The 72,089-nt window shown below is 42.2% G+C and overlaps 1 long non-coding RNA gene across 1 annotated transcript; it reads right to left on the bottom strand.

Annotated features, from left to right (window-relative positions):
• Positions 1-27,820: 27,820 nt before the first annotated feature.
• Positions 27,821-42,948, bottom strand: LOC136561706 (uncharacterized). The gene is made up of 3 exons (XR_010784389.1): positions 42,710-42,948; positions 37,946-38,055; positions 27,821-30,354 (listed from the first exon to the last, which is right to left on the bottom strand). It is a non-coding gene; the product is annotated as an uncharacterized lncRNA (long non-coding RNA).
• Between the last annotated feature and the right edge of the window lie 29,141 nt (positions 42,949-72,089).

The raw sequence follows: 72,089 nt of genomic DNA, 5'->3' as shown, positions 1-72,089 counted from the left end.
TTACACTGATTGATGAAATAGCATGACAATTTTGTGTTCTTCACTTAATTATCTGAAAGTCTCCAAAAGCAATTCTTACATCATGAGACACACTTGGAATAACTACCTTATCTGTACAAATCATCAGGAAAAATGTTACTGCATCCACTCTCAAAGTAAGAAAAAAGCTAGACTCAAGTGTGCTCTCTGCTCTAAATAATGAAGTGGAACCAGCAGAACTGAGAGACTGGCAGGGCAGATGTTTCTCAGCATTGTTAGTGCAGCCAATAGGCTGCAGATTTCCCAGCTATCTTGGTCCTTCAGCTGCTTTCAGCAGCTTCACACTCACATTCCATTAAAGGGGGACAGTTAATTCTGTGAACTGTGTTGCTCTGAACATCACAGAAAACATAAAACTAACAGAAACACAGCCAGCTTCTAACTGAAGCCTTTTCCTTCATGAATATAACAACTTTTACTGGTGACAGAAATTCTGCATTGAGTAATGGCAGATTCTTGCTCTGCTGAAACTTCCTGCAAAACTACGCAGCAAAGTCAAAGCTGATGTTAGTCATATCTTTGCAGGAATCACTGAAGCTGAACAGGAGTATAAAACAAGGTGGAATTTGATTAGATACAAACACATTTTCTTTTTACACAGACAAATCCTGCTTGAACTTACATCAGCACAACCCAGCAAATGTAACCACAGAAGCATGTGGCTCTGGTGGCACACATAATGAGATTTATTCAGAAAGCTGCCCGTAACTGAACAGGCTTGTCACGAGAGGCACAAACTCCACATATTCAAGACCTACAGTTATGTGTAACATTACACCCCGATTTGTTTTCTGAGCAGAGATGTATTCTCCACGGGATAATCCAGTCCTGCAATTTAATTCTCTTAACAACATATGCAAGGCACATTTAGAAGGATTAACTCCCTGTGCAATAATAAGGATCGGATCCCTTTTTCAACCAAAGTATGGCATGCACACGCACTACTAAACTTTTACCATTAAATTACTTGCACCACATCTAATGACTCCATCTAAAAAGCCATTCTTAGAGGCTCCAAAAAAATCTCTGTAGTACTCACAGGCCAGGAAGCACCCCAGATGAAGGGTTATTCTGCTGCAGCAGTGTTAGAGCTGTTGACTACTCTGCACCATGCTCTCCTGGGATGAATCCTGTCTAGTAAAAGCCAGCCCTTATCACCAATCCAGTTGACCTCACTTCATTACTTGGAAAAACAGGTTCTCTGGTAGCAAACAGTTCTTATCTGTGCAGACTGTTAAGGGTGAAGAACCATTCACTTCTTGCAACATAGCTGGATATGCCTGTTTAGAAGTATAAACCAACTTCAGGGACCCAGTAAGAGCTCGTAGGAGGACCCAAAGTTTCTTCGAGTTTGCTGGAGTGACAGCAGATTTCCCTCTCCCCCAGTGGCTGGCTGTTCTGCCTCTACTTCTAATGCAACACACTGAAAAGGAGAGAACTAGAGCAGAACCCAGCTTCAGACACCTCACAGCAGCCAAGAATGCTACAACTTCTTTTAAACCTAACAGCTCCTCTAACCCCTTTAACTCAGTAACAAAGAGCCACAGATATTTATTTGAAGAATTGTCTTCTAAAGCTCCTGCTTAAATAAAAAGGGGTAAGAACAAAGAAGCCAGCATATTATGGTGTCTAAACACTGAATTCCTAGATTGTATCCCATCAAGGATAGTTCTGGGTAGAGTTACATACATTGTGTTTACCAAATCAACATGGCACGATTTAAAGTAGGCATTACAATTTCACTGCCATTTATCATCCCAAATGCAGAATGGCAAATAGAAGTGCAACAGCAAATCTGCATCACAGCAAGAACCTTAGCCTGGGTGGAAAGGCTAAGGTTTTTTGGCTCTGGCTGAAAAATCTTTATTTGGGATATCTGCCTTAAAGAAAAATTCTTTATCAATCTAAAACCAACGGTAGAAAGATAGAGGGGACAAGGTGTAGAGGACAGCCACAACAAGTGGCACCCCCTCCTGAGTCCATGGCCAGGAGAGCCAGAGGGGCCTAATGTTGGAGTCCCACAGCAACCAAAGGCTTGGGTTTCTTAAAATTTTTAAAGTTGGAAAAGACCTTTAAAATCAGCAAGTCCAACCATCAAACACAAGTCCTGCTTCCACACAAGTATGAAAACAAGTCAATAGCAGGTCTCACGTTATTTCTCAGTTTAGGCAGCATCATTGTTACCTGGGAGCCACTACATTAATTGTGTGTAAACCAAAGCATCCAAGGAGAACCTCAGCCTGGATTTGGAAGCAGGGCATGGGGATAGGAAACAACAAGAGATAGGCACTGCTTGGTGCTGAAGCTTATCTCTTAGCATGACTTGATCTGCACTGCCCAGGTTTTGCTCTAAGCAGCAGAAACATCCAGCCATTCAGTGCCCTCTGAATATTACCAGGGGAAAAGCCTTTCACACTAAACACCTGCTTGGCTGGAGCTGCAATTGGCTTCCCACCCAAGACAGGCATATCTCACACTTGAAAGCAATGAACCCAGCTCACCCATATCCTAAAGCAGTTTTTTAGGTCTCCCGTGAAGTTCACACAAGGAAGATTCCCTGGGCTGGAATCAATGAAAAGATACAACTGATAAGCTGCTTTTTAGAGCCCTCACTTTGGTTCAAAATTCAAGTTACCTTTCTAAGATGTCCATCTTAATACCGGGAGGAGAGCACAAAAGGAGGAGCGAGTTCTCCAAGGGCATGGTGCTGCAGGAGCCCTGCATTAAAGTGCACCATCTAAAGTCAGTTGTGGCTGGTAGAAAACAACCCATGTCACATGGCTCACAGCTCATGGACTTCACTAAGGCTCTCTCACAGCCACAGGGCCTGAGGAACAGATGGCTCAAGCGCAGTGCTGCAGACCTGCAGCTGAGCAGCACACAGTAGCTTTCAGTCCTGGTGTGATCCCTGCACATTGAAAAAATCACCCCTGGTTCCAGCCTGTGTGTTTCAGCTCACTTTCACCGTGAGATGAAGCTGATCTCAGAGCAAATCAGCCATTTCTGTCTAAAGCCAGGAATCCTTTAAAACCCCAAATCCATGTTTTCTTCATAAAACAGATCTCTCTCAGATTCAGGAACAGCACATACAAAGAACTCACAGAAGTCAGCCCAAAAACAGAGGGAAGGGAGCAGAAATTACATTTACAAAGCAGGAAGCAGACGTTTCTGCAAGGGTTCTGCTCAGCCACTGGAGCGCCTCAGGGAGGATTACACAAGAAATAAACTCTCTACTCAAAGTATGTAAACTGATAAAACAGCCTTGCTTTGATGCTTGCTCTGCAAGAAGCATTTCAGCTGAATCAGTAACACTGCTTGTTCTTCACTGCAGTGACACTGCAGCAGCTGCAGAGATATATTCACATTTTAACTGTGGTGTTTATTCCAGGAAGTGCAAAGTTTGTAGTGCTTGATCTCTGAGGGAACATTGCTGCAACCGCTCAGGCTTTTTCATGGGACTTATGATAAAAGATTCAGCCTTCTGTAAAAAAATGGTATGCTGGATTTATGTGCATATTGCTTTTCTCCTGTAAGAAAGCCTGACTTTTTATGGAAACCACAGAGATCCAGGTGGAGAAGCATTCAGGATATGACAACCACCTATTGCAGATTAGATCAGAAAGGGAAGCAGCAGCTTAATATATGGAGAAAGAGTCAAGTTTAGTTTATGGTCTTTTCAGAGCAGCCGAAAAATAACGATTCGTTTTAGAGTCCTACTGCATCGTTGGCAGTCTTGCAATGCCAAAGCTTTTAAATTTGGCAAAATGAAACCTGTAGGGAATATAGAGCTGTGGATGAATATCAAAACAGGGAGGAAAGGCAAGCAGAGGACATGCTGCATTTTTGAGTGCTCTGGGTTTTGAGCAAACTTGGGGTCTGTTATGCTCATCTCCCATCTAGCACTTTTTAAATGAAATGAAAATCCTTTGCTTTGTCCCAAGTTTAGTATATCAGCAGTTATCCCAGAGGCAGGGCAAGCAAAATCTGTTTTTATAATAGAGGATTTCATAAAAAAACCCAAAAAACCCCAACAGTTTTATTTTAAGACAAGAGAGCTCTCAAAACCTCTGTCATGCTCAGCATTTGGATTTGTTCAATCTCAAAAGGGCTGTTGCCAATTACCACAGTGCATATCCAGACAGAAAATACCTCACTTGCTTTTCCTGTGGGCCTTCTGTGTTTTCCCTTTTCTGCCTCACTATTCCATCACTCTCCTGTCCTCAGACTCTGTTTGCTGGAGGCTGCAAGACCCCTTTTGTCATTTGGCACTTGACACTGAGGTGACAGCACCCTGTGATGAACCAGCCCCCCTGCACCCACAGCTCCACTGGGGCAGCCAGCAACTCCCACTACCACACCCTCAGTGACCCCAGTCCTGAGGACTCCTTGTTCACTTGGATCCCTCTGAAATGCTGCCACAGTTTCCATGGCACCATGGAAAAGACACATTTTTTTAAATCCCTATGAGGTGCAAATATTTGAGTGGCTCCTAAAACTAAGCCAGCCTCCTCAGGTGCTCTGAGCCTACAACATTATCCATTTCCCTCTCCATATCTGAAATACTTTTGCAAAAGTTTCTCTGACAATGAACCTGATCTGATCCATCAAGCAGCATCAAGAGATATCAGCTGAAAGGAAAACTGCTTCAAGGACTGAGGGCTAAAGCAAAGCTCTCAGTATAAGGTCCTATTTCCTTGTGTATAAACAAAACCATGACAGGGTGCACAGCATTCGCATTTTGACTTTTGCAGAGGTGTTTCACATTACTATATGCTTACAAAGTCATTAGAAAGAAGATAGAGGCATGGCCCTGTGACATTGTGCAATGCTCTATTTGGGGAGCAGTACATGAACAATTTTAGTTACATCATATTTCAGTTCTTTTCCATAACTTTTGTCTGGGAAAAACACCAAGAAATTTTTTAAAAGTTCTGATTGCTGTGCTAATATGCAGACTTAAATTTCAGATATTTTTTTCCTTCTCCTTACTCCATTATCATAATGTTCCCAACAGACAGCAACAACAATCTTAATCTCTCACTCTCCCTCCCCATAGTTTTGACCTTTACATATTGTAAGGCAAGAGCTATAAACCCCACTTTCACCAACCAATCCCTTACTAGTGATGACACAGGCTTCAAGAACACGTTCTCTTCCTTTACACTGATAGGAAAGAACTGCTGTCAGTGAACTGCTCCTCTTACTGCACAGTGTGACCTGTCTAATCCCTGACAAATTGTTTAGGATGGCTTTTTTATGGCAAGAGGTGGCAGCTTCTTCCTGCTCCATTTGGGCATCTCTGCCTTAGACCTCTCTTTGCTCCAGCACATGGAAATAAGTCACAGCATGATGTGAGCTGTCAAAAGAAGAGGCACTGCTCAGCAGTCTGATGCTGCTCAGTAAGTGCAGAGTCATGGGCTCTCTCCAAAGACGTCTGCCAATTTTCATTACGCAGGGATTGGGTAAGTAAACGTGTAAGAGCTCAGCAAGTCACTAAAAGGACGTGGTCAAACTGGAACTGTGCTGTTGAATCTGGAAAGGACTTTTCTTTCCCCTCTCAGTGAAGCAAGGGTCACCTCCCTTGGGGTAGGATGTAACAAGTACTGCCAAGAGATCCATGGGAATTGCATCACTTGGACGGGTGTACAGCACAGGGAACAGACTCGGGACATCAGTTCTGCATTTCCCTTCTGTGTTTAAGTAATATGGTTACTGCTTACGTTTTAGGGGTTTTTTTCCCAAAGGTTTGTCAGTGCATTTTTCACTGCTGTTAAATAATATTTAAAGGTCAGTTAGATAACATATTTTCTGATATCACTCATACCCAATTTGTCTCTCTAATTCAAGCAGGGATAAGGGTCCACTCCATTCAAACAACCAAAAGCCCATCCCAACAGTAAAGGATTTGCAGCCTGCACAAAGGCAATGGGGGTGGTTATGTCCCATTCATACACAAAATACTCTTCCCTCTTTTGATGCACTGCCTTTCTACAGGACACACAAGTTCCTCTCCTCCAAGGATGCACAGCAATTACATTCCCAAAAAGCAGGTCACTATAGTGTACAGGGTCCCATATCAGCTGCACTAATTCCTTACAACTCATCTTTGTATTGTATTGCAGGTCAGGTCCTGAACTCATGTTTAAGATAAAAAAACAGGGAACCTAAACCACCACCATACTTCCCAAATACTCACAGCCCCTTCTACACCAGGAAAGCAACAGGCAGCTTCTGGCAATGAAGGGTTTCCAAGGAAATGAGACAGAGGAGGAGAAAGTGGCATCCTGCCTTATACAGCTGCCTCCTGATGTTCACAGCAGTTTCCTCTGCTATTAGTACCTTCATGCAAGGAGCAGAAGAAATACACTGGAAGAGTTCTCCAGCAAACTGCTGATATTTTGAAAGGCACAGACCTCAGAAGGATTCTGGGAATTTGGAAGCTTGAGAGAATTTGCTTTCTACACATTGCTTGCACAGCCAGTGAGCCTTCCAAGTCCCATAACAACCCATCCTCCCCAGATAATCTGTTTTCCCAAACATTTAGCCATCTCAAGGCCCTGCTTGGATCTCTGTGAATGTTTATGACACTTCTATGTCACTCCTCCATGGTGCTGCCCGAGTTCTTGCCCAATGTCTGACTCCTGAAAAAACATGGCTGTTTATAAAAGCTTGAAATGATGCACACAGTGACGGGACACAGCAGATTCAGCACACTGTGTCCAAAGCTCTGCTCTTAAAAATAGCCTGGACTGCATCACTGCATTTGTTCCAATCTAGAGAATTCATGTGCTCTCCCTGGTACTACCAGTAAATAATTAACTGTTTAATATAATGAGTGTCAGAATACTTTAATGTTTAATCTGTCTAGAGTTTTTGTTGTACTTTTTAGCTCTTTGCTGCCTCATACCAGCCACTTTATAGCAGACTACTAACAGAAGAATTAAAGGAAAATACTGACTTCCAGTCACCTTTCTGGGTCTTTGCACATTTAGAAGTGACTTCTTCCCACTACCATTTAGAGTCATGTAACAGCTTCAACGAATCTTCAGATCAGCAAATCCATATATTCTCTGACCCCATGCACCTTTAGGGATCCCCAGGTTGGGATAATCCACCAATTCTTGTTTCTCTCACCAAGTACTGCTCTGTCTTTATATTGCAAGAAAAAAAAGCAAACACACTCTTTCTGCCTCTTCAGAAGCACCATGTGGCAATTGTTTGTTTTTCTGGACCATATGGAATTCCTTTCCTTATTTATGTATTTCAGAATGACCTCTTAGTAATAGCTGTTCAATGGTTATGCTCCTAAGACAGCAGCCATGTAATTTCATTTCTAGGTTTGTAGAAAACCAGCACTGACATAGAAAGAGCAGTTACTGAACTGCTGCCATTTATAAAGTGCTGCCTTTCCATAAAGGCTGAGAACCTGGTTATCATCAGAACTGCTCATCAAATCCAGAACACAGCTACAGGGAACAATAATTAATCCAGAACAGTATGGTATTTAAAAATTGACATCTGTGGGGCAAGACCTATGTCCTAGCACACTAATCTTCAGCACACCAGAGTCACTGGAAGCGCTGGAGGATTCAAGAGATTTTGGACCACACCTGAACAGTGCAGTGAGTGGGAGTCCCAGGGAGCTGCTGGAAATGGAGGTCATTAATAACATGCAATGCATTATCACAATGAACCATCAATCTGCAAGTTACCACAGCCTGTGTCACAAGAAAACTTATTTCTGTATCCCTCAAAGAGGTTCATATAACTGGTGCAAAACAGAGTTGTCACACCTTCTTTGTTATTAGCCCCAATAATCCTTCAGGGAGAAGAGAACACTTATCCCCTTGGTAGTTCTCTATGAAAATATATATTTAAACCAAGTTGCAACAGGGTTCAATTAATTGTCAATATTTTGGACAGATGAGAGAAAGATTTGAGTTGTGGACTAGCTACTGGCAAACACACATCATGGGTTGTTTATTTCCTAACTCTTTCCAAGGCACCTTCCATCTTTTTCTGATGCCTTCATCATTATCAATGGTATTGATATCCCACATTCAAATGAGCTGGATCTTGGACTGACCTGGTAGAGCCACTGCTTATCCTTATTGTCCTTATTCCCTAAACCTAACAGCTCTTCTACAGCCTTTCCATGGAAGTCTTCAGAAAAGGCAAACCAAAATTTTTTGACCTTCAGCCAGGGCTGCCTGTGGTGCAGGAGGTGGGGTGACCTATGAGAGATACCCTTAAAAACAACATGAGGCTCCCCGAGACTGACAGAATTACTCTTATAATGGTCAAACCTACAACATCAGGAGATGCCTGCAGAGCATCAGTCTTTCCTTCTGGCACAGGAACCTGAGGTAGGGGAGATTAGGAGGTTAGTCAAAAGCTGTGATTTAGAGGAATATTAACCTTGAGTGCTACACATCAAAGCACAACCAGCAATGAGCATTACAGATTATAAGGTATCCCTTACATCTCATGGCAAGGAAAGAAAACTCACAGTGAATGAGACAGGCCTGCTAGTCCAGAACAGCAATCAGATATCCTGCTCCTAATCTAATCTGTAGAGTCTCTCTTACAATTTGGGACTCCTTGAACAATTTTGTGATGCACTATCCCATCCCCCACATGCCATATATTTTGTTTCTTAGCTGAACGAGGACCACCAGTGCAAACAAAACTCCAATATTTGCAGATTCTGTTACTTCACCCACTTCCTCTATGGATTTGCCATAGAAGGATCAGTTTTATGTGTCCAGAGAGCCCCATAAACCTGCCCTGCCTAAATGGCCAAAGAGCACTCAGACACCTTTGTGCATCCTGGTAGGTAAAGTATTCTGGTACAGATTAGGAGGGAAAAGGGATGCAGATGGGTTCATTAGCAGAGACTCCACCCAGCACTCTCAGACAGGACTTCTAGCCCAGGCTTTGCTGATATTTCTGGGAATCTGACCCATCTTCATGAAACAAAAGGAACATAAAGTCTTAGAGCAGCCTCTGTCAGTGGAAAGAAGGAAGGTGTGGAAGCAGCACAGCCCCAGAGCTGAGCTCAGTCCCTGATGTGAGACACGTACTCTAGGCCAGCTGATGGACTCTACAGTTTGTATCTACATGTGCACAGACACAGAGGCAAAAGCCGTATTTAAAGACATTTTAATTTTCTTAAAAGGCTGCTTTGCAGCCAACTACTTCAGCAAAGTAATTAGCTGGAGATTTTCAGAAAAGGCCAGCTCCCATGAGTGTTTATCTAGTGACTACTTCATGCCTGTGAAAACTTCATATCTCTCAGTGCCTGCAAAACACAATTCTGTATTAGAGTCCTAAACAGGAGCAATTACCCTTGCTTTGACAGTAATACAGCTCTTACAGAAACCTTTGTCTCCTCAATCCAGTTTCCTCTCATGGAGCTATTTCTTTAATACCAGTCTCTCACAATGCTTCCAGAACTTGTGCTGCTATAAAAACCTTACTTCAAACCAGCTGACTCTTACTTTCCTCTGCCTAAAAAAATTGCTTTCTGATATCTGAGGCTTATAATAGATGGGATATGTGCCAGGGTGAACAATAGGAGGAAATGAAAGATGAAATTATTAGGCAGGAGTTAAACAGGAGATGAAATAACTCTGAAGTGTTTTAGACAGAAGAGAGCCTTTATTTTTGAAAAAAGCAGGATTGTGATTCTGGGTGGGGAAAACTCTTGCACATAAAGAGACAATTGCTATCCCCTTTCAATCCTCACTTCATGCCAACACATTTTAAGGATAATTTCTATTCTTGCACACCCACATTGTTTTTATATTGCCTATGATGCAGGAGGGTCCATTATAACAATGCTAGTTAGCAGGAGAGACAAACCATACTTGATAAGGGAAGGCATGGTTTTTGGAACACAACCCAAAGCTGAGAACCACAAACTCCTCTGGTTTAATCCCAGACTAAGCTCCACACAATTCAAGCTGATCAGGTACAACAGAAGGGCTACACAAGCAGCAGCCTTCACTCACCATCCTGCTGAGAAGATGCTGGCAGTGCTACACATGTCCTCACCTCATCCCCAGCTCCCTCAGAGTGAGGGAATTACACCCACCTTCCCTCTTCCTTGTGCTGTTTAAAGCCTATTGATCAGGCTGAGCAGAACAGGTGCTCATTGGGCACTCAGGAGAATCTCCTGTGGCCACTTTTCTTATCAGCACCTGATGGCTTTGGGAGAGGAATTAAGCAGCTTGTCTTCAGCTGAGGAGCCAGGTTGACTCAGGCTGCAAAACCACATATTTTCTGAGCAAACTAAGACAAAAACCACAGTAGTCTGCCCATGGAAGTGATGGAATCACCATGCCTGGAGGGATTTAAAGGATATGTAGCTGTGGCACCTGGGGACATGGTTTAGTGGTGGCTTGGCAGTGCTGGGTTAATGGTTCAACTCGATGATCTTAGGGGTCTTGTCCCACATAAATGATTTTATCCAAGCCAAAAGCTTTCACAGACATTTAGTGTGAGAAACTGCCTCAAAATGAGGCCCAGAAATGGGCCCTTTTCGGTCAGGGAGTTAATTTAAAATATAAACACAAGCCTAACCCTATATATATTGCACTCTAGGTGTGAAACTTGTAATTTTTTAAGCTGAAACGTCAGGTCAGAATGAAGCATTTCTCAAACAGCCAGCACATCAGCTATTTTACTTCCTATGCTATTTTTCATACTGTGCTATTGATTTTGTTTGGGCACTGCAGATTTTTTTTGTGCACTGAATTTTTTAGGGCTGTTTTTTTTCCCTTGTTCAGTAATGATGTTTTCTAAACTTGGACTATAGAACAAATTGCACAGAAGTTGCCCTAGAACAAGTGGTGGTCAGAGTGACCTTCACTTGACACGGAAACAAAAAAGCATTTCCTCTACAACCTGCTACAAAAATAATAAAATATGGCTGTTACTATTTATCTTTTTGGCATGATTGCTGAATGATGAAGGCTATTAAGAAAGTTGAAGTTATTTTTCTTTTACTGAAAGGTGGAATGCCAAAAAAATGTATATTATTTAATGTTTAAAACTTTAAAATTATCCCAAACAGAAACTTTTATCTATGCTGAGATTTGGGAATTGCGGATAACAAGGTGTGCCCTGTTACTGAGTAGTAGGTGTACAGCTACTACGTTAAAAGTGACTCAGCCATGTTGGGATGTTTAGCATCAGCCCTGCCCTTTCTATGAGCTTATAAATCATAATCACTTTTCAGTAACCACCTTATCATTCTTCTGGGGAGGTTTTATATTGCCCTGGCACTGTCTGCTTTATGTACCACAGTGATGGGTCTATTAACTATTCAGTGCCTTCACATTTCCTGCCAGGCACTGTTGGTATCAAGCAGAACCTCTGGGAATTGTTTGGCTTTTGGTGCCTTTGTAAAGCTGCTCAGAGCCCAGTTGCCCTTCACAGACAGGGGATCAGTTTCTTTTACAAAATTTCCATGTAGTATATCCTCAACTGGCTTTTGACCTAATGTTATGTAAATCTTTGCTCCCCTGGAGAAGAGTTGGAGAAATAAGAAAGAAGATATTCCAGACAGGAATGTTGCATGTTAAAAATATATTAAAATGGTTTAAGAGAGGCTATTAAGGATGAATTTGAAATAGGGCATTATTTAGCATTAGGTACTTAGACCATCTCTGATGCCTGTTTAATTTTCCTGTTGATATTCTTGTATTTCTGAGGATTACTCCTGGTTTTATCAGAGATGCAGCTTTAGCTCAGTGTCTCTGAGAAATAAGTCCTGATTCATAAATGGTCAATAAATACAAGAGAAAAACTGGATATGGCCTGAATGATTGGGCCAGTTGTCAGCACTGCAGATATCAGAACAGCCACTTCCAATCTGCCTGAGAATATACACAAGACCAAGCTCAGACACCACAAGTGAGAGCAACAGATAATGATGCAAAATTATCCCAGCAAGGCTTATTTTTCTAGGTTTTGCATGCCCTTCAAACAAACTTCTTCCTGCCTCCAAGGCACCGTTAGGATTAGAAGGAAGAAGTGGATGATGACCAGACAGAATCCTGTATTTGAATGGAATTTCTGCACCATGTATGAAGTGTATGACTATGCAACAGGCTATTGCTTTTAAAGGTTAATCCTTTGTTAATGGGGGTCCTTTTTCGGGCTCATGCTGCCCAGAAAAAGGTACTCGGATGTCCGTAACTCTTTGTTTTTGTTGTCTCATATTGTCCTAATTCAAATTGTCCAAATTATTATTACTCTAATTGTATTACTATTTTTATAACCATTTTATTAGTATTAAACTTTCAAAAATTTTAAAAGCAAGTGATTGGCGTTTTTCACACCAGTCTGTTGAAAATTATCAAAAGATTTTTGTGAGTTTTCTAATTTTGGCATTAATGCTGGCGAATTTTCAGGGTTTACTGTCTAATTTTGGGTCGAGAAATCTGTCCAAACACTGAGGGGACTGGAGCTATTTGGGAATAGTTCTTTTTTGAAATTCTTTTGTGTTGGGATCAAAGGGTTGGCATTTGCAGGGGCAAAATAATTCTCTATCTGTCCTGTATTTATTAAAGCAGCTGTCATATTCCAGCCTCCTCCTCCTCCTCGTCGTCGCACGGTTTGTGTGCATGGATGTGGCTGTGCAGACAAATCGTGACACAAAGTAGTCCCACTGGGTGCTAGGAGTGTGGAAGGCGAAAACGCAGAGGCACATCAGGTATCGGTTGTGCACGGTTACACACTGCGCTGTGGAGGGATCTCTCGGTGCCCAGCAGAAGGAGAGACACGGAAGGATACATGCAAGGCGCTGCAGTTTTCGCCTGCTGTGGTGCCATGTATAGACGCAGTGGCGGCAGAAGTGGCGTGACAGGGCACATGGATGCCGGCTGTGGCTGGACAGCGGCACGCAGCGCCTCGGAACCGGGACCGCGCTGTATCAAAGCTGCGGCGAAAGCAGTGGGGGGTGGCAGTGGGGCCATGGAGATAGAACTGCGCATGCGTGCGGCTGATCCCAGAAGCAGCGCTGTGGTTCGATGAGTCGGCGCGGAGTGATATCATTGGTGCTGGGGTTGTAGCAACTGCGCACGCGTGGGTTCTGCCACTACCGCAGCGCGGGCAGTCCTCATGGCGGCGGGCAGGCTGGGGGGTGTGGGAGGCAGCGGAGCTGTGGGAACGGGAACAGGGCTGCGGCTGTGGCCGTGGAAGGAAACGCCGGGACGTCCGTGGTTGCAGGAGGCGGCGGAGCCACGCCATCCAGCAGCTCTGAAGCGGGAGGGTGCGGTGGGGAAGGCGTGGCTTGGCACGCCATGCAGCGGCGGCGGCAGGAGAGGGGAAGCGACCATGGGCGGCGCTGACGGGAGGCTGGGCTGGAGTGCCGTGGTGCTGGTACGGGGTGGCTTGGGTGGCTGGGGCGCCCCGGTAAGACAGTCATTAAAACACCCTAAAAATTATTTTAAAAGCCCTGAAAAAGTCCTAAAGGCATCCTAAACATTCCAGAGAATTCCTAAAAAACACCTGCAAAAAAACCCCTAAAATATCCTTAAAAATCCCTGAAAAATTACCTGAAAGACCCTAAAAAACTGTTTAACCCCTACCTGTAACACTGTGGCCTCCAAACATCATCTCTACCTATTAATCGGGGTAACTGCAAGACCCTCAAACACCACCACAATCACCAGCTTGAGTTGGTCTGGACGGCACCAAATAAAATAAAAAGCTTTATATATAGAAAAATTGAAAATAAAAATTAAAAAAAAAATAAAAAAATGCTGTAAAAATGGAAAAATCAAAAATAAAAATTAAATAAAAAATAAAATTAAAAAAATTAAAAGCTTTTAAAATAGAAAAACCAAAACTAAAAATTAAATAAAAACTAAAATTAAAAAAACAAAAAGCTTTAAAAATAGAAAATCCAAAACTAAAAATTAAATAAAAATAAAAATAAAAAATAAAAAAAATGCTTTAAAGATAGAAAAATTAAAACTAAAGATTAAATAAAAAATAAAATTAAAAAATAAAAAAAGCTTTAAAAATGGAAAAAAAATTAAATAAAATTAAAAAATAAAATAAATGCTTTAAAAATAAAAAAATCAAAACTAAAAATTAAATAAAAATAAAATTTTAAAAATAAAATAAATGCTTTAAAAATAAAAAAATTAAAACAAAAAATGAAATAAAAAATTAAATTAAAAAAATAAAATAAATGCTTTAAAAATGAAAAAATCAAAACTAAAAATTAAATAAAAATAAAATTTTAAAAATAAAATAAATGCTTTAAAAATAAAAAAATTAAAACAAAAAATGAAATAAAAAATTAAATTAAAAAAATAAAATAAATGCTTTAAAAATAAAAAAATCAAAACTAAAAACTAAATAAAAAATAAAATTCAAAAAATAAAAGAAATAGAAAAATTAAATAAAAAATTAAAGATAAAAAATAAAATTAAGAGAATAAAAAGCTTTAAAAATAGAAAAATTAAAAAAAATAATTAAATAAAAATAAAATTTAAAAAATAAAACAAATGCTTTAAAAAGAGAAAAACCAAAACTAAAAATTAAATAAAGAATAAAATTTAAAAAATAAAATAAATGCTTTAAAAATAGAAAAATTAAAACTAAAAATTAAATAAAAAATAAAATTAAAACAATGAAATAAAAAGCTTTAAAAATAGAAAAATTAAACCTATAAAGTAAAGATAAAAATAAAGTTAAAAAAATAAAAAAGCTGTAAAAATAGAAAATTAAAAGTACAAATAAAATAAAATAAAATTAAAAAATAAAATTAATTAAAAAATAATTAAAAAGAAAAAAAAATCGGTAAAGTGCTGTAAAGCACCTTTAAAGTTCCATAAAAGGCAGTTTTGCGACAGTCGCGCTTTACGGCAGTTTTACGACAGTCGCGCTTTACGGCACCTTTTACGACAGTCGCGCTTTACGGCAGTTTTGCGACAGTCGTGCTTTACGGCACATTTTACGACAGTCGCGCTTTACGGCACCTTTTACGACAGTCGCGCTTTACGGCAGTTTTGCGACAGTCGCGCTTTACGGCACATTTTACGACAGTCGCGCTTTACGGCACATTTTACGACAGTCGCGCTTTACGGCAGTTTTGCGACAGTCGCGCTTTACGGCACCTTTTACGACAGTAGCGCTTTACGGCAGTTTTACGACAGTCGCGCTTTACGGCAGTTTTGCGACAGTCGCGCTTTACGGCACCTTTTGCGACAGTCGCGCTTTACGGCACCTTTTACGACAGTCGCGCTTTACGGCAGTTTTACGACAGTCGCGCTTTACGGCAGTTTTGCGACAGTCGCGCTTTACGGCAGTTTTGCGACAGTCGCGCTTTACGGCACCTTTTGCGACAGTCGCGCTTTACGGCACCTTTTACGACAGTCGCGCTTTACGGCAGTTTTGCGACAGTCGCGCTTTACGGCACCTTTTGCGACAGTCGCGCTTTACGGCACCTTTTACGACAGTCGCGCTTTACGGCAGTTTTGCGACAGTCGCGCTTTACGGCACCTTTTACGACAGTCGCGCTTTACGGCACCTTTTGCGACAGTCGCGCTTTACGGCACCTTTTACGACAGTCGCGCTTTACGGCAGTTTTGCGACAGTCGCGCTTTACGGCACCTTTTACGACAGTCGCGCTTTACGGCACCTTTTGCGACAGTCGCGCTTTACGGCACCTTTTACGACAGTCGCGCTTTACGGCACCTTTTGCGACAGTCGCGCTTTACGGCGCCTTTTACGACAGTCGCGCTTTACGGCAGTTTTGCGACAGTCGCGCTTTACAGCACTACCTTTTATAGAACATTTACTTTTTTTTTTAAATTTTATTTTTTATTTAGTTTTTATTTTTAATTTTTCTATTTTTAAAGCTTTTTATTTTTTAATTTCATTTTTTATTTAATATTTATTTTTAATTTATCTAATTTTAAAGCTTTTTATTTAATTTTTTTTAATTTTTAATTTGCCTATTTTTAAAGCTTTTTATTTTATTTTTTTAGTTTTTTTTTTAAGTTTTAATTTTTAATTTTTCTATTTTTTAAGCTTTTTATTTTTTAATTTTATTTTTAATTTTTATTTTCAATTTTTCTTTTTTCTTTTTTCTTTTTTCTTTTTTATTTTTTAATTTCATTTTTTATTTAATCTTTATTTTTAATTTATCTAATTTTAAAGCTTTTAATTTTTTTTTTAATTTTTAATTTTTCTATTTTTAAAGCTTTTTATTTTATTTTTTTAATTTCACTTTTTATTTAATTTTTATTTTTAATTTGCCTATTTTTAAAGCTTTTTATTTTATTTTTTTAGGTTTTTTTTTTAATTTTTAATTTTTAATTTTTCTATTTTTTAAGCTTTTTATTTTTTTAATTTTATTTTTATTTAATTTTTATTTTCAATTTTTCTATTTTTAAAGCTTTTAATTTTATTTTAATTTCATTTTTTATTTAATCCTAATTTTTAATTTTTCTATTTTTAAAGCTTTTATTTAATTATTTCAATTTTTTTAATTTTTAATTTTTCTATTTTAAAGCTTTTTATTTTATTTTTTAATTTTACTTTTTATTTAATTTTTATTTTTAATTTACTTTTTTTAAAGCTTTTTATTTTATTTTTTAATTTTATATTTTATTTAATTTTTTTTCAATTTTTCTATTTTTAAAACTTTTAATTTTATTTTTTTAATTTCATTTTTTATTTAATCTTTATTTTTAATTTTTCTATTTTTAAATATTTTCTTCTATTTTTTAATTTTAGTTTTTACTTAATCTTTATTTTTAATTTACCTATTTTTAAACCTTTTTATTTTTTATTTAATTTTTATTTTAAATTTTTCTATTTTTAAAGCTTTTTATTTTATTTTTCTAATTTTATTTTTTATTTAATTTTTATTTTTAGTTGTTTTATTTTTAAAGCTTTTTATTTTATTTTTCTGATTTTATTTTTAACTTAGTTGTATTTTTAATTTTTCTATTATTAAAGCTTTTTATTTAATTTTTCTAATTTACTTTTTCTTTAATTTTTATTTTTAATTGTTTTATTTTTAAAGCATTTATTTAATTTTTTAATTTTTTTTAATTTAGTTTTTATTTTTAATTTTTCTATTTTTAAAGCTTTTTATTTTAAATTTTTTTTATATTTTTAATTCATCTATTTTTAAAGCTTTTTATTTTTTAATTTCTTTTTTTATTTAATCTTTATTTTTAATTTATCTAATTTTAAAGCTTTTAATTTTTTTTTAAATTTTTCTATTTTTAAAGCTTTTTATTTTATTTTTTTAATTTCACTTTTTATTTAATTTTTATTTTTAATTTGCCTATTTTTAAAGCTTTTTATTTTATTTTTTTAGTTTTACTTTTTTTAATTTTTAATTTTTAATTTTTCTATTTTTAAGCTTTTTATTTTTTTAATTTTATTTTTATTTAATTTTTATTTTCAATTTTTCAATTTTATAGCATTTAATTTTATTTTAATTTCATGTTTTATTTAATCCTTATTTTTAATTTTTCTATTTTTAAAGCTTTTATTTAATTTTTTAAAATTTTTTTTAATTTTTAATTTTTCTATTTTTAAAGCTTTTTATTTTATTTTTTAATTTCACTTTTTATTTAATTTTTATTTTTAATTTATTTTTTTGAAGCTTTTTATTTTATTTTTTGATTTCATTTTTTATTTAATTTTTTTTCAATTTTTCTATTTTTAAAGCTTTTAATTTTATTTTTTTAATTTCATTTTTTATTTAATCTTTATTTTTAATTTTTCTATTTTTAATTATTTTCTTCTATTTTTTATTTTTTACTTAATCTTTATTTTTAATTTACCTATTTTTAAACCTTTTTATTTTTTATTTAATTTTTATTTTAAATTTTTCTATTTTTAAAGCTTTTTATTTTATTTTTCTAATTTTATTTTTTATTTAATTTTTATTTTTAGTTGTTTTATTTTTAAAGCTTTTTATTTTATTTTTCTGATTTTATTTTTAACTTAGTTGTATTTTTAATTTTTCTATTATTAAAGCTTTTTATTTAATTTTTCTAATTTACTTTTTCTTTAATTTTTATTTTTAATTGTTTTATTTTTAAAGCATTTATTTAATTTTTTAATTTTTTTTAATTTAGTTTTTATTTTTAATTTTTCTATTTTTAAAGCTTTTTATTTTAAATTTTTTTTATATTTTTAATTCATCTATTTTTAAAGCTTTTTATTTTTTAATTTCTTTTTTTATTTAATCTTTATTTTTAATTTATCTAATTTTAAAGCTTTTAATTTTTTTTTAAATTTTTCTATTTTTAAAGCTTTTTATTTTATTTTTTTAATTTCACTTTTTATTTAATTTTTATTTTTAATTTGCCTATTTTTAAAGCTTTTTATTTTATTTTTTTAGTTTTACTTTTTTTAATTTTTAATTTTTAATTTTTCTATTTTTAAGCTTTTTATTTTTTTAATTTTATTTTTATTTAATTTTTATTTTCAATTTTTCAATTTTATAGCATTTAATTTTATTTTAATTTCATGTTTTATTTAATCCTTATTTTTAATTTTTCTATTTTTAAAGCTTTTATTTAATTTTTTAAAATTTTTTTTAATTTTTAATTTTTCTATTTTTAAAGCTTTTTATTTTATTTTTTAATTTCACTTTTTATTTAATTTTTATTTTTAATTTATTTTTTTGAAGCTTTTTATTTTATTTTTTTAATTTCATTTTTTATTTAATTTTTTTTCAATTTTTCTATTTTTAAAGCTTTTAATTTTATTTTTTTAATTTCATTTTTTATTTAATCTTTATTTTTAATTTTTCTATTTTTAATTATTTTCTTCTATTTTTTATTTTTTACTTAATCTTTATTTTTAATTTACCTATTTTTAAACCTTTTTATTTTTTATTTAATTTTTATTTTAAATTTTTCTATTTTTAAAGCTTTTTATTTTATTTTTCTAATTTTATTTTTTATTTAATTTTTATTTTTAGTTGTTTTATTTTTAAAGCTTTTTATTTTATTTTTCTGATTTTATTTTTAATTTAGTTGTATTTTTAATTTTTCTATTATTAAAGCTTTTTATTTAATTTTTCTAATTTTATTTTTATTTAATTTTTATTATTAATTGTTTTATTTTTAAAGCATTTATTTAATTTTTTTAATTTTATTTTTTATTTAGTTTTTATTTTTAATTTTTCTATTTTTAAAGCTTTTTATTTTAAATTTTTTTTTTATATTTTTTTAATTCATCTATTTTTAAAGCTTTTTATTTTTTAATTTCATTTTTTATTTAATCTTTATTTTTAATTTACCTAATTTTAAAGCTTTTAATTTTTTTTTAATTTTTAATTTTTCTATTTTTAAAGCTTTTTATTTTATTTTTTTAATTTCACTTTTTATTTAATTTTTATTTTTAATTTGCCTATTTTTAAAGCTTTTTATTTTATTTTTTTAATTTTATTTTTTATTTAATTTTTAACTTTTCTATTTTTTAAGCTGTTTATTTTTTTAATTTTATTTTTTATTTAATTTTTATTTTCAATTTTTCTATTTTTAAAGCTTTTAATTTTATTTTTTTAATTTCATTTTTAATTTAATCTTTATTTTTAATTTTTCTATTTTTAAAGCTTTTTTTATTTTATTTTTTTTTTTAATTTTATTATTTTTAAAGCTTTTTATTTTATTTGGTGTTGCCCAGACCCACTCAAGCTGGTGATTGTGGTGATGTTTGAGGGTCTTGCATTACGGCACTACCTTTTATGGAACTTTTACGGCATTTTACAGTTTTTATTTTGTTTTTCATTTATTTTAAATTAATTTTGTTATTTTAATTTTATTTAATTTTTATTTTTAATCTTTCTATTTTTAAAGCATTTTATTACATTTTATTTGGTGCTGCGCAAACCTGCTGTAGTGCATTTTTATACTTTGTAATACTTTGAAGTCATTTTGTTTTGTATCCCCATATTTTTCCCAAATGGTTCATCCCAAACTGTACCCCCCTCCCTTTACCTGTGTTATCCCTCTCCCGGGATGAGATCATCCCCAAACCCCACCCTGGCTCTCTGTCAATCACTCAGATCCCATCCCCTCCATGCAGAAGTTTCAGTCCAAGTCATCGAGTGATTAGCCAGAGGCGAGGGGTCAGCCCCCCAAGCCTTGCCCCATACGCTGTCCTATATGTCTATCCCCCAGTATCCATCCCTCAGGGTCACTTAATGGTTGGTAGGATGTTATCTACTTTTGGTTTCCACCTCCCTTTAAATGTGACCTTGGCACATCTCCCAGGGCTCTCGGCAGGAGGCCCCTGAGGTGCAGGAGCTCCTTTGGGATCCTAATAAAGCCTTGGATTAACCCCTGCTAAGAGTCAGCCCTTTCTCTTCTACCGATGTCTCTGGTGTCTCTTGTGCTGCACAGGGGCCCAGCCCAGGTGCCCTCAGCACCCTCGGGGCACAGAGAGTGTCTGCCCCCAGCCCAGGTGCCCTCAGCACCCTCGGGGCACAGAGAGTGTCTCCCCGCAGCCCAGGTGCCCTCAGCACCCTCGGGGCACACACAGAGAGTGTCTCCCCCCAGCCCAGGTGCCCTCAGCACCCTCGGGGCATACACAGAGAGTGTCTCCCCCCAGCCCAGGTGCCCTCAGTACCCTCAGGGCACACACAGAGAGTGTCTCCCCCCAGCCCAGGTGCCCTCAGTACCCTCGGGGCACACACAGAGAGTGTCTCCCTGCCAGCCCAGGTGCCCTCAGTACCCTCGGGGCACACACAGAGTGTCTCCCCGCTGTCGGCCGTGTCGGGGCTGTCCCCCTGTGTCTGCCGACTCGGGACCGGCCGAGGGTTCCTGAGAGGCTCGCACAAACCCGCTCGGCCGCTGATTGTGGTGGTGTTTGAGGGTCCCCAGCACAAGGGAAGAGACGAGAATCTTGACTCCACCTTTCAGAAGGCTGAAATATTATTTTATGATCTCTATTATATTAAAAGAAAATGAGATATTAGAACTATACTAAAAGAGCAAGGAGACATCAGAAAGCTGGAAAGGAATGAATAATAAAAACCTGGGACTGCTCACAGCCCTGACACAGCTGGACCATGATTGGTCATCAAGTAGAAACAATGCACAGGACACTAATCCAAGATGCCACTGTTGCTAAACCATCTCCAGCCCACACTCCACAGCCAGCAGATTGTTATTGGTTCCATTTCTGTTCTGAGGCTTCTCAGGAGAAAAATCCCAGCAAAAGGATTTTCATCAAACACATCATTGCCAGGTGACGGCACAGGCAGCATCGGCCGGCCGAGGTCACTGTGTCATCCCTGCCAGCCCAAGTGTCACAGCAAGGAGGAGAGAGCTCACCCTGTGCTCACCCTGTGCTCACACAGCCCTGCCAAGGGACTGGCTGCCAAAACAGAGCCGTGCCATGCATGCCAGTGTCTGCATGGCAGAGAGAGGACATGAAAAGCCACTGAGGAAGCTGCCACCTCCTCCCTGGGCTCTGCCCTGCAGGCCGGGCCATGGGCAGCCACTTTGGGAAGGCTGCATTTGCTGCCCATCAGCTGCTCTGTGTCTGACAGGAGTTTAAATGCCCCAGGTTTGGGTTGGTGCTGAGCAGAGGGCAGTGAGGAGAAAGGGAGAAGGCTGTCCTGCAGGGCAGCTGGATCCAGGCAGAGCCAGTTTGGGGAGCAGCCTTGTCTAACAGCATTTCATCTTCCAGTTCTACTACGTTTCATTTCATTTTGCACTTCTGCTAGAACTGCATGGCAACAGGTTTCAAATATCCTCCTCAGTCCCAGCAGCCTGCTTGAAAGTGCTGTGTCTTTATCAGACCATTGATGGTCCTTCTGAAATGTGAGTCTCACTGGCTGCATTGAAACCTTGTGCTTGAAGAGCATTCCTAATTAAAGCAGATTGGGCCTTTGGGGAAGAAGGGGCTGCAAAGCATTTCCTAAAGCATTTTCTACTCCAATTTCATTGTGAGGAAATACACCTGAAGGATGATGCAGGGATTAGGATTGAGACAAATATGAGTTTGGTGGGTCAATTTTACTTTGAGAGCTTGAGAAGCACAGGAAGCCCAAGTGATGATCCCAGAGGGTTGAAACAGAGGTTTCACCCTCCCAGATATACAAGGGCCTTAACCTTAAAACCACTGCTCTCAGCACAGAGCTGTCTCAATACTGCATTAATGTTTTCTCCTCTTTGTGCATGTGTAGAATTGAAATCCCTCTTGGGGAGGAAGTTTATTCCAAGTAAATTCCTAAACAATCAGCTGAAAAAAACCCTGAAATGGTCTTACACTTGATTTGCTACTCCCTACCAAATGCATGTGCATGCCAGGTCTTGAGCCTGGTACTGGAGCTGAGCCTTGAAGGAGGAATTGTCTACACAAGGCTTCTCCTTCAGTTTTGGGATCCAGTGCTGATTGCGAACAGATCTGGTGAGAGAAGTGATCATAAATACACCACATTTCTGTTTGGCTCATGAGAAATGAGGTTTGGCCCAAGGCAGGTGTTGTGGTCAGATCCTGTCTGCTCTGCACGGAGTTTTTGGTCTCTGGGAACCTCTTGTGTGGGGCAGGAGTTCATGTTGCAGCATCTCCTGCTGGGCTTCACTCCCAGATCCTCCAGTAATGATATCTGAGGGTTATCTGGCTGCACTGGCCAAAGATGCTCTGCTAAGATACCTTCTCCTTCAATTCTTTCAGGTCCCATCAGCTTTCATAGCCTTGTATATTTTTAAATCCTTTGACATTTGAAACACTGTTCCTCTGCAAGGCCTTCTCCTAAATCCCAGCTTCTCAGAAGGCCCAAGGGGACAGGGTTGGCCAAGGGTGGAGCTGTTCTGGGTTTGTTGGCGGTGCCTTGTAGTGAACAGTGTGTTCAGAGCTGCTCTGCTGGTTCTGCCTATCACTTTGACAGGGAAGGAGTGTGCTGGGATATGATAAATCACTAAATTGTCACTGCTAAATACTGCTTGCAATGAAAACATTGTGTATAAACCCTCCTAAATGGTGTTAAATTTGTCTGCTATATTTCTTCCCTCCCACCCCACCACTGCTGCTCTAAGTATGATCCCTTAGTAGCTCAGTCTTTCTTTGTGTTTTGTTTGACATTTATGCCCACTTTCCCCAAACCTCTGGGGGTTCTTTTTAAAATATGGTATCAATTTTTTTCTTGGTTTAAAAAAACCCCTGAAATACACACACACACACACACTAAAGAAGCAGGTCTCCATGGCTCAGCCCTGAGTGGTAAAGGAAGAACAACAGGAAGGGTGCTTTGTGGTGCTGGAGAAAGTCTCTGCAAGGCTTAAAGGAGCATCCCATTTCCACAGATGACTTTTTTTTTTAATGGGTTATGGTGCTGGGAAAATCTGGAAAGAGTGCAAGTCCCTCATTCCAGTTTGGATGTCTTGTTTTAAGAAATGTGTTCTTTCAGCTCTTGGAGAGCACAGTTTTGGATTCATCCTCACATCCTCCAGTCTTGGTGGCTCTGTTGTTTTTTTATTTCCCTTTCTCTGCCCCCTTCCCTGCCCTCACTCCCCTGATGGCTGCAGGGGATGTGATTCAGGCACTCATCACTGCTCTGCAGCTTCTTTACAGAGCTAAAACTGACTGGGTCTTTCACTCTCCTCTCATAGCAGTGGTGCAGAGTGAGGCACATGGCAGGGCAGGGGTTTCATCTGTTGTTTTATCTTCTGGTTTGATGTTTAACACATGAGGCAGAACCCCAAGCCCCTGCTCACCATGTCAGGCTAGGCTGCAGGGGAGCACATTGACAGCAACACAGTGGCTGCACCACAATCAATCAATCTGATAGAAAAAGGGTTTAAGGCTTCTAACAGTGCCATGGTGACTGAGCTGAGCCCAACCTGGGTCTAGCTTAATCCCTGATCTGTGTAAAGCCCTCTTCTGTGCTTTCCTGAGGCTGGGGCAGCTGGAGAGGTTGCTCTCCATGAGCACAGGATGGCAGCTGTGGGCTGAAACTCGCTGAGCTGCCTCCCCAGTACGTGATGGGTTTGTGAGGGATTTAAAAGAAAAAACATTACAATGTCTTTGTCAGTCTTCCATGCTCACTTAACCTGGTTGTTGGTGATTTGTAGTATTTTTTAAAATAAAAACCAAATGCTTTCCCTTTATAAGTAAATATGCTTTGAAGAGGGCTTTAAAGGAAAGATGATTAGTTACTATCCAACTGTTGCTAAATTCATTGGTTGATGGTCCATATACTGCATTTTTTAATGTCACTGATACCTGATACAGACCATTCCCAAGCTGTTTGATAATTATTTATCAGCCATCTGCATCAGCATCATCTGCATGACCAGTGATAGCCAAAAAGCAGGAAGGAGAGGAAGGGGTTAAGCTGTAGGCAGGAAAGGGAAGGCAGAAACCAAGCAGCAAACAATTGGCACCTGGGCTCCATTGAAGACTAAAAGTGGGGAAAAAAAGGCTTAATTGAAAAATCTGCCTATTGTGTGTGCAGTCTCCAATGGGAAACAAACAAACCCATTCAAATGAAGGGAAAAAAAAGGCAAAGAATTAAAAAATCCTTGTGCTGTTGTGCAGAATTGGGGGGGTTAACTCTTCCCAGTCTCTGGCAGAAATATTTTTATAACCAAACCATCTCCCTTTTTAAAGCATTTAGTTGGATTGAGTAATTTCTTAAGTCCTCCATCATCAGGACCAGTTTGGGTTTGGCAGCTCAAACACCAAAGCTCTTGGCAAGGTCAGGACAAGTTCAGTGGTTCTCCCTGTCCTGAAAGAGAGGAGAAAAGGGAAGCTCACTGCAGAATCAAGGACTCCTGCATTTCATCTTTTGGCTTGCATTGCTCACCATGGAGTTTTAGCCATAAAAAAAAGGGGAGGTGACACCAAATCGCATTAAAAAGTGCCCTTTCCCAGTGTTTTTATTCCAGACATTCAAAGGAAGCTCATTTTTCTTCTAGCATTCTTTTCTTCTAGCATTCTTTTCTTCTAGCATTCATAATTTTAGCAGAACCATTCTCATCCCAGACCCCACTCATCAGTTGTTCAATCCTTTGGCACTGGATCTGGACAAAGGAAGGGACACATCTGGGTCACAAGAAAGCACGGAGAGAAACTCTCCAAAACTGGACAGAGAAAAATGAAATGCAGGAAGACAGAGCCTGCAGCTGGATGCTCTTTGCACTGGGCTTCCTTTAAAGGAATGGATTTGCTGCTAAACACATCTCAGGCTCAGATGTGACCAGGAGAAGGTGGGATGGAGATGAGGAGTCAGACAGGGAATAGCCAGGGAGATGCAGGGCCCAGGAACATCAAGGATGGAGAAGAGAAGGAACAGGGATTGCTCTCCTCGTTTAGATCCATCAGTGCTGGAGGCTTGGGAAGCACATGACGCTACCAGAGGGATGCTGGGCAGGAGCAGGATAACTCCAGGATAAGGGCAAGCTGCTCCCACTCCAGGGCTGGGCCAGGGAAGGAGGGGAATTATTCCTCTCCCCTTTCCAGTGGGATGCAGGTGCCACCCCATGCAGAGGCAGGAAAACTGCCTTGCAATCAAGTACAAAACCTGCCGGGCAAGCCCAGGATGCCAGCAGCCATTTCTCCTGGATTTCCTGCTTACAGGCATTTTAAGCTTGCTTTGTCTCAAAAGCACCTTTTTTGCCAAGGGCATTCCCATTTCTTTTGGATCCTGAACAGAGGTTTGGAAAGCTGACTTTGATGAGGGAACCGTTTCCTATTTTGATCCGTGTTAACTTGGAGTTTCCCTTGTCACCAAAATCAGGGGGTGAACCCAACCCTTGAAGGGCCATAAGATCCTAACTATCCAATCCCCAATCCCCTCAGCATTGGCTTGTAGAACCTTCTCTGGGTTAATTTAGCAAACTTAAGGGTTTGGCAAGTTCAGGATCAAAACAACCAAAAAATTCGTGAAAAAGAAACTGAACTGAAGCTGGCTAAAAGCTGTTGACTCATGACAACAATTCAGTGAAAAGGAGGCAGGAAGAATGGAGAAAAAGTTTGTGAAGGCTCCATCATAACTCCTGGGATCAGTCAATGGGCTGAACCTCTCTTCTCCCCCATAGGAACGCCTGTTGGGTTAGAAATGCCCTCTGCCTGCTGAATATTTTTATTGGGGACTACAGCTTGTCTGGATATTGCTTTGAATAAGCTTTTGCAGTCAAATACTGACAGATACCATCACCAACAATCCCTGAACCTTAACCTGTCACAATTTTATATTTATAATGAGTATAGTTCCATAAACTGTTCCATAAAATTCCAAAGTGGGACTCCTTTATGGATGCTAGCAGTTGCCAGCAGCAGGTAACATATTCAAATAGGAAGTCCTACTGAGGGGTCATAAAGTGGGAAGACCTGCTGAGGGATCTTCATTATGCTCTTGGCCTATTTCCATGAATGTCAGTCCGACTTCCCTCCAATCCAGCAGGACTACTCAATGAAGGGTCCCTGTAAGAGGATGCTGACAGACTGGTCAGGCACAAGGGTCTCAGCTTTTCTGGGGCACTGACAGCTGGGCAGCTTGTTTTTCCTGGAATTTCTTGAGCAGTGAAAGTGCTCCATAAGTGCTCCTCAAGTAATAGCCTCCTGTGAAGGACAGCAAGGAAAGAACTTCTCACAATGGTCCCAGTCACAAGTACAGGCAGTTTTCTTTGAGATGCCTAAATATGCACAGAGAAGTACCAAGCCACACACGAGAGTCCCTGTATTCTATTGCCAAAATATTTACACACAAAAGTAAAACAGCTCACTGGCTTGCAAAACACTGGAAGGTATGTTCTCAGCTGCTCAGAGAGATGCAGTGGTTGCATGTGCTCCATATTACACAGCGGTGCCCATGGCTGGTTCCTCTCGTGCTGAGGAAAGCTGATTCCTCAAATGACTCCTGAGTGCTTACTCCTCCACTCTTGGAACACCAGCTTTATTCTAAACAATTTCCAAACACTCTTTTGGTTTCTTCCCAAGCTTTGGAGGTGGATGAAATAAACATGGCTGTTGAAACAAAGACAGTCTACCAGTATTCATCAACTTGAAAGCAACCACCCTCAGTGGCAATAAAGCAACAACTGAGTGTGAGATTTGTACTCTGGAAACATCCCAAAGAATTGCCTTTGGTTTTAAAACAACAACTGACCTGTCACCTTCTTAGCATTCCCCATAACATCCAACTAGTTCAGGAGATGGTGTATCTACTCAGTAAAACCATCAGTAGTGTCTGATCTCAAGAGGTTTCTTTCTGTTGTTTGTGGCCCTCCTGTATTTCTGCTGCTATCAGTCAGACACTGCTGCAGGCCAGGAGCTGGACTCAAGGATCCTGATGGGTCCCTTCCAGCTCAGAATATTCTATGTTTCTGATTGTATGATTCTAGGAGGGGTATGAGAGTGGTTCTCCAGCCCACCATGGTCACCTATGGCCTTTGGTAGAGGTACAAGGTACACATGGCCTGAAATCTGATGCTGTTGGAGCAGCAGCAAAGTTAATCACATGCAATACCTATGCAGCATAAAACCTGAAAATCCATACCAGTCACATTTCCTCACATTCAGCTCAGCCATGCTCCAGATTTATAAGCCATTTCTGAGTGATTTTATTCCTAGGAATGCATCCTGGCTACGACTACCTTTGCATGCATCATGCTGCTTTTGATTTAATCTTGATTAATTATTTTTGTCCAGCCATTCAGAGCCCACTCGTCAGGGGCACTGATTTATGATGCAAGGCATGAAATAACCAGGTTCTATTAGAAAGATTTGCAGTTACAAGACTGAAGCATTATTTATTGGGGCTTCACTGGTAATTGGTAATTTTTCCACCAGCACATGTGAGTGGGCAAGGGGATTCTGTTAGGCATTTTCTGGGATGATTACTTGTTTTATTTACCTGTCTGTTTTCAACAGCCACATGAGAATAACAGTTGTTGTGGGTATTGAGCTACATACATTTAAATAAGACCAAAACATTCTCAGCTGTAAATGGAGGGGAGGTAAGACAGGTGTTTCCAGTACTGAGCACATCTAATACCCAGATCTCTAGGCAAAAAGACACAGGCCTTATTGACTTTTAATGCAATCTGTTAAATATCCAGAAATACAAGTGTTGAATACTGACTTTTGTACCTCACAAATCAGCTGAAAGCTTTGCAGATACACTCTAGATTTCATGCCAATATAAAAAGTCCTGCTCCTGGAGTTTCACAACTAGTATTTTTGTGGGAGTTAAGAATACATGTATACATATTTGAACAAATATTTCCACTCCTCCTCCCAGGCAGACCTGATGCTGTTCGCCTGTGGTGAGAGGGGAGGCAGGGGCAGCCCTGGGACTCTGTGGAGCAGCCACATCTCTGCCCCTCTACCCCTGCCTAGGCCAGGCTTTACTGCTCTGCTCCTCTCTGCTCCTCTATCCTTTATAAACCAGCTCGTGGCAGCTGATTCTATTCTGGGGTGTAAATGCTCCAAGAGAAAGGTGTCTGGTTATTTCTCAGGGGATTGTGTGTTTACAAAGGAGAGGTGGCAGAGGGTCTGAAGGGAGCTGGGCTCAGCATGTCAGGCAACTCCCCAAAACCAAAACAGTCCAGGAAAGCTCCTAACAGGCACCACATAGATGAGGTTTAAGTCTTTCTTCTGTGCTGTGCTGCTGCTCTGTCCTCCTCACCAGGATGTTACTGCCCTTGTTTTACTGTCCCCATAGAAATATGGGATTTCCAATCCCAATTAAGAAGTACTTAGATATTTAAATGAATTCAGCCTAACTCATGTTAATCGGGAAATGGTCCATTTTTGTCTTAAGGTGCTGATGCCCAAATCAGGCTGCAAAGCCACTCTGCCCTTTCAGCAGCCCTTGGCTCACACCACAGACCAGCAGCTGCCCTGGTTAGGTGGCTCTGGACAGAGCCACACACCCAAAAGCTTTTCATTTCTCTCTCCAGTACAAAGCCCTTTGCATTATGTGAAAGAGAAAGCTCTGATCAGTAAGAAATACTAGTTTTTCCTCTGCACCTTGCCCTGAGGTCCCATCATTTTTCACAATCCAAACAGGACTGGCCTCAGTGTGTGCTTGGAAGCCCAGTGAGTAAAACACATAGGAAATGAGGGGAAGGATGCTGGAAGTTCTGTGGCATCTTTTGTAATAGATAGGGTCTTAACCCCAGTGTCCTGGATAAACTCCAGTTCTGGTAATTGCATTCTGCATAGTTAAAATCCCCCTGCAGTTTCAAATGAATCCATTATTGCTCACTTCCTTCCCCAAATTGCTGTGCAGCTTTGCTTTGTGCTGCTGAAGAGTTGCTTTGTTTCACCTGAGGGATGATGGCATTTCATGACTGTATGAAATGGGCCTGAGTGCACAGTTTGTACAACACTCAGTGAAACACTCTGGGATTATTCATAATTAAGTATCTGCTCCCTGCAAATGAATGGGTTTATAATGTTGGGTGAAGTAGGGCAGCACAAAGCATGACTTCTCTCTGTACTTGAAAGTTGGTAATATAAAACTTAAAAGGGCAGTAAAAGACAGAAGTTTTCTAAAATTCCCCTTATGCAGCTCTAAGTGACGGTCTCAGTCTTTCCCACATTGCTATTGATTAATTGCCCTACTTCAATTTCCTTGTCCTAAGTGGAAACATTACAATCGTAACTTCAATCTCTGGCCACGATACAAACTGATTCTAAATCTTTAAATTGTGTCAGTGGGAGGAGGTGACGGGGGGTGGAAGGAAAGCTTTTATTTTTATTACTAATTTTCATGTGTTCCAGGACTTACTAATTTCACGCAGATGTAGAGAAACCACAAGGTATTTCTGCTGCAGTCAAACCCAGGAGATGCCTCAGCATCATAAACTTGCTCTGGCATGATCTTGTCCCAGCAGTGTGTCCTGCTAAGGAACCTGAGGATATTCCACAAACATCAAAACATGCAAGTCTTTCTAGAGCTGAGCCAGTGACCTTTTTCAACTCCAGCTGGTTGAGTTATAGCTTTGTTCCCATTTGAGATTCAGCCTTGTCCTTTTTGTGCTCATTGCTTGTGGTCTTGCAAGAATGTCACAGGCATTTTGTGAATTTCCAGCTTGGCCAGGAAGGAAATGGTACCACAAGAAGCTCTGTGTGCCATAGGTGAGATAGACTTTCTAGGAGCCTTAGCAAGGGAGAAAACAGCCAGGATTCCCACCCTTGGGAACATCATTCTTCTATAAAACTATTCCTCTGACCCAGGGCTATTACTCACAAAGCAGAAGGTCAATATAATGGTGTAAGTAGATTCCTCATCTCCTTTTCTTCTCTGCAAGGTAGGTCCCAATCTGCTCCTTGATTGCTCCAGCACAGTTTTGATGAAGGCTAAGAAGGAAATCAATAGAAAAAAATATAGAAAATTATGTATGATGTGGCATTCTTGAGAAAAAAAATACACTTAATTTGAAACAGAAAAATGCTGGCTTGGGAGCCACATGTGTATTTCATTTGGAAAAAAAATCTGTACTGTTATTGAAGTAGCCACAATGAGAGTATTAGCTACAAATTAGGTATGTGTACTGGGAAGGCAGCTTTGTGTGGATGGGAGAGGGGCAGCAGCATCCCTTACACTGTGAGACACATAAATGAGAAGCTGAAGGATCTGCAGGCTGGGCAGAGGTCAGCTCAGGACCCAACGGAGCCTCAGTGCTATTTTATGCATAAACAATATTTTGAACATAAACCACAATATCTTAAGAACAGTCCTCTGGTAAATAAATTGTCAGAGAGTAAATAACAAGCCTCTCCTTGAAGATTTGGAGGAGCAGGGAACCCAGCATGAGTAACAAACCACAGCTGACAGCGTGCCACACTTCAAATGCCTAGGAGCACGTTCATGGCACTGCTCCCCCAGGGCTTTGGCCCCTCCACGTAGCAGTCTCGTGCCATCAGAGAGCACCCCCAAAACCCAGCTATGGCTTTCTCCCTTCCTAAACCATTGTTTTTTCTGCAGCATCTGGGGCGAGGATCCCGTCTCCTTCCTCCATCCCCAAACCCATGTTGCAGGGTGGGTCCTCTGGAAGAGAAAATAAGCAAAATAAAATAAATGATTTGCTTCCCACGTGCTCCTCTGCCATGCCACCCAAGTCTTCAGCAAGGAGGTGCTATTCCACCCTCAGCTTGAATACTAGCAGTCCTTAAAATTATATGAGAACTGGCTGGATTGGGCTGGAGGGCTTCTCTCCCAGGCCCCAGTAATGCCCTGATTTTGAAATAGGAAATTTTCATAAGCACTGTTTCAGAGATTTTGAAACTTTTAAAAAACAAAACTGGGAAATGGGTAGTGCATTTTTTCCATGTTCCTGACAGCCGTTTTTCCTTTTTCTTCAGTGAGAAAAGTTAAAAAAAAAATAGAGAGAAAGAGAAAGATAGAGAGAGAAGGAAACTAGAAGCACAGATGAGACATTATTCTAGAATGAATTATTTTGATTAAAAGTCCTGACAGAGCTTTGATAAAAGAAGATCTTTTTCCCAACATTGTGGTGGAGAAAGGACCGTGGAGGACAAATTAGAGGAGCGTTGCTTGTGCCTCCCAGCCGAGTTAATTCTGTTAGCGAGCTGCCGTGAGAGCGGGATTTACATAACCACCCTCGGTGGAAATCGCACATGCGGCGCTGCTCCAGCTTCCCGGCCAAGAAACCGGGCAGCGACAGCTCCCGAGGCCCCGGGATTCGCGCAGGGATTGAATTCCCAGCCCTGAGAGCCCCCAGCAGCCGGCCCGGGGCGGGATGGACGCGCTCCGCCCGGGACGCGCACCGGGAGCGGGAGCACAGCACCCTCTGCTGTAGCTCTGCCGGACGGGACGGACACAGGAACGGACATCTGGGTACGGGAATGGACACATGGACAGAGGAACGGACACCTGAAAACGGGAACGGACACCCGGGCACAGGAATGGACACCTGGACACAGGAACAGACACCTGGACATGGACACCTGGACATGAGAACAGACACCTGGACATGAGAACGGACACCTGGACATGGGAATGGACACCTGGACACGGGCACAGACACCTGGACACGGACACCTGGACATGAGTAAAGACATCTGGACATGGGAACAGACACCTGGACATGGGAACGGACACCTGGACATGGGAACGGACACCTGGACATGGACACTCGAATATGGGAATGGGTACTTGGAGATGGGCATGGACACCCGGACACAGGAATGGACACCTGGACATTGGCACAGACATCTGGACACAGGCACCTGGGCATGGGATGAACACCTGGATGGGCACCTGGACACTGGGCACAGACAGAGACAGCTCAGCTGAGTGCTCAGAGCTGCCTTGTGTAGGGACACCCATGTCTGCCTTCTCCACTGGCTGCAAAAATCCCCTTTAATTCTTTCTAGACACACATTATCATGGTTTTTGGCATGAAAACAAATTACTGCTACCTCTTTTGACTTTCTTCTTCTCTTCTTGGTGGCTAACCTTGCCATCAGTGAAACAGTGTGTGCTATTTAAAACATAAATAGTTCTTAATTTAACTGTCAGACATTGGATCTTGCTACACCTATAGGCATAGCTAGAATACTACTTTTAGAATATTTATTCCTCATGAACATATATAAACCCTGTAATCAAATGAAGGCCACAATCTTTCTGATTAGCCAAACAGATTGAGCTCTGTAAAATCTCACACCATAAGACACACTTTCCTGCCCTTTACTATGGCTCCTTGCAGTGTCCTTTCAAAGTTTTGCAACATCTTTTCTGAGATGTGGGAGGCAGAATTGCATTTGCTATTCCAGTCTCACCATAACAACAGAGTTGGAGAAGGTTAAACCATTCATTCCCTGTTCTCCTGTGTCCCTGGTCTCAGCAGATGTAGAGGTCATGATGCTTTATTTCATTTTATTTCCTCTTAGAAGAGAATACAACTTCCATTCAGAATACCAGTTAAAATAAAAATCTGCACTTAAGACCTGAAGCTTTTATTGTGTATCAATTAAATATTAATCCCTCATCCAGCCAGTGAAGTTGTTTTGAGCCCAGAAGAATTAACATGATCTTGGCAAGCAAGTATCTTTAAGAAGGCATCTGGCACATGATGCTCAACCCTCTTTTTTTTTTTTTTTTAGAGAAATTCCTATGTAGGCATATGCCTCAGGAAAGAGTGAACTCTTTCCTCAGCAAAGAGTACTACATGAGACACTTCTTGTGCATTCAAAATTTTCCTTGGTGACAAGTAAGAATTTTCTCCCCTTAAATAAGGAAGCTTGCCTTGCAGCCACAGCAGCTCAAAAGAGGTCACCTTTGCCTTCAAAAAGAGACTCTTCAGGAATCTGTGTTCTGCTATTATCTCGTTCTTGGAAAAAAAAATGAAGACATAGCCACGTAAAGAGATGTATTTATAACCACCACTGGTTTAATTTCAAACTGTTAGCTCCTCAACACACTAGCCATAAAAATAGCTGTAAAAGCAGCTGCTTGCAAAAAGCTCTTGCACTGTCCCATGAGCACTCATAGCTTCATATTTATGATGGAGATCATGGAAGAAGAGCAGAGAAAATTGCACTTAGATTCCTTGAAGCAATTTTTTTTTTTCCTGCAAGAACCGAGCATGAATTTATTGTGTAAATACAATTTAGGGTCACTCTTTAAAGCAGAGGTGATTACTCAAGGATGGAAATATAAGCTGTTATATGCATTGACAAAACAATGTGTTCACAGAGCCAGGTACCATCCATGCTTTAACAACCAAGTCAGGCACAGGGATCTCAGCAAGTACAATTTAAAAGGTAATTGAAACATCAATATATATCTTCACATTATTTTACTTGCAGCCAGACCATTATTGTAGTACATGTCAGCTGAGCTGGCCAGGAGATCTTACAAGAATGCATTGAACAATCCATGTTGGAAAAGAGGCTGCACAGCTCACACCATGGCCAGAATGGTTCTCCAGGGGTGCCCCCAGTAGTGCCTGGAATTACTACAGAAAATGCATCCCCTAAACCCATTCAAGGAACCCTAAGTGGAGTTGCAGAAACAACATAAGGCAGCAACTGGAGGGTTCATTATTAAGGATGGTTCCAGTTTCCCAAATCCTCCCCAAAACCATAATGGGGACACCCTGTGGGCAGCAGGCTGGGGAGGTCATGCCTGGAGCCCAGAACCCCCCATGGTCTTCTGGGCACCACTGCAGTACAAATACTAAACAACAGTAAATTAGCTGCATTTCTAATGGGAGCATTTTTTTTTCTTCTTTTTTTATGTAGTTTGTTGATGAAAACTTCATGACAGGAGAAAGATAAGAGTCACTTATAAATATTTATCATCAGTTATTTTTTCTATTCTCAAGAAAGAGAATAGTCTCTTTACTGAGAAAATAGAGTCTCATTAGGCTCTGCAGAAACCAATTATATGATGTTCATCATCTTTCAACTTTCATAGGTTCTTAATTGCTGTAGGAGAAACAGTTGTTGTTAAATAGCTATTTTTATATGATCCAGATATTATGACTGTTGAACCAGTAAAATGCACAGTATATTTATGCCATTGGTCTTAAACTTTTTATCTTCCTGGATTATTGATGTGGTCCTTGCAAGCTGTCCAGTTAGCAAGATAGATACAATTAAAGTAAAATGGATGGGATAATAAGTTTATATGCACAAAGCCCCACAGGCACACACAGATCCCTTGTGCATCCTCATCCCTCTCAGCTAAACCAGGGAAGATTCCAAAGGTGTGCTGCATCTTTAAAATATAATTCCTCCCAGCTGAATAGCTCCAGGATCTAAAAATTCAGTTCATTAAAAACATCATGACATCTAAAAATAATTAAATGAGAGTTTTGAAGGTGGCAGATTCTTAAATTGCCTTCTAAATTTTGGCCCTGCAGCTTTGCGTGTTCAGCTTTCTTTTTGGCCTCTGTTAGTGCACTAAATATTTACTCCTTTCCTGTCCCTTAATGAAAGCTGAGATTCTCATGAAACATCACAACTAAATAGCCTCATATCACCTCACCAATACCAAGAGTAAAAAGTCCTTTAGATCTTAAATTAGTGACTAAAGAACATGGAGGAGACACTGGCAAGTTTCGAATAGGATACACCAGAAGGGAGGTTATTCATCCAAACCCTTTGAGATGTCTGTTACTCTTTATTAAGAAAGAGCTGAGGAAGTCGGGCTGTTCTGAGCCACAGAAGCCCTTGGAATGTCCTGCTGATGGAGCTGCATGAACATGGCTGGTTCTCCAGCCCCACTGGAATAACTCACAACTTTCTTCCTAAAGAGTTGAAGGTAAAAAAGGATCTTGAGCTTCCCCAAACAGATCCACAATTGATTCAATTGGGCTAATCAGAAAAACTGAATTTATGGAATGGATGTGCAAAAATAGGAGGAAAAGAAGCATAAGGAAGCCAAAAAGAGACAGACTTAGCTTAGCTGAGAGCATTTTCCAGGCCCTTAAGGAAAAATCACTGCTCCCAGCAGGCAAACTTCACCTTGTCCTTCCTGAGCAAATGACATTCACCATCACGGTGGTACATTAGAGAGGATGAGCTGGGAGGGAATGTGATAAATTGCTGTAATTAAAGAAAGAAAAAGACACCAAATTAGCTGTCAAAGAGGAGGACTGCAGAAGTGTACCTAGGATGAGATGATTCACAGGGTTAGAGATTGGGATACTCCAGGCAGTAAAAGCACCGGAGGTCCCCAAGCATCCTCTGGGTGCTTCTGACACACCTGGAGAATAAATCAAGCCTGCAGCACTCCCCATCCTCCTTTCACGGCCTCTGCAGGGCAGAACTTCCCTTTGCTTTCCAGACTGTTGCATAACCCTGTGTGTAAATGATGCTTACAGCAAGGGGAGTGAGTTGACACTACTGAGGGCTTTGTAAGGCTCTGCAGGGCGCCCTGGGATGCCAGTTGTGGCACTCAGCTGAGAGCTGAATATTGCTATACCCCTGCCTGTGGATGGTGGTTGCTAGGAGGCAAATATCATATTGAGAAACCTGAAAGGAAGTAACAATTTCAGGTCCAGTTTGGGGCTCTTTGAAATCTTTCTGTTGATTTTAAATAGGATGTGATGCAGCCTTTAGCAAAGATAGTGGAATTTTTGCGAAGAAGTGAAAATGGATGTCATCCAAATGACTCCAGGTAATAAGGATGGACAACAACAGGCCATAGGAAAGGAAGAATTACTGGGGAAAATGAAAGGCAGCATCAAAGAGCTTCAGCTGAACAAAACCCCACCAGATAAAGAATCTTTCTGGGAAAAGCTAACAATGGGAGCTTGTATAAAACATGTATTATTCCTAGGCCACTCTCATGCCAGGGTTAAATTTGGCAGAGCCTCTGGGGGTTTTCCACATGGCCATTCTCACCTAATGAATTCTCTCTACCTGTAAAGCTGAACCAAACTGTTTCTGCACTTTGTCCTTCCTGCTCTCCCACTGCGGAATCTTGCAGTGATTTTAGGTGTTGATCTGGGCTATAGGAGGTTTAAAGTTCACTGGATGGGGCCAGGGGAAGTTTTCTGGCATGTGGTGTGAACCCATTGCAGCTCTGGTCCGGACCCCTCTCCACTGTGAGCACAAAACCACCCCAGGAGCCCTGAAACGCTGCAGCTGCTCTGTGGAAACACAAAAGAGAATAAAGGAATTTTCAAAGTGGAAAAAACCTCATCAGACCTGGATGAAATACAGTCAAATAAACAAAAGCTCTCCCTGCCTACTGTACTGTTGCAGGACAAGTCCTTTTGTTCAGCAGTCCCTGAGAGCTCCCTATTAGCAGAGCCCCACGCGGGCTCTCTCCTCATCCCAGCTGAGCTCTGGCAGGTTTTCAGCTCCTTCCTGGCAGCCCCAGCACTGCTCGTGCTAAGGACTGCCTGGGAGCCTTGCCCAGCAAGGCCACTCCCTTATTTTAGGAAGGACAGAGCTCTGTCCATCTGGTGGGGTGTCCCTGAACAGGAGACGCTGGCCAGGACACCACAGCCACACAAACCTCTGCAGCCAAACACCTGCAATCAGCAGAACAATGTCCCCCAGCTCTCCCACCATCCCAGCTAACCCAGGTCTCACCTGGGGGTGACCTACCAGCCATATCCATGTGGACACCCCCATTCCTCTTCCCTTCAGCTGACCTGTCTTGCTGTGAGTGCTCAGGGCTGGGGACAGTGTGACAGACACCCCACACGATGTGCAGCACACTCTGACCACCCCAGGCACTGTGGGGCTTAAGAATCTCCATTGGCATCATAGGCTAGGTTTTTTGGTTGGTTTTTTGTCCCCTGTTGTTATTTTATTTGTCCATTCTCACTTAGAAGACAGCACAGAGAAATAAGATCAGTCTGCAGTAACATGGGGGGTTTTGTGTGATTGTTTCCATAGGAGCTGCATGGGGATGAAAGCATACTGCAAAACAGTGGAAAACAGTGTTTTCATCACCTTCAGGGACTCCCCAGTGGGGTGTAAGAGTATGCTCACTGCTCAGGTATTCACACCTCCTCTGCTCCTCTAGGGAGGGATAATTTCCTCAGGGTTTGACTCAATAAGAAGAAGACACCTCCTTTTTTGCTAGTGAAAGCAAACAACTCCCCAGAAGAAAAAAATGCACCACTGTGATCCTCACTCTGTGAGTGCTAATCTGGCTTAAGCAAAATCACAGGGAGTGTCCACCTGAGTTGAGGGATGGTCCTGTCATCTCAAAAACAACACAGTCTTAAATACCCTCACCAATGAGCAAGGAACGATTAATGCTGGCTGTCCAAAAAGGCATAAAAATGCAATTCCACCTCCCAATATAATCTGATAAGTGATTTTTAGCAGGCATGATATGTGGTTCCTTGCTCAGCCATATTAAAATATTGGCACCAAACAGGTAAATTAGATGATTCAGGGTGCAGAAAATTAAAACCTTCACATCATGGGTGGAAGATTGAATCACAAAACTCACCTGTCTGGGACTGGCAGGATCCAAATTTTCAGTGCTAACTCAACTTGTATGCCATCATCTCATCTGCACATCATTGTTGACTGCTGTGGCCTCCCTCAGATGCCTATTACCTGGAATTTGTTCAGGTGTAACAATAAGCCAGACAGTTTTTACCTTATCAAATCTATAAAGTGACCAACAAACTTGAATGAAGCTGTTTTAAATAAACAATTTTTTAAAAATTATTAAAAATTTTGTGGGTGGAAAAATGGAAACTAATTTTTAATGATCCCAGATCTAAGGAAACCTACTGCTTGTGCTGGTTTCAGCTGGGGTAGGTAATTTTCTTCACAGTGGCTGGTGCAGGGCTCTGTTTTGGACAACACAGGGTTGACAATACAGAGATACTTTTGTTGCTGCTGAGCAGGACTTACACAGAGCCAAGGCCTTTTCAGTTTTTTGTGCTGCCACACTGGTGAGGAAGTTGAGGGTGCTTGGGAGGAGGCACAGCCAGGACAGGTGACCCACAGTGAGCAGAGGGATATTCCATGCCTTGTGACATAGGCTCCTGTGTAAAGCTGGGGGAAGAAGGGAGGGGACGTGTTTGGAGTGATGGGATTTATATTCCCAAGTCACTGCTGCATGTGCTGGGGCTCTCCTGGAGATGGTGGAACACCTGCTTGCCCAGGGGAAGCAGTGAATTAATTCTTTGTTTTACTTTGCCTGTGTGCTTGGGTTTTGCTCTCTATAATAAACTGTCTTTATCTCAACCCACAAGTTTCCTGGCTCTCAGACTTCCAATTCTCTCCCTTCTCCTGCTGGTGGGGGAATGAGTGAGCAGCTGAGGCTTGGCTGCTGGCTGGGGTGAAACCATGACAGTGCTGGATATATCAAATAATCCACACAAGTGATGGAAGATCCAAACCCCTGGCCCATTCTACTATCATGATCTGAATTTGCCTGTACCTGATGGACTGGGAAGCTGCAGGGGGGCAGACCATTGCCTTTTCTCCATTTCAGCTCTCCTGGAGCTCCAAATCCCACCATACCCAGCTGCTGCTATCCTGGGAAAAAATAGAAGTGGCAAAGCAGAGGCTCCTAAATAGGAATTATATTTAGATTGATTAAGATAGCTATTGTGTGTCAATTTACTTAAATATAAATGGATTATTTGGAATGTGCTCATTGAAGACTAATAGCTCCTGAATGCAATACAGATACGTGGCTAATTATAAAGTCAAGCAGCCATTATTAATGTTTCTAATGATCAATTTGTATTCCAACAACACACAACCATCAACTTTAAAGCTCCAACAGTCGCAGTAATTGGGAGAAGAGACTGCTCTATGCAGAAAGCAATCAACCAGCTGGTGCCTGCCTGGAATAAGAGGTAAAAAGCTGGGTTTTCAGGGGCCTGCACTAAGGCCTGAAAGCTTGATGGAGGCTCGAGGGGTTTTTTTCTTGGTAGGCATAGCCTGGAGGAGGTTGGATGAAAAGAAGACAGAAATGTGGCTGGAAGGGGGAAACACACAAGGATCTATAAGGTTACACACTCTGGGCACAATGGGAGACCTTAATACAATTCCAGAGTGATAGAGAGGCAATAGGACAAGCAGTCCCTGCGTGCAAACAAAATTTACTCAATTAGATACACTTAAATGCAATAAATTTTTTCATGGAAAACCAGAGCAGTTGTAACTTCCATTCTGCATGTCAGTTGAAGGAGCAGCAATAATTTAATACACTGCACTTGCAATTCTGTGCAACCAGAGCATCACGTGGCTGGGTCACTGCCAGGAGGAAAGCAAACAGGCTTTTCTAAAGAGAGCATCTCTGGAAGTAAATTTGGGCTAAATTGGATTTCTCAAGCACTGGCACACTTTGAAGCCTGTGGAGAGAACAGCTTCCCCCACCCGGCCAAGGGGCTCATCCCAAAAGCATCTTGCTGAGGTCCCAGGGCCAGGGCTCACATGTGGGTGTTGGGACTTTGGTGAAATCAAGCACCCTCATCATGGCCTCAGACCTGACTTCTCACTGGAACCCTGTGAAGGGTGGTGGTGGGGAGAGCAGGGGGCAGGAGCTTGTGGGTGGGCTCAGCCTCTGTCCATCCCATTGCCAGAGAACCCAGATGGACCATCCACAGCAAACCCTCTGTACAGCCTTGGAGGGGGCTGCACCTCAGTGCTCAGGGCCGGGCTGGCAGTGGGGCTGGGGCACCACTAATGACTCCCATTTGCCATCCCTCTCTTGCAGAAGGATGCACAGCTTTCCCTGCATCCTGGAGAAGATGTGATTCTTTGCAGCAGCTTTCTGGTGCAGGCTGGAAAAGTCTCGGGGCAGACTGGTACTTTTTAGATTTGGCCTTAGAGCCAGCTCCAAGTGCTGTTCTCCCTTTGAGGTATAAAACAAGTTCTACTACCCCAGGTTCTATAATCCACTGCAAAAGCAAAGGTGAGATGCAGTGCAGGACGGTGCCAGGGGATCAGTGGAAGGAAAAGGAACATGGAAAGGAGGTGCCCTGTCCCTGTCCCTGCTGGTCCATTCTTCACACCACTCCAAAGGTCCTGGTCTCATGAGTGAGGCCACCACAGGGACATCAGCCCTGAAGGGCATCTCAGCAGAGAAACTCCTGACCAGGAAAGACCTTGGAGTGAAGTTTTGGGCTGCCTACCTTCTGAAGGACAGGGGGATGTGGCTCCTGGGATACACTACAGCTCCCAAAATCCACAGCATCCCTCTTCTGGGGTGCCTTTCCCTAAGGAGCTCAAAGGCTCAGTAAAGCAGAACTGTCACTGGGAGATAACAATGTGGAAGGTGTTGAGCCTGGTAACACCTCTGCAAAACAGAATTTGAGGCCTTGAAGAGCACAGCTTCTTTGTGGGCTTAGAACCAGTCCCATCAAAAGGAAGGAGATCATGGATTATGGGGAAAGAAGGGAAGGACTTCAGCTGAGCACTTTTGGACTGCAGCACCCCCTTGTCCCAGGAATCAGCTCCACCTCAACTCTCTCAATGCATGTTAGCCCAGCATGTCCTAAGAGCTTTCCAAAGGCTGTATGGGCTTTCCCAGGAAATTCTCAGGACACTTTGCCAGCCTTTCCACCAGGATCCCTGTGGCACCCAGTGTGACACAGCTCAATTCCCGCTGTGCTCTCCTTCTCCAGGCACTGTGGCCAGGGAGGATTAACCCAGCATGGCCCCATCAGCCAGGGCAGCACAGCCCAGCACCCCCAGCCGTCCTGCCTCGAGCCCCCAAACCACCCCAGACCCAGCTCAGAGGGGGATGTCACGTTTGCCTTGGCTTTGTTTTGCCAGAGCGTGGAAGGAAACTGCAGCCAGACACACAGGCTCCCTCTACCCTCTGATCTTCAGCCAACAGAGTGTGTCAGATAGCCACCCAAATCTAGAAGGACAAGAGTATCACTCAGAGAAAAGCTTTATGGCAATTGCTTGATGCTTCACCAATTCAGCAACTAAATCTCAACAAAAATATATATCTGCCTTCTATTCTGAGACAGCCACCCCTCCTTTGCTGCAGTGACAGCACAGTGCTCAAAGTGTATTTTAGCCTTCAAGAAAATACACTCAGAGCTCAGAAAAACACTTCAAAGCTCCATGGCTGCTTAAAACAGTGTTAATACCTGGCCAGTTGGTGTCTGATCTCTGCATCAGAAGAGGTGCAATTGCCATTGTCACCCCCTGCCCAAACCTCCTCTGCTTTGTTATTTGGAATTGCAGGCAGTCCCGAGCAGCCCCCGACTGCCTGTGGACAGTCTAGCACTGCATGTGTTAGTAATGAGCTGCCATGGCCCATTCTCTCAGTATGAGCTCACTGCAGAAAAGGAATCTCCCTCCCTTTTTTATTCCATGGCAAGGCAGGAGGTTGTTTCTGCAGCTGTGCTGGAGCACCAGCCACTAGCTCAGAGGCTGGCTTCCAGCTCAGGGACCTTTGGACAGAGGTGGAAGGGCCAGAGGGTCTCAAGAGCCAGTGCTGAGGAGCCACTGTAGTGATTCCCTCATTTAGGGAACATCAGAACAAATTGCCAAAAACGCAGCCCTAGCAGGGACAGCCTGGCTGTGCCTTGGGCAGCAGGCACAGCATCTGACATCTGCAGTGTGTGACAGCTGCCCTGAGCCCCCTGCACAGCACAGCTCCACATGCACAGCTCCTGGTGCAGGCTGAGAGCTTTGGCACAGATGTGCTATGAATTGATAAGGTGTCAAATAGTTCTGACACTGTCTCCAGAGATAATATCAAGACTTGCATTTATGCTTCAACTCATTTTGCAAGTGCAAATCTCCAGCCAGCTGACACCCCATGCAGCAGCAGCCGGGGGTCTGAGGAAGGTGCTGCACACCTTGTTCCACACACACCCAGCTTAGATCAGCCACAGCAAATGCCAAAGCCTCTGGGTGGTTATGGTCACTTGCCCTAATGCACCTTCATCCTGCCATGGCCACCTCTCCAGTTTGCAGGGCTTTGGCTGGGCTTTGTTTACATGAGAAATGTTCAGGCTGATTCCCTTTTATATGATTGCTTCATCTGTGACTCCAGTGTACCTGCATCTGCACTGGGGCAAATATTTTCCAGGCTCAGCAGTGCAATTGTGAAGTGTAAATTCACACCAGTTTTCATTTTCTTTAAATTTCTTTCAGCATTCCAAAGAAAAGAATGGATGATTTCACTACCATATTTATTTAAAGAAAGTTAATTAACCTCATGGCAGGACTGTGGATCTCAGATGAGCCAGCATCTCATTTAAATGATAGGCACAGCTTTTCTTACCTGGTTATCCAGCAGAGTGATGGCAGCCCCTGCATGGTGATATTCATGCAGTGTGTGCTGAGGCTCTGGGAGAAGGCAGCAGTCACCTGGAGCTGCACCAGGGCTTGATTCTCACCACCAACGCCTCTCAGCACTGGGTATGAATGCTGACGATGACAGCAAAGTGGGAGCTGAGGCTCAGCTCTCATAATCATGCAGCTCAGAGCTGTTTGAATGCCTACAGAAAAAAACACACTTTACAAAATCAGACACATTCATACTGGTGTCACTTTGCAAAGGATAAGCAGATACAGAGCACTTTTAGAGCAGAACAACAGTGGCTCATTAGGTGTCAGAACAGCTTCCCAGCATCTGCCTGATTTGCACAAGCTCTGAACAGCATTTCCTTGAATCCCTGTGCTCAACTGCACCAAAGGCTGCTCTGCCTGGCAGCACCAAAAGCACACCAAGCTCCTGTGTCTGAGGCAGGTTGAGCCTCAGCCAGTGCTCTCCATCCTCAGCTTCCCCAGGGGCTGCCCAGGCAGCCAGACAAGCACCCTCTGCCATCCAGGTGGTTGGGGAGCTGAGCACCTTCCAGATCCAGAGCAGTTTGGGTTGGGAGGCCAAACTGGAAGTCACTGACCCAACCCCTGCTCTAAGCAGAGGGATTGGCTTGCTCAGGACCTTCTGCACAGTATCTGAATATTTCCAGGATCCCAGTCTCCCTTGCTAGCTTTTCACATCCATTGTGAAACTGTTTTCCCATTTGTCAACTTGCAATTTCTCTTGCTGCTACTCATGCCCATTGTCTTTCTGGATACACTCTAACCCCCCACAATATATTCTCCTATTGAAAGATGAAATGGTCTATCAGGAAAGCTTTTAAAATGATAGGAACTAGTCACATTTTTCAAAAAGGGTGAAATGTAGAACAGTGACAGAGCAGTCATAGGATTTTTTTTTATTATTTTCCTCTCCTGCTGCTCGTGGCAAAGCAGCTTCCAGCAAAGCATTGCACACTGCAGAGGTGTGGCAGAAGAGTCACACACCCCACAGAGCACACAGAGAGCCAGCCCAGGAGGCAGGCACTGATTCCTGCTGATGGGTAACTCAGCACAGTGCCACTAGAGAAGGAAAGCAGTGGGATCTTTGTCCCATTCAGTCACACCACTTGTGGGAGTCTCCCAAACTGCCAGGGCTGCCATATCTGTGGCAAAGCCATGCCAGGGCTCAGCCAGGATTCATCTCACTTCAGATTCTGCCCCAACTGTCTGATCAGGAGAGGAGTCACCCCTATGCAAAATGCCTCCAAAAATTTAAACCACTCCTAAAGAAAAATGCAGTGTTGTGGTACCATTCTGGAGAAATCCATCCATTCTCCTCACCCCTGAAATGCAGAATGCTTCCCTCAGAGCCTGGGCAGACAGGACTCCTGGCAGCACACTTAGAGCTGCCTGTTTATTCAAGATACAAACTTCCTAGAAATAGGTTAATTACTTTCCTTTAATTACACATTCTCTTATTAAATGCCAATAATAAAGGGAATGTCTGCCCTAGAGATAAGATTATGCCACCTTCATAATTTGGCTTTTCGGGACAGCAGATAAATGTCTCAGTCATTTTAAAATACAAATTTGTCATTCATGAAAGCAATAAATAATGCAAACAGGATGTGTGGTTACACTGACATTATCACATCATCACTGCCCCCTGGGCATGAACATGTGACACTATAACCTCAGGCTCTTTGATAAATTATTGCCCATCACCATCCTGTCTAACATAGGGGAACAGATGAGCACTGGCAGGAATTTATGGTTGCAGTGGCAGAATTTGGGGCTGTAGTACAATTACTGGAGTTACTGCTGAAGCAGAGAGTGATGCAGGAAAGCAAGGGAAAGTCTGCATCCTCCTGGGAGGTAATGTGTAAAGAAACCTTAACGAGTATACCCTGTGGGGGATTTCCTACCCTGCAAGTACTTAAACTGCTAATTAATTCCTATTAAAACAAGGTCTTTTGTGTACATCAAAAAATGGTGCCTGAGGCTTTGAGCCTGCAGTGGGATCTCCCAGGACTGTGCACCAGCTGAGCCTGACAGCCTTGGCTGGGAGGATGAAGCACTGAAAATCCTTCAGTGGCCTCCATTTTGGGGCTGGAGCACTGTGCTCATGTCCATGGCTCAAGATCATTCCCAAGCATGATACAACGACCAGAAAACGAGAGAGCACATAAGCAAGCAGCCTTCAGGCAGTAATAAATTATGTATGACTCTGCTCAGCCCTTGTTTTGTGTGTGCAGCAATACACGTTTGAGATGAGCCGCCACAGCTGCACATAAAACCTTTGCTTTTGACATCATGCTCCCTTGAAAACAGGGAAAAAGTTAGAGATATCCTACACTCTCAGATCATTCATGAGAAACCAGAGGCTGACAAAGGAGCCCCAGAGGCCAGAGTGCTCTGGGTAAAACAGAACCATGCTGTTAAAGATCAGGTACCAGCGTCCTGCAGGGGATATGATGCTTGTTTTGTGGAGAGGTTCCTCTTCCCATTCCTCCTCTCCTTGGGAGGACATCATCAGTTTCATACCCTCACAGCTCTTTCCATGCATAATATTTCTTTTTCAGCTTTTTCTCATTTATTGTCCCATAAAAGGCACTAACTGACAATGAGCTTGTCCTTTGCTGTCAAGGCTGGCCAGACTCTGAGCTGGACTGGTGGGTTTGTTCCTGCAGGTGCTGGGTGGTGTCACAAGGCACAAAGACTCCAGCAGTCCCATCAGAGACATGGGAGCTGGGACATCTCACCCCAGCCACGCCAGGGCAGGGATTTGGTACAGGGCTGCCATTCCTGCCCTGCTGAACAAGGTGCGGAGCAGCAGCTCTGCTGAGCAGGGCAGCAAGCGCCATCAGTGGGACCCTGTGGCCAAGGCAGGATGGAAAATCCCAGAGGGCAGAGACAGACACACAAATGCTGTAAGTCCCAGCAAAGCCCCGTGGGGGTCAGGGTGGCTGGTGGCACCCTGGACTGGGACTGGTGCCCCCAATGCCATGCCCAGCAGGGTTGCACGGCAGCTGATGCTGATCCAGGCAAGAAAGGTGGTCCAGGAGCTTGGCCACCTCTTCCACTGCCCAGCCCCAGTGGGAGCTGCCCTCACCCCACACATGGTCTTCACTGATAGGCAAAATTAATGAGCCACGAGCTGTTCCCGTGTTAATCACACCTTTGTGCAGCTCAATCCAACCTAACACTGCCCTCTTGTGCTGCAACACATGAGGGGCCTTTGCTGGGAGGTGACTGGTTCGTGTTTTAATTTGGGGGGAGCCATCTATGAAAGCAGTTTTACTCACTTTTTTGTAAAGCAGTGCCAATTTTATCCTAAGAGGCCAGATTATCTTCATCTCTTGTCATTCTAAAAGCAGGGGTATCCAGCACAGCTTAGGCTCCCCATTCACTCACTCCAGGGAGATTAAAATGATGGGTGAAAGTAATAAACTCAAAGGGAAAATAACAATATAACCACAACTCAAAGCATCTGAACAATGGAAAAGAGAAAAAATAGAAAACTGCACAGTTAGGAAAGCACTTTGCCTCATACAGGCTGTGTTAAAATTCTTAAAGCATTGGTTAATGGCAGAAATCAGCATTTAATTAATACTCTGTTAAAATTTAGTTCTGTAGAGTCACATAACCCAAGCATTAAAATAAGAGAAAAAATTCATCATGATTAATGTTTTACCTAGAAAGAGCTACAACCAACTCGTAGTCATGGGCAATAGCATGTCTGGAGCTCTCCCTCCACAGAGTCTCCAGGAGATTTCAGGGAGGGAGTTCTCAAGACACACATTTAGTCCTTTATTATCACAGGAGGCCTGATGGGTAGCACAGTATTTGGGTTCTGTTCTGCTGGGGATAAAGATCTCAGCAGTACTGCCACACCTTTGAGAGGAAGTGCCATCCCTGAAGTCCTTCATTGCCTCACCCTCCCAAGGATGGTGGTACCCCACAGCACCCACTGTCCTTCCTCCTGGTCTCTGGGAGCAGGGCTGGACTCGATGGGACAACCCATGGAGAGAGGCTGCAGAAATGTGAAAGCACAGGATTGTGCACTGTCTCTCTACCTACCCTGCCTGTGCTCTCACAGCTCCTTTCAAGTGGCTGCAAACATCACCTGTGTCTTCTGCAGAAGGGACAGAGATCAGGTATGATTTTATTTCAGCACTTATCAGACCTGCCTTGGACAGAACTTATACTGACAGAAATGTTCACTTAAAAACTTATTTTCAGAAATCTGTGCCTGCTGTGCAGTAGCCAGCACTGGAGCAGAAAGACATTAGAAACTCACTGGAGGAGGAAGGAGTGATGCTCATAGAGGAGAAAGAAAACCTGATAATGTTTCTTCATTCTAAGGAAGAAGGATCTTTTCTGACACAACACTGATTCATTGCTGGGTATTGCTATTTAATGGATTACTTACATAAGCAGAAGGGAAAAAAACAGAGAAAAAATAAAATAGGTGCCAAATTACAGACATGGAGATCCTGCATCATTTCCTAATTGATTTTAGAGCAGCCTGTCCCTCTCCAGCTGCACACTCAGGCGTGGGCTTGACTGGGTTGTCACGACATAAACTCAAATGTGCTCACTTCCATGAAGGCAAGGCTGCCCATGGGGACCTACAAATGTTTCCTTGAGACCTTCGTCCCTGGGTCCTTTGAAGAAGGAGGATAAACATTCATTCACAAGGGGAAAGGACTATAAGAGCTCTTCAATCAATGGCTATGCAATATGTAATCACTGAAGCTTGTGCTGGCTGAAACAGGATGAAGATCATTTGCTGCAGTACAAAGCTGTAGGGGGAAAAAGAACCTTCTAAATTGGATTTAAAATCCAGCTCTTTGCTCCCCTCTTGCTGTGATAGCAGAGCTGGCAGTGGATGATCACAACATTGAGGCAGGTCAATTTTGCTGTTTGCCCCCAGTTTGTGAGACCTGCTCCCAGTTTTTCTGGCTGGCAGGAAGTGGAGAGCAGTCTTCCCTGGCATCTCCCAAATTAAATATTGAAAATGTTTCTGTTAGGGAGAGATGTGACTGAGGATTTGGGAAGCTCTTCAGGCATTACTAAAATGCACTAAGTGGTTTGCTGGCAATTATCTACTATTGTCATAGACTCAGGCAGGATCTGGTATGTCAAAAAATCCTGCATTCATTTTTCTAAATAAAACCTAGAGAAGAAAAGATGACATAACTTTTTTTTTTACCAGGAAACTTGACATTTCAGACTTGGCATCTCCTACTAAGTATTAATAATAAAACTTCCTGGGAAAAGACCAACAAACTATTTTGTAAAGCTTTTACTGGGCAGAGTTTAAGGTGTCCTAGTGTGAACTGATTTAGAACTTCTGCATTCTTGTTTTTCTGACAGACAGGAGGAGGAATTTCTTCCAGAGTTACCAGAACCCTTATTATACCAGCAAGATTGATTCTTCTGATAAACCAGTTAAAGCAAAACACAGCGTTGGGTGAGAGCAGAGCAGAGTGACCTGCCTGCCTGAGATTTAGTCCCAATAAAGCTGATGACATATTGAAGGGCTGTTGAAGCCCTGACTAATATTGTATTTTCTTTTCCAGTGGAGGATGATTTGATGTCACAAGCTGCACTGTGGGGGTTTGTGGATCCACAGCTGATGGAAAGGGTTTTTCAACAGCAGTGCCCTGCAATGCTTCCCATTACTTGCTGCTGACTTCAACTTGTGAGAGCTGGAAAGAATTTGTTCACAAGAGTAGTATTCATCTGGTCAGGACTGGAGTCTGCAATGTATTTTTCCTGAGGCTACACCTTAAGGCACTCTAGAAATGGTGGGGAGTGAGGATACCTACTTATTAAGTGTGGTAGGACTTTTTTATTCAAGGAAATTGAAAAAAAAAATCTCTCACAAAACTAGTGTGTGATTCACTGCCTATACCAAGTGCTTGAACTTTTCCCAAATGCGCTCTTGGCCAACAGTGGGGAAACATTGAGAAGGCAGGACAAAGGGCAAAAATTGTTATTATTGCCCTGAGTGGATTTAGTCTGGAAATGATAAATAGGTTTATAAGCATCCTGGGCTGGAACTTCTTTTTTCTTTGCAAGGAAGTCTCTTTATATTAAAGACTGTTTTATTTAAAAAGAGGTTTATAGTGTGCTTGCCATTGGGGCAGGGGATGGGACTTGCTGAGCTCTGAGCCTGCCCGTGGCTGCAAAATGGTTCTGCCTCCTAAAATTGTAAATGCCAGAGGATTTCTCCCAGACAAAAGCTGCCAGGAACTAGGGCTGTGGCTGGCTTGGACTGCTGGATGCTATCTGTCCACTGCTCCCAAGACACTGGGGTGGAAATCTTGCTTTGAATTGTTCTCTCAAAAAGAAGAGGAGGAAAATAAAAAAAGAGGTCTCCCTATGTTCGGCCTCCATCAAGCATTGTGAGGAACAACTAGCAAGAGAAATCCATCTGTAAAGCCTTGATGGCCAAGAAGAAGGATTTTCACACATGCCAACTTCATAGTGGACATATTTATAGGAATATAAAGTGTTACTATGTGACAACAAAAATAGCTATTTGTTGACAGACCTTTTCTAATGTGTTAAAGGGTCATTAATCATTTCTTAGTCATCTCCAACAGTCAGATGTACTTACTTCATATCTTCATTTACTTGTAACAGTCACACCAGCTCCTCAGCTATCTTCCTTTTCTTGGGAACAGCTGTTTTGCCTGTCAAGGAAAAAAAAAAATTACAGAAAAAATGGAAAAGAGAAAGTGGAAGTATGATAAAGATGAACACAAAGACTTCAAGGTTCTCAGTAAATACAGACCTCTATTACATATGTGCAGTCAATAAGGTCACTTGTGTAGTAACTCATAACAAAGAACAGTTGACAATGTGTTATTTTTCTGCTGGAAAATATAATGTGAGGCTGAGCATGCTAATGACTTTTGGAAACGGGCAATGACAAAGATTGATTAATATCAGTTGACAGCCTGTTCCACAGCTCTGAAGCAGGAATAGCAATGATTGATTTACCAAAATGTGGGGCACAGGCTTTAGATAATAGAAACATCTGAACTCAATCTGGTTTCAGGAAAACAATTTAAGGTCCAAATGTATATCAGTAATTAAAAGCTTGCAGGAAAAGACAGAAGTGTTGCAGTATTTTCAAAAGGCACAAATTTAAGCCGAGTTTTTTTCAATGTCTAATTACCTTTACAAACGTGAACCTGTAGACTGTTGAGTTCAGGGCCAGAAACCTACACAAAATGCAGAAACAAAAAATAGCAGGGGGGAGGAGAGAAACCAGCATAGTAGCATAATTGTTTTATAAAAATCAGAGAGAGGCATCATTGACATCTTAAAGCAGGAGGTTTTGATGACAATGCCCTCACCTAATTCACATTTAGTAAGGTGAATTACTCGAGAGTCACTTTCTGTCATGAAGGACAAGGTGAACCAACAGCCATTGCAGTTTGTAGGGCTGCATGCTCACTACCCAGGCTCCTAGGGCAACACCAGAGGAATGCTGCACCCCAGGCCAGCAGGGATCCCCTCATTTTTAGCCATATTTGACAGAACATGTTCCAGAACTGGAAATAACTGGGAAGGAGAAGTAATCCCATCCTCGCTGGATGTGGAGTCCTGTTCAAAGCTTGAGCCAACCTTCCCATTTCTCCTCACATTACTGAGTTCAAGAGCCCTGAGCCTTGGAAAGGCCAGACCAATAACCAAATATCTATTGTCCTGCTTTTGTCCACCACAGCACGCAGAGAGAGCAGGAGAGAAGGATGGAACATTCCACAACAGAACTCCACCAAAGCACTGATCTTCATCAGGGATGTGGTCATGAGTGAAGAGCTGGGTTAGCTGACACCATGCTGGCTGCTCTGCTCAGAATGGGTCAAATTGCAGCAGGTACCATGTCAGCTAATTAAAACCTCACTGCTAATGAAGGCAGAGCCTCTAAAGCAATTCCATCACCTGTCTCAGCCTGCTGCAGCCACTGCCTGTGCAGTGCAAGGCACCATCTCCGCTGTGACAGACTGAAAGCTGCTCAGTGCAGCCCTAATTAGGAAAAGAAGATAAACAACAATAAAACTACGATAAACAACAATAAAATTGCAGGTGTTTTCACAGAGCACAGGATCTGTGAAAAAGTGGACAAGCATTTGACTAGGGAAGCATGGGGGTTTCACGGGCTTCATTCCAAAATGCATCTTTTAAATAGAAATGATGTTATTATGTTGTTTTCATAGGGAAGCTTATGAAGAATTCAGCAGGCTCCTGAGAAACTGAGGATTTGAGCATCCCTTTCCAATCAGGCCTTTCAGGCAGGGTCTGAGTTTGGGGATTTGTGACCTTTTGAATTACATTACATTTATCAAGATGTTTCAAAAAGAAACAGAAGCCACTCCTCCTCTGAGGTCAGTACATTTATAAATCATTAATATCTACAACTCAGAGGTTTTTCTTAATAAAAGAAAGTGTTCCTGTGCACAATAAGCCAACCTCTTAAAGCAACCAGCCAACCTTAACTAGTTAAGTCTGCAAAGTGACCTCCATCCTGGGAAAGTTGTCCCTTGGATAGAGCTGTGTTGGTCATGCAGTAAAGAATTGATATGCCTGTTCCTGGGGACACATTACTCAGCTGAAGAACTCCTTTGCAGCAGCAGCTGTTCCAGAGATGAGGAAGGGGGTTAAACTTTCCTTTGGGCACCTCAAAGTCAGGCATGGAAGGCCTTAGTGGGTTATCAAAAGGCTTCTTCTGCCACCTGCAGATAAAGGCAGCTGTTGTCGAAGAGGTTTTGTTTCTACCACCCTGGAAGCCTCCTTCAGTTGTGCTAGTGGACATGACATTTATGAGAGGAAGAATTTGGGAAAAGCTGCACGGTGAGTTATAGCTATAATATTCATGGTAACAAGAAAAATTTTTGTAAGGCAAAACCCATAACACCAAAGGTGGTTAAACAGCTCCAAACACTCTAAACAGTGCATGAGGGGTGTGATTCACAAAGGATTCTGTAGGGGATGGGTTTTTTCTCCCAGGGCCCATCCTGAGCTCCTCCTGACTCCACTGCATGCTCTTTGCAGGTGCATGCAGACACAGAGCCTTCCCTCGTGTGCCCCAGCAGCTGGTGCTGCAATTTCTCACCTGCACAGGAAAATGAGCGATGGCATTTGCTGTCCTGGAGCGGTGGCCGGTGGAAAGTAAAACGCCCAGGCTAGATAAGTGTCCAGCCAACTTCCAGCCAGGAAGGCACTTCCCCAACACGAAGTCAGGGCCCGGTGCCTAGCGATGACAGGCTTACGGACGAGTGGCCGCAGTAGTGAGCTCCGAAGTCGCAGGATGAAATGAAGAGGCGACTCTCAGTCTCTTCAGGGAGGGTGGCTTTATCGGTAGGGAAAAACGTGGAGAACGAGCTGAGAGCCCCGAGGCAAGAAAACCCCGAGGCAAGAAAACCCCGGGTTTTACAGAGGGGGGGGGGGGGTCAAAGATAGCAAATCAGAGAAGGATACACTAAGGATTGGCATAATCGGAGAACCAATCAAACACAGCTGTGGGAGGGACCCTGGCCCCTAACCCAATCACCCGACACCCTGGCCCGAACTTTCTAGAAAGAGAGGTAGGGGTGTCGAGTAACAGGCAGGCAGCCAGGGGTGGGGAACAAGAAAGATACATTTAGTAACCAAGACAACTGGGGAGGGGTTTGGGGATTGACACAAACTGGTAACAGGGCAGGACCTTCTGAGAACAATGGGGGGAAAACTGAACAGACATAAAACACACCACAACACTGTCCTCCTTGGGTTTCAATGTCTCTGCACAGTGTCAGAGGCCTTGGTGATGGAACAGGCAGTCTGATAAGCAGATACCAACACAGAAAGCACTGGTAATGCTTGTATGCTGCCCTGAGTAATGAGTCACAGCTCAGACCCTGGGAAGTTCTGCCATTTAGGGGAGGTTGATGGGTTTGGTGGTTCCACTGCAGTGACCACTGCACGGGGTCCATATTTTGTAGATCAAAACAAGGAGACCAAACCACTGAAAATGGCTCCTTCCTCATGACTCCAAAGCTCTTTCTAAGCTCCCCTTCACGTACATCACTTCCAGGTTCAGTGCCTCTTTCTCTCTTCTGCAAATTGATTCATAAAATGCTTTGGAAAAGAGCATCCATCCAAGCCTGGGGCTTATAAAAGTCCAAATAAGACTAATTTGTGGGATTTTTTTAGTTTTGTTTTGTGTGTGTGTGGTGGGAGAGGGATAGGGAGTGGCACAGGGCAGGAGCAGGTGTTCACTGTCTCTTAGAGCTGCCATATGAAGGGTGGTGATTAAAGCCATTAGTCTTGAAAGGATTCAGCTCAAATGAGAGTAACAACATACAGTGCATGGATGAAAAAAGAACCCTGACTCTAGAAATGTTTAGCACTAAAATCATGCTTTTTTAGGGCTTTGTGAGACATCCCTCAAGTGAACTTACCCTTAGAAATCAATAGAATTGATTCTGGTTAGGCTGCACATTTTTCGTGTGGCTGCATCGTGGTGGCTAATTGACAGGTCAAAGTCTGCACATGAAGTTTGGTAGAGAATACCTTTAAAGTTTATATTTAAGGGACAAATTTAAGTGATTATAGATAGTCACTCTAACATTTAATATCAGTTTTTACTATTGGAGTTCACAATGCATAGCTACAGCACAAAGAATATCTGCACCCCACTGCCATAAAGATCTTCAAGGCCCTGTTCTGACATTAAAAGATGAGAAAGGTCAGGGGCAACATCAATTATGGGCTTTTCCCAGATTAGCTACAAGTTTTAAAACTTTAGGAGAATTTTGCTTTTATTCCCACTTCCCTTGAAAGAAGTTTTAGTAAGTTTTTGCTCAAAGTGGGGAATAAATCCAAATGTTTCTATTTGCCAGTAGTATCTAATCAAAGTCTACAAACAGAAACAAAAACCAGTGAGTTTTTTTTTTCTAATAAAAAAATTCCTTGTTTCTACAAAATATATGAGAATATTTTGTAGGGTAGAAGCCAGTTAAAATCTCATATGAGAGTTATACTATGATTTACTTTCATGCAAAAAAGTTCCTGCTGATAGAGAAATAAGGAATATTATATTTGAAGGGAGTCAAGTTTGAAGTGCATCTGAAATATACAAAAAATGATGTTTTAGCATCTTGTCTCCTTGTAAGACATTAGTGAACTCAAACTCTGGCTTTCAAGATAGCAGGAAAGAGCTGACCTCTGACAGCCTCTGGTGATAGAGTCCTGTATGAATGATTTAACAGCAAGATTAAGTGGTGTAGTGAAGTGGTTTGACTATCACATAAGGAATACTGACTGTGATCTTCTGCATGCTTTGCAAATGCTTCTGTGGATAACATCAATCTGCTCCTCATGTAACTGCAGCTGTTGTCCTGCCCTATTGACCTGGAGCAAAAACCCAGGGAGCTCTTGAGGACAAGAAAACTGTGGGTTTACCCCTGAGAGGACGAGGGAGATCCAGGAGCCACTGTACACAAATGAAAGCAGGAGACCCACAGGGAGCTCCAGTGGTTTCAGAATGAACAAACTTGATAATATTTTTTGTGGTGAAGATGCTCTGCTTGATTCTTTCAACCAACACATCAGGTTTAATGGTAAAGAAATGTTACAAACATTTCTTTATGTGCAAAAATATGCAAAAAAAAGAGGGTATAATACTGCAGGAGAAGTCAACCATGACAGTGATCACCAGTGCATTTGTATGGTGCTGTACGGATGGGGTGACATTATCCACAGATCAGACTTTTATCAAGTCAGAATTCCTCTGTAGCCCTTCATACACCTCCCAGGCCAGCACTCAGAGGAGGGGTGAAGCATCACTACAAAGCAGCTTGGGATATAGATTAAATGGCCTGCACTGAGGTTTGGTAGGTGCTCGAGTGCTCCTGTTGAAGGGCTCTTGGAGGGACCAGGAGAGAGCCTGGGGGTGAAGAGCCTGGGTGAGGAGAAAAGCTTGGCACACAGACTCACATATTTATGTGTGTAAATAGCCACTGCCTAAGCTTGTTCTGGGCTCTGCGATCTCATATGAATTTTTATGAAGCAATTCCCAAGCTGGGAAGATGTGAAAGCTGAGGAGAAAGGGAGGGCGTTTCCTGGGAACTGCTAGAAGCACAGTCAAGGATGTGCCTGAAGAAATCCAGGAGGTGAAGCAGGGGTGTCCAGTGTTGTGCCAGGGTTGGAAACATCTGATAGAGGAGGAGAAAGGATGGGATAGACTGAGCAGAAACCATGGTTCCTGGAGCCTCTCAGCCCTGATGATGGCTGCTGCTCAGGACCCTGCTGAGCAGTGGCTTGCCCTCTCTTACTGCTTTCTTCCTACTCCACATCCTCTTATCACACCACTCTTCCTTTCTGGCTCCTTGCCTAGTCCCCAGGGGCTCCTCCAGGGTTCATGGGCTTCCCAGGAGCATCCCACTGAGATGCACAGAGCAGGCACACACATGAGAGCAGAGGAAGCTCAAAGCAAAGACCTCTCAAGGTGCATTAACATGAGGCCCAGGGCCCCCAAAGCAGGGGCTGCTGCAGTGAGACACAGCACCCAAAGCAGTGAGGGTGGCACTGAACAGACCTGGGAAACCTGTGATGACAGCTTCTCACAAACATTTTGTTATGAACCATGAATTATTTGGGGTTCTGGCACTTTTCAGTTCAGGTGATCATGAGAAAACACTTAACTTCAAGAAAAAATAAAATTACTGCTTCTTAGGGTGTCAGAAGGAGTTTTAAATTCAGATCTAGGAGTCCAAAATCTTTGTAGAATGCATTCAAAAGAAAACCAAAGATATATGATTTTTATCTCAGGAAGTCTCAGCTTTTCATGATTTCCTGCAATTGTGTCATCATTTCTGCAGCCGAGGACTGGAGGTTTATTTTCTCTCATGTCCTAGCCTCAGGGAATTGCTTAAGGAAACTCTGTGATAGCATTTCTATAACAGGGAACAATCTGGAGCTGGTCAGGCTAAGCAGCTGTGCCTCCCTGGTTCCCTGTTATCTGAGTAATTACCATCCTGCACTGCCTCTCGCTCAAAGGCTGACGTTATTCCCTCACTGGATAACAAGGTAGAATCAACTTTCCTCACAAATCCCATTATCTTCTGGAAGATCCTCTCAGAATGCAAATCAACAAGTCCAGCACTGACAGGAGCCCAACAGCAACCCACAGCTCAATTCAAATTACCTCCACGCTGCAGGATGAGACAATCTGGATTACTGAGAGTTACCTGGGCAGAGCAGTGCCTCTGCATTTTATGAGCTCTTGTTCCTCAGATCAAAGAGCTTTGATGGGCATTTAATTAAAAGATAAAATAGCCAGCCATAAACTACCAGAGGAACCTTTTGAGAATACAGCTCGAATTACAATTAAAGAATGACTATAATTGTCAGATTTTTGGCCTTCCCCAACAATGCCCTCCATCAGTGAGGGATAAATTGACTGCTGGGAGCAGTGCCCACCTTGATTTTGGTGCTGTCATAGGGCAAGCTGCTTCAGGTGGTGAGAGCTCACAGGCAGCATTGGGTGTCTCCCATTCACCCAAATCCAGGGAGATTCACAGGCAAAATTATAGCTGCTCCTTTGTTCCAGAGCTGCAGCAGAGCTGTGCTGGTCCCAAAAGAAGCCATCCTCACTCCTGCCATATGGATAATTTTTGATAAGGTGTTACACTCCTCCTGTGCCCTGGGGAGAAGCAGCCAAGGGGCAAAGCCCCTTTAGAAGGTGAATGTTTGAATCCTGGGGAGAGTGTGCTCCGAAATGTAACTGCAATATCTGCACTGGCTTTCCTCCTTTCTGGCACAGTGGTGTAACTATTCCCTCACTACCTGAGACAAGGTGTGAGCAGTTTTTAGAGACAGTCAATGTGATCAGTCTCTGTCTCCTCCATCACACACATGGACTGCTGATATTCACTGTTTCATCTCATTGGAAAACTGCATTGCCTTGTCACAAACTCTTACACCAGGCCAGCAAACTCTCACACCCAATGGAAATGTTCTTTTTTTAAAAAAGAGAGACACAAGTTCCACAGGGAGAGGAAGCTGCTCTTGCTAGAAGAGCTGAACCAGCAGGAAAATGCAGATTGACTCTCAGGTGCAGAAAGCCCTGAGATCTGCTTCAGCCATGAGATCTTATGCTCTTATCTGAAACAGTCCAGTTTGAGAAGTGTTTCAACCCAACAAAGAAGCCAAAGCCAGACATGTCCCAGATATGCACACCCACCACCTTGGAGTCAATAAATCTGAGGTACCAAACTCCTCTACCACAGCACAAAAGCTAAAAAATCCCTTAGGCAGTGCCAGAGGAGGACACCAGTGGTCCCTGTGCCCCCAGCCCTAAGTCCTCACTCCAGCATTTTGCTTATTATCTCAAGTGCATTTTCACATATTTGGTGTTTAATTGTATTTTTCTCCAATGCATCCTCTTACATCATTCCTTTTTATAATTACAGTCTGTTCTGAGGATCACTTACATTTAAACCCCAGCATTAACACAGTGAAAGCTTTTGCATTGAAAATCCAGAGACATAAAGCATAACAACAACTGTTTCCTAAATCTGTGGCTTAATTCAAGGTGCAGAAGAGGCTATTATTTTCACTCTGCTTCTGGATCTGTTTTTTGCTCCTTTTGTCTGGCTGAGCAGCATTGTAATCTTAGAGGAATTAGTTGTTATCCAGCCTTGATAAGAAGGGCAGAACTGCTCCCTGAGCTTGGAGAATTGAAGTCCCATTTGATAGAGGAGTTGTGATACTCTTTGCACATTTGTTTCACTAATGAAATATTTCAAAAATATTAAAGGATCTAAAAATGTTAAAATGTCTGGATGCTGGCCAGTTCTCTGATAAGTTAATTTTACATTCAAAACCAATAAAGCATTGGTCAAAGTGACAAGGTTTGGCTTTACCCTGCATAATTCCTTTGCTTTAAGACATTTCAATTGAATCAGTTGAACTCTGACTGTGCTTAGTCATTGATGCTAACACACTTTGGTAATTGAAGCAACACTGAGGAGTATTTTGATTTAACTTAGTAAAAGATACATCAGCTTAGCTGTAACCAACAGGAAATGCATTCACACTGCAGAAGTGAATTTAAGGGACATTCTGAAAAATGATGGTAGCTACAAAGAGGCCACAAGTCAAAACAGCCATGGTGGGGGGAAAGGAACCAGGAATTTGTGGGGAGGGAAGAGAAAGAGTGTCAGGGAGAGGGGGTCTTTAGGGCTCTGGTGATGCACAGAGGTATCTTGCTGGTCTCAAAGCTGAACACCTCCAGCCCCACTGGGGTTTTCCAGTGTGAGCCCTCTGGAGGTGGGATTTCCCAGGTGAGTAACCATTCTGCAGGACAGTACCTGAGTTACAGAGGGGAATATTTTACATTTAGAGGAGGAAGAGATTAGATACATTTACATATTCCAGACTGCTGTGCAGTGAAGATATATCTGCTTTGAGCAAGCACTCAGTTGAGAATAAAACTTAATAGAAGTGGAGAGATCCATTCCATGTTTGTCTCCAATCCAGTTGTGTCATTTTACGTACTGGAAACTATTTAAAAAGCAAGTAATCTTACTGTTCAGGAAGGTACATGCCACCCTGTAAAGCTGCTTTATCTCCATATTGCTCTTGCCACATGGAGCAGGCAGAGCTACATTAGAACTGTTTGAAAAACTGCCAACAAATTGACAAATAGAACAAAATTAATGTATGTTGTCACTGAGAGGAACTGAGCATATTCCCTTCTCTTGCAGCTCAGTATGTCACCATTCCACAGGGTGGCCATGCAAGAAGGAAATTGGGAAGATTGCATTTTCAGACCTTCAACAAGAACTTCCAGAGGTGTTCTTTCCCCCTGATCTTTCCCCTTGAACTTTCCAAAGTGCTTCCAGTGTAACCATGCTATGCATAAACCTGGCACAAACCACCCAAGAGCAGAGACTGTGGTTTCATGGTGCCATTAGCATCTCCTTCCCCAGTCAAACCTGACACCAATTACACAGGCATAAATCTTTGTAGCACTTACTCCTGGCCAGATTTGGCACAGATGCAGAAGGCAGCAGCAGAGCAGTGAGCAGAGGAACATGAAAACAGCATCAGAAGCTCTCCTTCCCACTCAGCAAGTTATTCACCAGAGAGAGCTTATGGCTTACACTAAAGCAGGCTGATTTTATAAGCATCCTGGTACCAAAAACTAATTTATTTTTAACTTTCTGAGTCGGATGAAAGGTGACCGGATCCAAATAGCAACTACGAATTTTTAGTCCATTGAAAGCCCTGGGGCAGCAATCATTGGCAGAGCTGCAAGCAATCAATGGCTGGCTCTGTGTTTACACAGGGGAGCTGATTGATTACTGACTGCCAACATGATTGCCCATGCTGCAAACATTTTTCTCTGGACAGCTCTCCAAGGCAGCTGGGTTGTGAGGCTAACAAGCACCAAGAGAAGGGTATAGCAGCAGATCAGCTGTTTTCAGGATGTTTAGGTTAACATTCTGACTGCAATGTTCAAGTGGTCTGAGGCTCTGGAAGCACCCAGAGCTTTTGTGTGCTGTGAGGTTCAACCAAGGTCTCGTGGCCAAGGCACCACATCTTCAGTGGGGAAAACAAACCATCCCTTCCTTCCACATGACATTTCCAGGGACATCCTGACCAAATGTTTTGTGAGGAGGGAGAGAGGGTTTGCTGTCTGATTCTCACCCTAGCCGAGGGCAGAGGAGGCAATTTCCCCTTCTTTTTTGGTTTAAACATTCCCATCAGAAGCACTCCACAGAACCTTGCTTATAATGCAAATTTTACTGGTTCTACAGAAACCCAGGACCTCTCCATCATTCTCCATCATCTATTTCTGAGTAATTATTTGAGTTGGAAGAGACCTTAAAGATCATCTCATTTCACCCCTCTGCTATGGGCAGGGACTCCTTCCAGCAGACCACGTTGCCTGTCCAGCCTGTCCTTGAACATTTACAGGAATGGGACAGCCACAGCTTTTCTGTTTCTCACAGTAAAGAATTTCTTCCTAAAATATTTTTGTTATTTTATTTGTTAATAGAAGAAAACATCTCATTCTTTAATCTCTCTTGTAAAATCTGCACTTATTTATGAACAGAGAGAGACAAGTTCCCCTGGAGGAGCTGTGATGGTTGGTATGAGCTGACATCCTTCATGACTATTTCAAGCCTTAAACTGAATGATGCAGAGGGATGCACTGCATCTCCCTCCTCAGTCAGAGTTGCTTTCAGGCAGAGGTGAAGCCAGAGCATGCTTGGTATTAAATCAATAAACTGAGCATTTTCTCCCAAAATGCCGCTTTTGGGGACAAAAGGATAATTTTTCCCTAATCAAATAAATAACAAAACTATTTTATGCTATTTTTGCATTTCATGCCTGCAATCCCAAATCCTGGCAAACAAATGAAAGAACCCAGTGAATTTCTGGCAAATGGCACAGACAAGACAGTCAAACTACTCTCTGGTGCCCCAAGCTTTCCACAAGGGCCTTTTACAGGACACTATTAATTAAGAATGCAGAAAAAAGTGTTGGCAGCTACTGATTATCAGAAAACACAACCAGCTTGATTTATATGGATTCTTCCACTACCTCAAGACAAAGTTCAGTTTTAAAATTAAATCTCTATTTTTCTCTGCTGCCCTTTCCAGCACCTGACACAGCAATAACAACGCTAAGAACCAAAGCAGTGAGGAATTGAGTGTTAAATAAATGTTCAGGAACAGACAGTGCACAAGTAACAACACCAACTTTTACTCCAGCCACTTTGTTGTGTCAGCTATGGGCACAGCAGCTTCAGTAGCTGGTGCCCAAATAGATTCAAAAAGGAAACTGCATTACTGCAATCAAACTGAATTTTTCAAGGATTGAACCCAAACACCTTGCAAGAACCAAAAGGATCCAGGAGGCTGGGGATGAGCTCCCACTGCTTCCACTGGCATTCCTCACAGCTGGGATGTGTGATGTTGTTATACCCACCACTCCATCTAACACTGAAAAGATAAGCCCTTTTTGCTACCTTTTGACTTTTTCCCTTTTATATTGAGAAGAAGATTTTCAAAAAATAGACATCTCTTATTATGAGCATGCAAAAAAACAATTGTACCCTCTATACATCACAATATTTGGAACAGTAAATATTTGGTAAAAAATGCTGCTGGTTTGAGCTGCAAAAGGTGGCAATGCATCAGGAAAGATGATGGAAGGGTGTGGATGTTCCCAACAATTATTCATAGACACTTCCACCTCTTCCCAAGCAGTTGGACATCACCAGCTTTTTGTTTCTTTCCATCTTTCTTTTTTTCAAGTTTGACCTTTCTTGCTCCTGCTCTCCCAAGAAGAGGCCACGTTGACTCCAAGTGACATTTCAATCACAGAGATAGGTCTCAAGCACAATATATTATTAAAAACCCCACTAAATCAGAGAATGCCATAAAACTTCAAATGCTACAGTTCTGATGCCATTGATCACTAAAATAAAGTCCCTGCTACAGATAGATGCATTGGCTGGGGATATCTTGCTGAAGGACGCATAGGAGAGTAACAGGCAAAGTGTTTTTCAAAGGTGAAAAGAATAAGATAGAAAATTCAGCAAGTTGAGGGCTCAGCTGAAATACATTTCATTGCATGAAAAAGAAAAAAAAAAGGGTTTTCTCTCTGAACTGACACCTTCATGGGCCATTTCAAACCCTCCTATTTCCACACATAATTCTAGAGTCAATGGAAAGGTGCCCATGCCACACCAAGGCATCACAAGTGTGACCTTGTTTACCCCTTGGTGACACACTGATGGGGCAGATCTCTTGCAGCTCTTCCTCTTCTGCTGATAAAACTGAAATCTCCCATGTGAGTGGGACTGCACTGCAGTTCATGTCAAGGACAATGGCCATTTCCACCATTGCTTTTGCTATTCTGGATATCCATGCAAAAGCTTTGCTTCATCATCAGCTTGGCTGTTTGGCAACAACATTCTCAACAACAATTTCAGTTAACGATCAAAAAATTTTTAATGAATACTTTGATTACACTTAGTTGCTGGAGGCCCACCAACATTCTGTTGGTCTGAGTTTTAAAAAAGCACATGAAAGAGTACTGGGAACAAGAGGAGCCTTAGCAACTAAGTAAAATTACTAAAATCATTGATATGGGGTAGTCAGAGAGGTACTGGAGTCCCTACATCAGACTGCAGCAAAGCCCTTAGCACAGCAGAGAAAGGCTCTGTTCTGCAAACTTTGGAAGTTAAAAGTTACATCAAGTAAGATGTAAACCTCTGAAAGAAAATGGTAGCATAGGTGCCCTTATTCTTCTGTATGCCATCAGCTTCTCAAACAGTGCCTGTGCCACCTCACAAACAGCCTTCACTCTGAATTTGAGCACTGTGGCCTTGGGGTTTCTCAGCAAGGGGGGAGATCCTGGCACAGGGCTCACAGGGGCAGCAGGTGGATCAGCCCCAGAGCTCTCCCCCACCCTGGGCTGTATCTATGATATTTTCTGAACAATCCTTTCCTTAGGATTTTTTCTCCTGAGAAGCTGAGAGGCCTCAGGAACAAAATGTAAACAATGGTTATCTGCTGCTGTGGAATGCAACAGGTGCATCTGTGGTCTCATGCAGTTGTTTCTAATTAATGGCCAATCACAGTCCAGCTCTCCAGGCTGTCTCAGTCAGTCACAAGCCTTTGTTATCATTCCTTTTCTATTCTTAGCTGGCCTTCTGATGAAATCCTTTCTTCCATTCTTTCAGTTTTAATATAATATATATCATAAGATAATAAATCAAACCTTCTGAAACATGGAGTCAATATTCTTGTCTCTTCCCTCATCCTAAGACCCCTGTGAACAGCACCACACTGGGCAGCTCTCCTGGGGCTGAGACAGAAGTGTGTTCATGCCCAACCTGCAGCTGTGACAGAACTACACAGAAAAGCAGCTCTGCAGCAGCATCTCTGATGTGGCAGAGCAGCCTGCACTGCCTGCAGCTGTGCAGCCAAAGCCCCTGAGCAGCGCTGAGGCAGCAGCAGTGCCCAAGGACAGCACCCCCAGCCCTCCCCTCCATCCTGGCACCACTGAGATGGGCCAGGCACAATTTCAAACCCCCACGAATTCAGGGGCACCAGTCCTAATGCCCTCCATAGGGCTGGCTTCCATCCTGAGGATGGATTCCAATCCCATCTACATTTCAGTAAAATACTTCAGATTTCAGCAGAGACCATCCCCGTAAATGCCAGCTTATACAGACAGCAGAAGAAAATCTTTCCTGCAATCACCCAGGGAATCTGCAACCAAGAGGCATCTTGGCAGGATGCATGAATGGCCTGATTGTGTCCATTTTCAAGAGGGAATACATATGTATAGCTCTGCATCCAGCTCAGCCTGTGCAGGCTCTGCTCCCTTGATGAGCAATCAGTCTGCTGCTGGAACAAATGCCTAATGACTGCTCTCAGCTGCTAATGCTACTGCTTTTTCTGGGACAATACTCAGGCCTGAACTGCAAATTCACATCTGGCTTTGTTGGAAATTAACTGGGAATCGAAAGGGTTTAGCAATTAGCCTTTGGAAAAAATCTTCACTAATTCGTAAGCGGGGAACAGGACACCAGAGCCCTCAGAGACATTTCAGAGGGATTTGGTGGTGTGTGCATAATATGGGGGCTTGTGGATTTATTTTAGGGAAAGGCTCTCCTCGTTTTTGGCTTTGGTCTATGAAAGAATTCAGGAACAGTGATTGTCCAAATGTATTTTCACAGCAAAATGCAATTTGACTACGCTTTCCCACTGTGCATTCAATTTCCATGAATGTTACTGGGATTAAGATTTTTCATGGCTCTTTTATTTTGCCATCTTCAATGAAAACTGGCATTGGTATTTGTACACTTGCTGTTTTCTTGAAGTCTGACAATATTCTATTCTGCTGAAACCCCTAAACCTCCTTAAGGTTTACAACATTCATGCCAAAAGATTGATTTCCAACATTTAACTTTCTTAAAGGGTATCTTTATTTTTATCTGTTAAAATCACCACTAAATTTAATTTTTCACACAGTTTAACTACATTTTAGTCCAGTCTTCACATGCCTAAGAGGAATAGCCAAACCGGCTCTGGTCAAGCAAGAGTAAAATATGGCATCTCCCTACTTTTCCATCAAGCAAAGAAGCCAACTGGAGGAAAGGAAGAAAACTTTCTAGTACAGCTGAGGATAGTACCGTAATTTGTTGTTTGTAAATATAAGCTGAAAATCACTATTTTTTGATGAAAAAAAAAATTAAATTATGCTTCCTGCTCTTTCGGGGGGTCAGCATGCATCATCCACTACTCCTGAACTCTGGCACACCGTGGATCCCAAGAGCCACTGGGAATTATCTCCCTGTTTCACCCAGCATTCCAAAACCTCTGTGGCTACTCCTGACAGTGTCACTCCAGGGGCTCAGGGGAAGAGGAATGCAAAGAAAACCCCTCTCATTTCATTCATATTTCTCCTAAGTATTTAGGGTGGTTTGCTGATTCACTTCGCAGTTTAGCTTGCAGCAAACTCAAAATGAAGTTACTAGAGAATAATGACCACTAAGTGACTGAGATTGCTTTATTTCTCTGAGCCTTAGCAACAGTCATTTCACTTGCCTGTTGCCATAACAACTCCAGCGTGCACATCAAGGTCACTAAGCCCACTTTGCTTCTTGCCTGTAGCTATGTCTCTGATGGCTTATACGCCTCATTTTTATTGTAGATTCGTACATGGTGACTAGGAAGAAAAGGTACTTTTTCATCTTAGGAGTAAACAAGCACACAAAGATGAGTATTTCTCAAGGTAAGAGAAAATGTACAAAAGACAAAGCATTTCAAGGAAACGTTCATTCTTCATGGGAAAGCAATTTTTAGGGAAAAAAAAAGTGTAGAAATATATCTATATGAGGTCTAAAATACCCAACATTCAAGGAATCAAATTGGCAGCAAATTCTAGCCTAGAAAGATTAAGAAAAATTTCCTGAAGAGTGGATATGAGTTCCTTGATTTCCAAGAGGACCTTCCAGCCTGCCTGAGGATGTGAGCACGGACGCATCGACATCCCTCAAGAGGCATCTCAGATATTGAAGAATTCTGACCTTGGTGCTTAAGTAAGTTTAGCTCCAGTGGAAACTCCCCATTTAGTGTTAGTCTAAGAATCCTCAGTGCAAAGCTGTGCACTGAGGCATGCTGACCTGAAATAAGCTGGAGCTGGAAAGCAGCAGAGGACCACTGAGCTGATGAACTGCAAAGCCCCAGGTCAGGCGAGAAATCGCTCGCAGCTTCATTTTCCTTTGTTATTCCTTTCACAAATGTTAATGGATTCAAGTGTTCCTCTGTATTATTTACATGTCACACATCATTTTCATTGTGTAGAAAGGTTATAAAACATTTTTTTAATGCAAGTGAACCACATTCATTTGTCTTGTAAGCCAACTAGAGGCACTTTCAATGGAAAATCTAAGCTTCAACATAACCAAAGCATTTTTTCTGCCACGTGGAAGGAGAAAAAAGAATTACTCTCTCTGAACAAAATATAAATAACTTTGCCACCTCATCTTACAGCTGGTTGATTACAGCATCCAGTAAATGAAAGACTTTTCTGTTTATTTGTCAGATTTACGCCAAAAATATCAGGGGAAAAGATGAAATGTCCAGAATTGCAGAGGGATTTATGAGGCACTAAATACTTCTGTGAATCAGGACTGAAATATAATTTTATATATGTGTGTAGTAGTTGGCTACAGGACAAGATAGAAAGACAGACAAATACATATGTGTACACTGATGGATAGACAGGCAGCCATCCATACTGGAGCTGGAGCACAAAAGGCCAAATTTCAGTTTTATCATTTCTAGTAGGCCCAGCTGACTCTAGCAGAGATTCTGGCCCAGCTCACCCTATATTTTTCTAGAAAAGGCAGAGCAGTAATTTAATCTTCCAGAGAAGACACAGAAGGAAAGGAATAGCTACAGACCTTACAGGCCCACTGAGGCCAGACAAAGAACATCCCGTGTTCAGGGACTCCAAACTTGCAGCCATGACACAGAACCTGTGTTCTGTGTTTCCTGACCTCCACTGTGTCTCTGAGCCCCTGGCTGAACAGCAAGGGGTTGTTTTGGAGTTGACACCAAAGAATGGCTGAAAATGAAATGGCTTTTTGGTTGCTATTGTGCCCTGGTGATACATACAGAGAGTAAAGGCAGAAGGCAGAGGTGTTCTTGGCAATATGACTACTGCCATGAGCAAGTTCAACACACACAGGGAAATACAGATTGCTGACTAGTTAAATAGGAATTGCCAAATTTAGGACATTCAGGAGTAATCCATGTACTTGTGATGGGATCCATGCCCTCTTAAAAAGAGTTGTGACAGCTGTCATACCCCAGGTGATGGGTGGGGAGAAAGTGTGTGCTGCCTGCCAGCCACCAGCACTAACAGACCGGGTAGAGGGGCTGGATGTGGCAGGCAGGATTGGGGCAGCTCTGGGAGCACTGGGGAGCTGATGCCAGCCCCTTTCATGGGTAATGGGAAGGATGGTCCATCCAGAGGGATCTGTCTGGAGTCCACAGGAAAGATGGTGCTCAAAGTCCAACACGAGGGCACCGTCTGTCCTGCTGAGGGTATATAAGGTTGAAGAGAAATTGGTCCCTGAACCCTTTTATTTATTCATCAGATCTAAATTTATCCTTTTCAAAAGTTGTCTTATTTAGTGCATGTTCTAGACACCCAATGTTAGGCCACTTTAATAATTCAAAGTCCCTTTGATGTCCTCAGTGTAGTCAGTTCACAGGAAAGTCCCAGCACGTCCACCCCAGAGCCCTGGCCGTCTCTAGGTTCCACCAGAGACAAAACACTGAAGAGCTAAAACAGAGCCAAAGCCTCAGTATTGGTCTGACATTGATATTGAAATCAAGGGAGCTCACCCTGTTCACCTTTGCTGAGCTGCAGCCCATAAAGTTCTGCCTGCCTACAGGTATTAAAAGTGTGCTGCCTAATGCCTTTTGCCAGCAAATAAGTGGAGATGTATCTCAGGGAAACAGCACATTCAATTGTCACAGGTTCTGCTGCTTCCCACAGAGCATCTCTTGTTATTACTTTAATAACTGAAGAGGAAATCCTGTTAATCATAAGTCTCAAGGTTGTAGGAGCTGACAGCTGTGATATCACAGCTGCTGATAGCTCAACACAGGCACGATGAGATGGCTGATAAGGCACGTCCTGACTGTCAATAGGGAATTGAAGTACTTGCCTAATTTTTTACCATGCACGCACCTTCCCTCCCAAAAATGTCACACATCTTTCTTCTCCTGGTTATTACAATGAATGCACTGCTCCTACAATCAGATGCCAGCCTACAATTAAAGACAAGCAAGTGTCAAACCTTGATTACCACTGCCTGAGTCAGCAAAAGGTTGAATGGGGGGAAAGTGAAGTCAGCCGAGAAAGAAAGTAAAACAAATAACTGAATTAAATCTATCTCTGCTGGTGCAGCCTGGGTTTTGCCATTAAAAAACCCCCAAAACATCCAGCAGCCTGAGTTTGCTTGAAACATCAATAAACTTTTCTTAAATAATTCACAGTTCACATGCCAGTAGAAGTGCCAGTGTGGCAAAATGAGTTTGGTTTTGAGACTCCTTTGTGGAATGAGCTTCCTAAAATGTTGGCTATTAGGAAGATTTTTACATCCAAGCACATGCCCATTACCACACATAAAAGTAAAAAGTCATCCTGTGCAAACTGACTGAAGCCTGGCAAGTATTTTAAACCTTTTGTGATTTTAAATGACACACAGTGATCCTCTGTTTTCACATCACTTATTGCCTCTGACACACACAATTTGTTAGCATGCCTGGGGTCACAAGCCAACAGAGCAATGCTGAATTACAGCAGCCAGGAGGGTTTTCCTCCTCCATCCTCTGCAGCCTTTACACACAGCGTGGTCTGTAGCCCCTATAGGTGCTACAGAAATAGAGGTGGCTGCTGACATGCTGGATAATGCACATGGGTGAGGCCTCATCTTTCTTTCTCTGAGCCCTGAAGGAGGCTGCCAAAGGCTCCCACAGAGAATTCAAGATCTTCATGGAAGGAAATTCCCATAAGAAAAGAGAAAACAAAAATGTTGCTGATAAACCCAATCTTGACCAGTATGACCAACATGAGAACTTTCTTGGGAAGAAAGGGAAAAAATAACCCACAAAAATATAGAGCAAAAGGACAATGAAATATCTGGTTCTGGGTGAGATTGTGGGGTCAGCAGTCCAAGCCAGGACATGGTGGATATGAGAAAAGATTCCACTGCTGCAAAGCCAAACATCTCAGCAAAAAATGTGGCACTTGATTCTCTGGGGACCCTGGGCACTCACCTTGAACAGCAACTTTAAATCTCACTGTAGAGGGCTGGTGTCAGTACAAAACCCTGTGGCTGGTTTAAAGCAGTGCTTTTTAACTTCTATTCAGCAGAGCCTGCTGGGGCTTTGTGGAGATTTTAGAGGGAGGTCGTTGCATCCTCCCCCAAAGAGACCCAAACCCTGCACACACAGCAGCAGGTGTGTGAGATGTCTCCTTGGGAAGATCCCATGGGATGGCCCTGTGCTGCCCAGACTGACACAGCACCTCCAGAGAGAAAAGATTTCCTTTTAATTAACTCAGACCTGACTTCGCAGAAGTTTTTCACAGCCCCAAACTTTATGTAATACTTCAAGATTAACAGTTAAATAAGAAGAGACTTGACCTGGAAAAAGCTCCAGCTTAGGCAAAATTCATCTTTTTTTTTTCCTCCTCAATTTTAGCAAATATAAAGATGTTTGGCTATTGTAGGTACAGCTGTGCCCAGAAGCATTAGCTATTAGTCAGCTCACGATAATTAGTCATCTAAGACACCATTTTCTAAAGACCTCAAATAGCTCCATCTGCATCTTACACTGAGGTCTTGAAGCTCAGTGCAAGAGAACAGGATCCCAGGCTGGGAACCCAGGAGGAAAGATCAGGGCAGGGTTGGCAGCTGCACAGCCCTTCTGCCTCCCCACCTCAGCCCTCCCATAATGAGGGAGAAGAGGCATTGACAAGATTTGCTGGTGCTTCAAGCCCTAGGCACAGTGCTGGAACAGTGATTTCAGCACTCCTGATGTGCTGCAGACTCACTCCCCTGTGCTGAGTGGGGAGTGGCAGCATCACCAGAGGCTGTGCTGGTCCCTCAGCTCAGGTCTGCTCTAGGAGGGAGGTTTTCTGCACAGGGAATGGGCTGAGGAGCCCCACAGGGCTGGCATTGCTCCCCTGTCCACGAGTCATGTGGATCCAGACCTTCCCTGATGCTCTCCTCTACAAGGAGGAAAGAAGGAAAGCGGGGTTAGAGATTTTTGTCCCACTCCTCCTCAAATCAACCTTTCAAAATTAATTCAAAGAGGAAAATTAGTCTCTTGGGAAGGAAAGACAGGAATCTTATCAATTATTTGCATAGGGTGGAATGCAGTGACATCAGCAGCTAATGAAGTAAATCTAAATTAAGCCACTTTTTTTTTTTTTTAAAGCCAGAACATCTGGTGTTTGACAGTGAGACCAATAGAGTCACCAATTAATCTCACAAAGTGCCATTGCTCCTCACTTTTCTGTGTGAAACCATTTCTTCAGTCCTCACCGCTGGTATAGAAAATAAAAAATAGCTTGTTGAATGAGCCACAGCAGAAATCTTCTTGTCATGAAGAACTCATTAGGTCAGCATTGAAGTGATTTATCAGGGACTTGGATTTCAGATCAGCTTTGCTTGTACAACTGACTTGGTGGCAGTGCTTCAAGCAAAGGCCAACAAATTACCCTCAAAGCAAGCATGGCTCACATAGAGCATCCAGCTCCTGACCAGTGGAGTGGAGACAGAGAAATCCTTCCTGTCCTCTATTATATTCTGCCAGCCATCCAGATGTGATGCAAGGAGTGGAGCAGGTATTAATCCTAATAAATGGTGCTGAGAGGGAGCTCATATGCTGGAGGAGATGCTGAAAGCAATATGAGATTAATTTATGTCATCTTAACTTCTCCTAAGCCCCCTCTGCTGATCTCCCCAGCCCTTTGGGGGAGTGGATGGTCCCTCAGCACGTGGCAGGGATCAGTGCAGTCTTACACAGCACCTGACCTTATATAATCCAACGTGTGTCTGATGATATTTTTCAGTTCCCTTGAGGTGAAAACTGCCTTTTCCATGTCAGTCAGAGTTGTGTGTCTGTGCTAATCCTGTTCTTCCATATGCCTGAGCTGAGAGAGCAGAGTGGGAAAGGTGGAGAGGCAGGACACGATTTCTTTAAAAAGTCAAATCCTTAAGTTTCCATGGTCTGAAACATAAGATCAAGTTCATCATCTTTTTCAGCCCATCACATGTACAACAGATATTTTTCCTTGTAAGACAGATTTCACTTTCTTAACTAAGTTAATTTTCAGACAAGAAGAAAATCCACTGCTAAGTACAGCTTCAGGAATAAGCCAAATACGTGCCTCCCTCCCATCCCCATCTGTACTGCATTTTCCATTCCCAGCTCTGCTTCTGACTCTTTCCCACCAGCTGGGTCTTGAGGAGGTGAGCAGAGACATTTCTCTCCCTTCCAACTGTTTTTCCCATTGGAATTCCTTCCCCTTCTGCCAGCATCCTCCTCTCCCTCAGCACGTGAACTCGGGCACATCAGCACTGAAGTCTCAAATACTTAATTTTCAAGTGGATTCAAAACAAGTCAAAAGGAGCTCATCCATCAATAGCTTTTAATGTCAAGAGCTCTGAGGGCAGGAGTGGGGTGAAGGCAGGGCCACAGTGCATATTCAGGCAACAATGGAAGTGTTGTTACAGAGCAATTAAGAGTGCTCCTGTAACAGGTTGGCACTGCACTTTTGCTAAGGTGAGAGAAGTCACAAAACATTTACATTACCAGAACAGGCAGCATCAAGTGCCTTTTATGTCCAGCCTGCATCTCCTCAGCAGTCATAGGAGATCCAAACCTGCCTTGGGCCAAATAGCAATTGCATTTTTAAATAACAATAATCACTTACCATGACTTTTCGGTTTGCTGAGTCAAATGTCATATTCCCTATTGCTGGGCATCCCTAGGTGCTGCCATGTGAGCACTAATTAAATGGAGAGATGGAATTGGTTATCCTATACTTGAGCCACAAAGCATAAACATAAATAAAGGAACTTCTTTCTTTACAATTATTAGTCTAAAATAATTTGTTTATCCAAAAATTCATTACCAAAGTATAGTAACACTACCTTTAGGAGCTTAATCAAAGTCAAAACTCCATTCCCTGCAGAAGAATCTGTACTTCATATTCAGGGCTATTAAATTATTTCCACTAATATGGGATACGGAATTTTAACATATGAATCTGGCAGGATTTGGCTGCTGCAATTCCTACCTGGTATGAAAGTCAGGGGCTGAATTCTAAGCAGAGATGAATTGAAGGAAAGCAGCTGGAGAGGCTGCTTGACAAACAGCATGTATCTCCACTAAGACCTGAACACACCAGGTAGGATTTCCATAAGGTGAAAAATATGGCTGTGAGTCAGATAGAAAAATGAAAAGCAAAAACAGAGTAAAGAACTGAGTGTCTGAAGTCTAACAAGAGAGCTGATGCTGCCTGCATGGCTGAAGGGCTGAGTATGCTATTGACTGAGATGACAGTTTTTGGACAATATGGGAAATCAAAGAATGCCAGAGAGCTGGAGACCCAGCATTGTTCTGCATCCTCTCTTTTCTAAATGAGGGGAGTGAAGCAGAAATTGAATAATAGAAAAAAAAAACCTTGTTCTTTCAGTGCTGGAAAAAATCCTTGTGCAGAAAGAAAGAGCCATGGACAAAACACACCCAGTGAAGGACTAAGAGCCCATTTCTTACCTGTGTGGAGACAGCTCCTCTAATTGCCCTGATGAGTTACCCCTCAGAGGAGAGACCAGGTGCTGCTCCTCACCAGCCTCCATGCCTGCGGGCACAGGGCAGGAGCACAGCAGCTCAGCTTTTATGTCAAACCATGCAAAGCAGACCAAGCAATCGGTATTTTTCTCCATTAGTGGAAGAGGATATCAAAGTCCAAGCTTGCTGAGCACTCAATTTGGTCCTCAGTCAGCCCAGGGGATGTCAACAAGGAGTTTGGCAGCATCCAACACTCACAGGTGCTCAAAGAACATTTCTTATCAATGCCTTTCCAGAGCAGGAGGAAAGGGAATGATTTTGGCCTCGCTTGTGGTGACACAAGAGTCACTTGGCTTCAGGAACAACCACCTCTGGCAAATGAGAACTGGGAGCCACAGTTCCTGGGTCTTGCATCAGCAGCACAGCAGAAGTGCTGGCCCCAGG

The sequence above is a fragment of the Molothrus aeneus genome, chromosome 12, assembly GCF_037042795.1.
Source record: "Molothrus aeneus isolate 106 chromosome 12, BPBGC_Maene_1.0, whole genome shotgun sequence".
NCBI classification, from domain to species: Eukaryota; Metazoa; Chordata; class Aves; order Passeriformes; family Icteridae; genus Molothrus; species Molothrus aeneus.
This window is presented reverse-complemented; position numbering and strand designations above follow the sequence as displayed.